The sequence below is a fragment of the Protopterus annectens genome, chromosome 9.part0 (genome assembly GCF_019279795.1).
Source record: "Protopterus annectens isolate FY-2018-M chromosome 9.part0, PAN1.0, whole genome shotgun sequence".
NCBI classification, from domain to species: Eukaryota; Metazoa; Chordata; order Ceratodontiformes; family Protopteridae; genus Protopterus; species Protopterus annectens.
Genome location: NC_056743.1, coordinates 1,068,774,135 through 1,068,846,223, shown reverse-complemented (window position 1 = coordinate 1,068,846,223; position 72,089 = coordinate 1,068,774,135). Strand labels below are relative to the sequence as shown.

General features: G+C 40.3%; 1 protein-coding gene across 3 annotated transcripts; it reads right to left on the bottom strand.

Moving 5' to 3' along the window:
• Window positions 1-29,001: 29,001 nt before the first annotated feature.
• MFSD5 (major facilitator superfamily domain containing 5) lies at window positions 29,002-68,662 on the bottom strand. Of its 3 annotated transcripts, none has more exons than XM_044083889.1 (2): window positions 68,575-68,662; window positions 29,002-30,864 (listed from the first exon to the last, which is right to left on the bottom strand). In XM_044083889.1, the coding sequence occupies exon 2, from the start codon at window positions 30,819-30,821 to the stop codon at window positions 29,460-29,462; it is 1,362 nt and encodes a 453-aa protein (XP_043939824.1). In that variant the 5' UTR covers window positions 30,822-30,864; window positions 68,575-68,662; the 3' UTR covers window positions 29,002-29,459. The 3 variants fall into 3 exon arrangements, with proteins under 3 accessions (XP_043939824.1, XP_043939825.1, XP_043939826.1); XM_044083890.1 differs by lacking the exon at window positions 68,575-68,662 and adding an exon at window positions 68,534-68,564; XM_044083891.1 differs by lacking the exon at window positions 68,575-68,662 and adding an exon at window positions 68,529-68,547.
• Window positions 68,663-72,089: the final 3,427 nt, after the last annotated feature.

Here is a 72,089-nt window from a genome sequence, read left to right as displayed (position 1 = left end):
ATATATGTATGTATATACACACACACACCTCATTAGCAGAAAAAGCAAAATTAACAAATGGAAAAAGGTAAAGAACGCTTGCTTAAAGCAAGTGACTATATAAAAAATATCCTATAATAAACAGAAGAGGAGTAAAAAAATACATGGCAGAAGCAGGGCACTCCTGCTCAACTACCAAGTCAACAATGGTAACAATAAAAAAGTAACCTACTCTTATATACAACTACCCAATTTCTTCTTTCAGCTTTTCCCGTTTAGAGGTCACCACAGCAGAACAATGGTCTGCAGAACAATTGGCAGTCAAGTTTTACGGTGTCAAGTTGCCAGCCTGGTGTCCAACATTCCACAGATGGCACACATGCGCGCGCGCACGCACACACACACACACACACACACACACACACACACACACACACCTAGAGCCAGTTCAGAGTGTCAAATCCACCTACACCATGTCTTTGGGATGTGGGAGGAAACCAGAGCACCAGGAGAAAACCCATGAGACCGCAGGGAGGACATGCAAACTCCACATAGAAAGCACCCCAGCAAAGAATCAAACCAGAGAACCTCTTGCTGTAAGGCGTCAACGCTAACCGCTGCACCACCATGGCCGCCCATACAACTATCCAACTATAAACCAGAAATAGCTATGGAGAGGAGGAAAACTACAAGAGCAAAAAAAGGCACAAAAGAAAGCAAATACACTTAGCTGACAAGAACTTCACAGAACATGTCTGTCTCTGAAGACCTGCAACTAAGATAGGAGAAGATTAAGGTGAACAGGGCATTATGGGTGAGGAGGTGAAGATTCAGAACTGAATACTATGAAGTGCAGGCCTCAGATCTTACCAGATCTGAGAACTCACAGGTCAAGGAGGATGGAAATGGCAACACAGGAACAAGAATATATGACTGAGGTACATTATATAATCCATCAGACTCTTTGGGAACAGGAGGCAGATATCTAGGCATAATGCAAGCTGTAAAGAAAACATCCTCAAAGGCAGACATACAACTGAAAGGACAGCAGCAGTTTGAGAGAGCACCAATTGTAATAAATCTTAATACTGTTGCTGGGATACAGAAATTTCATTATTTTCCCACTAAAACAAACATCTTATCTTTTTCTGACTATATTAGCAAGATAACGCTTCAAGAGTAAATTATGCAACAAACACTATCCTCAGAATCAGAATCTTCACTTGGAGTGAAATGAAGAATTTCATATCTCCTCACATTCCTGCTCATCTGACTAGGTGTCAATGTCAGAGTAAAATGGAAATATTTTATTTTTAGACTGAAATGAAGATCATGATAAAAGCAGACAGCAATCCCCTAGCAAATCCAGCATATATTCCCTGTCCAAAGACAAGCACCATTTTTCTTTCTTTCTTTCTAGGAAGACTTACTGGACAGGGACAGACTCATATAAGCAGCAACAATAGCCCAACAGACAGGCACCTTACCCTGGCTAAAATGTAAACTTACACCAATTCCTTACCTCGATTTTGACAAGAATGTTTCTCCCTTGCCCCATGAAGGCAACTCTACAGGTGCGGATGACGTGGTTACCCTCCTGGTCCTTGGCTGCCATATCACAGGGATGAAGAGAATAAAGCGGATTTTCCGAGGAAATATACGGCCACAGTAGAGTCACCCATCAGCAACAGTAGACCAAGAGGAGACCAAAAGACTCCTTAAACATTTCTGTTCTTGCAGTTGGGGAAAGCAAAACTGGGCAGCCCAACAACTACTTCATGTCTAAGCTAAGAGCACACTTCAGCAGGAAGAAGAAACTGAAATATTTTGCACTCTGTCTTTTATAATGAACTCTGCTCAAGCCTCTGGCAGTTAATGTGAGAAGACGCTACAGATAAAATGTTTTGTAATGGTGTCCAGTGGTCACAACCTTTGACAGGATACAACCCATACACCTTAGCCTACTGCAACAATGATTTTAATTTAGACCAACATTACTTGCGGAGGCCAGTACAGAGTTATAATAACTTAGGTTTTGCCCTCACTGAAAAGGGGGGGGGGTTAGAGTCATCCTTGGGGACACTACTGGATCACCGTATCCCTTGGGATGCTCTTTGTATAATGAAGAAAAAAAGTGAGGAGCCTGTTTTTTTGTAAGAAGACATACAAATCACAGGTTCCACACATGGTGGAAATTTTTTTGCACTGAGGCACCACTTGGAAGGTAGTAGCAAACATCAGATCAGTCTGCTTGCCAGATAATGTGATCAGCCATATGTACATGGCTATTTGGCATATCCTATTCCCAAACTAACAGCTTCCTGCATCACAAACTTTCTGAACTTAGCTGCCAAGATGAAATTATCTGGCTTGGGAGTCTCTAATGAAAAACTCTACACCAAAGGAGGCAAGATGACACAAGGTACTGAAGCCAACATATTAAGGGTTTCCCCAAGCTGCACTGGTAGCTACCCTTGCGTCTGTCTGCTAATGAAAGGATTAACAGAGGATTGCTGTAAACACCAAAAGCCTTCTCTGCCATTTTCTGCAGTAAGGACATTTAGCCTGTAAGCCAGCCCTCCCATATACATCATCTCAAAGACTTACCTGGAGTCATCAGCGGGGACATTGGGGGGTCCATAGCCTCTCAGTTGTGGGACTTTAAAAAAGCAGATCAGTGTACTTCCTCTTGTATGTTGTCTTCCTGGGGATCTTCAGAGGGAAAGTCTGAAGAGTACAAATAACATTTTGGAGCTAAAGTTGTAGTTGGAGGCTACAGAAGACCCCTAGGACACTCTTCTCTTTTGAGTGACAGGTTGGAGGTCTAAGGGCTAAGGGCTAAGGCAAGGACATGTCTGGTTACATTGTAGATGACAATCCGAAAAGGGACTCTCATAGCTATGATTCCTGAAATGTCATTGAAAATGATGCAAAGGATGGAAATGACAAAGAATCTGGGACAAATAATCTGGCGGTGGGTGCAATTGGAGCAGAATAAGTACGCAAGTACTACACATCAGTTGTAATCCTGGTGCCATCATAAACATGGACGGGACTGATCTGACTGAAGCACTGAAGATAAAAATACTGACAAGTAGACATCACAGTCAAGACTTCTCAGCCACTATCAAAATAGGCTCTGGACACAATTCCGATTTTAAGAGTTGAAACTAGCATCCTGATAACCAGTTCCAAGAACTGTGGGTCTGGTAAAGATAACGCTGATGTTCTGGGAATTGGAGGAAAAAACAAAAATATGAGTTTTACTACCAACAAGATCAAGAAGGGGCACCAGCAAGTCTTACCTTAGCCCTGATAATCAAAATCCTGTAAAGCGGGTGTGTAGGAGATTGATTTTAAAATCTAAATTTTCAATTCCAAGATAAAGTTTTAACTTTGTCATGGCCAATATCCAACAAATGGAGAGCTTCTGACGACTGAGACGCAGGAGTGGAAAAGTAGTTGTGTACATTTACCATAAATGTAGATGTTCGAGTGTATTCACTGTTGCAGTCATCACATTTGGGTTATCTGCTTGCAGTAGCCCTCAGTCGGCCTGATTATCAAAGTCTTGGGTCCTGCATTGGTTGCTGTCTCATCTTCCATGACATCAGGTAGTCAGGGGTATAAAGCATGCAGCCGACGCCATTACATCAGGTTTTTCTTGCCCCAGATGTCAGGTGCCCCCATAATGAGAAGCAATTATATACAAGGTTACACCTCCAACAAAAAAGCAAATACACCAAAAAGCTTTAAGCATAGTAAACAAGCATAGAGGTATAGTCAATAGAAGTCAGGGGGCTGAAGGGAGGGTAACCAGGACTACAACAGTGAATACACTCGAACATGTACATTTATGGTACTGTACACAACTGTACTATGTTCTTCGTGTTTCACTGTTGCAGTCACCACATTTGGGTAGATTCCCAAAGTGAAGGATGGGAGGAGGTAATTAGATAGCATTAGGACCAGCTGTAAGGCCCTGCAAGACTGCAGTGGCAAAACCAGCTCTGGATTTAGAAAAAATTGGCAAGTGGTAATGCTTGGTGAAGGTATGCACAGAACTCCAGGTAGCAGCTTCAAGGATGACCCTGGTAGGGACACCTCTGAGAAAGGCTGTAGAGGTAGATGCAGCCCTGGTTGAATGCGGTCTGATCCCCTGTGGGGTAGGCTTTCCATGGTGCTTATAGCAGAAATTAATGCAGTGGCCTATCCACATAGAAATGGTTTGCTTTGAAATCGCCTTCCCCTCTGCCCCTGCAGCAAATGCAACCAACAACTGTTCAGATTTCATGAGAGATTTAGCCCTGTCCAAGTAAAATCTAGGTTGTCTGTGCACATCCAATGAGTGCAGTATTTGTTCCCCCTTGTTCTGTGGATTAGAAAAGAAGGTTGGCAAATCAATGGACTGATTACGGGCCACAGTGGATACCACCTTGGGCATGAAGGAGGTATTGGTCCTGAGGGACACCCAGTCCACATGAAAGATGATGAAAGGCTTCACTGCCATGAGAGCCTGTAATTCAGACACTCTCTTCTTGCTGAAGTGATGGCCAGAAGGAAGGCTGTTTTCCAAGAAAGGAATTTCAACTCTGCATTTGCAGCTGGCTCAAAGGGAGGTAGAGTGAGTTTTTCCAATACAAAGTTGAGGTCCCAGGCTGGAGTAGGGGCTCTCCTGGGTGGTCTTACGTTTTTGGCCCCTCTGAGGAACTGCTTCAACAGTGGATGAGAGAAGAGGGGTGGTTCTGTATTGTAATGAGCTGAAATGGCTGAGGCATTAATTTTGATGGAGGAAAAGGAAAGGCCCTTGTGAAGCATCTAAGTTAAGTATTGAAGAATCTGAGGTAAATTGGGTGCTGCTGTGTCCATCCATGAGTTTGACTCCAGGAACAGAATATTTTCCATTTTTCAGCTTAGGATTTTCTAGTACTAGGCCTCCTTGCCTCCAGAATGACATCCATCACTTGTTTACTGAGGGATGGAAACGGAGAGATCAGGTAATTAGCCGGGTTGCCAGGTTCAAGGTTTGAAGCTGTGGGTGCAGAATCTGGCCCTCCTGCTGGGACAGCAGGGTAGAGGTGTGAGGCAGGTGCCATGGTGCCAGCAGTGAAACTGCGTAAGAGGGGGTACCAGGGATGGCGTGGCCAGTCTGGTGCAATACCTTTGGTTCCAGTTTGCACTCATGTGGGTCCATGAGATTTTTGCTTAGGTTGTCTGTCAGTGTATTTAGCTTTCCTGGCAGGAACTGAGCCTGTAGGTGCACTTGGTAGCTCAAGGCTGTGTTCTACAGAGCCATGGCTAGTCTGCAGAGAGGGTATGAGTGGGTTCATCCCTGCTTATGTACCAAATAACAGTGATGTTGTCCTTCTTTACCAATAATTGTCCTGGAAGAATGTGGTCCTTGAAGGCTGTCAGAGTATTCTGTACAGCTAACATTTCTTTTCGATTGATATGAAGATGCATTTGACTTGGGTTCCATTTGCCCTAATGCACTGCCCTGCCAAGTGAGCCCACATGGATAGTCTGATGAGTCTGTTAGGGTTTGGGTGGCAGGGGGTAGAGTGAATGGCAGTCCCTTGTTTTGGTGGCAGGCCTCTGCCCACCAAAGGAACTCTATCTGTAGACAAGGTATGATAGGAATCATTGATTCTAGATCCTAAAAATGTTGACACCACAGGCTTTTCAGATACCATTGTAGTTTCCTCATATGTAGTCTTGCATATGGAATTAGTAGAATGCAGGAGGCCATGAACCCCAGGGCTTGCAGTATTTTCTTTGCAGACAGCTGAGTCTCTGTGGCCAGTAGTTTGAAGTAGGCTGTCAAATGAACTTGTTTCTCTGGCGTGAGGTAGGCCATCTGGGAAGTTGTATTCAAGATTGCTTCCAGGAATACAACTTACTGGCATGGTACAAGATGTGATTTATTTTCGTTTATGGTGTACCCCAGACAAGTTACCAGTTTCTTTACAAATGCCAGATGATTCAATAGTATGTCCTGGCTTTCTGCCTGAATTAGGCAATCATCCAGGTATGGGTATATTTGAATATTTCTTTGCCTGCAAAAAGCAATGACTGGAGCTAGGCACTTTGCGAGTACCCTGGGTGCAGTAGATAAGCCAAAGGGCAGTGCAGAGAACTGATAGTGCATGTAGCCTGTTTTGAAGCAGCGGTATCTTCTGCAAGATTCCCTTATTGGGATGTGCAGGTAGGCTTCCTTTAAATCCAGTGTTGCCAACCAGGCATCTCTGCCTAGCATAGGAAGCAGCTGATGAAGAGTTAGCATCTTGAATTTTGGAATTACCAAAAATGTGCTTAGGAGAGACAGGTCCAGGGTAGGACGCCAGGAATTGTCTTTTCTGTGTACCAGAAAAAGTCTAGAGTAGAAACCTTGTCCCCATTCTTCTTCTGGGACAGGTTGACTAGCCCTGATGCTTAAATGAGAGAGAACTTAATTTTGAGCCTCTGCCCACTGATTTGGGGGTAGATTTGGCCAACCGTTTGGGGTTGGTAAGGAGTGGAAGTGGAATCTGTATCCTTGGGAAACAGAATTTAAAACCCATTTGACCTGGGTAATGAGTTCCCAATTTTTTGCCTGCAGGGCAATTTTGCCCCCTAAAGGAACAGTCAGTTGAGCAAGGCTTGGAAGGTTTAAAGCTAAGTCAATGAGACAGTTTACCATGGGGGGGGGGGTCTTACTACTTCCTGCTTTGGAAGTGGCAGCCCCCCATTGCTTAGTCCTGCGAGTCCCTTGGGACTGCAGCCTGGGTGTTCTGCTGGTTCTGGGTTTGGAGTAAGGAGGCCTGGAAGAGGCAGGAAAGGACCAATTCTTAGAGGGCCAATGCCTACTAAATCTGGGAGGCTGTACTTGCAGGAAATCTTTAACAGTTTGCATAGATTTAGCTCTTTCCTCCATCTTTAAGTACTTCTTCTACTTTGTTGTCAAACAGGCGGTCTTGATTTAAAGGGAGCATCCAGCAATTTATAGGGTCATAGATTAGTACTAAGCTAACTGCCCTTGCAAGCCATTTTAAGCCTAGCTAATTATCCCTTGTGAGACTCAAACCCTGCACCTTGTGTTTGTAATGCAAACACCTTAACATGATCTAGCAAAGATTGCTCCTTAAGCAAAGCATGCCTTCTAAGTACAGACCCAGTGACAGCAGCCCTGCAAGATGCCTCTAACGAATCAAAACCACATTGCAAAGTATGTTTTCCAACTTGTTCAGCAGAATGCATTAAATCCTGTAAATCTTTATTTTCAGCACAGTCAGGAATCATCATTTTCTGTTTAAGCAATACAATAATATGCTGCTGATACTTTAACATATGAAACTGGCAGTTTAAGGCCATAATTGCCAAGATTGCAGAAGTGTATACCTTCTTACCCCATCTATCCAGTGCCCTGGAATCTCCATCAGAGGGGGTAGGACTTTCGGCAGTAGTAGCTTTAATGCCCTTGGGTCCCTGTGAAATGGTCTCAGGATCCACAGTAAGATTTTTAAAAAGGAACTTGTGAGAGTCAGGAACCCTGTAATACCTATCAGGTTTTCTGGGAGCAGGAGGTAAAGAGTCAGGGGCCAGGCTAGATTCCGAGAAGGCATCATCAACAATGTCCAGTACAGGAGGCATGGCTAAAGGCCTGTGTTGGGGCAGGAGTAAGAAATCCCTAAGCCTCTTTTTGGAGTCAGAGTAATCCTGGCTTTCCCAGCGAAAATGCTCCCTAAGAGTATGCAAGGTTTCACCAAAAGAGAAATCCTATGGAGGGGAAGCACAGGGAATGGAGTCCTCTGCATCAGAATCCTCATAGATAAGGGTAAATCCTGGTCATCAGTGGAAACAGAAATTTCAGAGTCCTGATCAGAACAATCAGAATGAAAATCAGTCCTAGGTCTCTTAGAGGGGGAAGGGTGGCTTCCCCTGATTAGAGTATTAAGGTCTTCAGCCATTCTTATCATTTGTTTTTTTAGGCATAGGGGCCTGACCATGCAGTCTGGGCGCCTGTTTTCTAGGCATGGATCATGTTTTAGGCCTTGAAGAAGATGGTGTCTGTTTAATATGCAAGTCAGTAGGCCTAAATACACCCTCAGAAGCCGGTGCCTGCACAGTTTCTCCGGACCCATCCATGGTAGACATCCGCAGGTTCCACAGTCGAGGAAGCATCTCATGCCATACCGGACTCTGAATGGGTCTCAGTAGAGGCCAGCAAATCTGAAGTAGCAGGTATCAGGGGCTGCGAAAGTGCCTCACTGAGTACCGGCGAACTGGCGACTAGCTTAGGAGAAGCGTTGTTGGCAGCTTTGGACCTATGCAGTCTGTCTCTGTCTTTATCTTTGTGTTTTTTCATAATATCGGCAGTCAGGTGGCTTACCAAACCAGTTTCTGGATAACTGAACCGAGTACCAAAATATTTAGAAGCGTAAATGAACAGATGACGAATAGTTCGAGGTTTGAATAAGGCACAAAACCGACAGCGAGGTACGTCGCGGTCTGGGCCTAAGCAAGGAATGCAGTACGAATGAAAATCTTTATGAGGTATTTGCTTTCCATAAGAAATACAATTGTTAACTTTTACTGACATCGGTTTAGAGCAAGAAAAAGATTCCCCAATGGAGTACTTAGCTTAGTAGAAGACTTCGGTTCTCAAACTCAAACAAAAATTTTAGGGGTCGGCCGGCCGGCACTTGCGAACTGCTTCTACTTCGGGCACCGCAGGGCAAGAAAGACTGATGTAATGGTGTTGGCTGCATGCTTTATACCCGACTACCTGACGCCATGGAAGATGAGACAGCAACCGATGCAGGACCCAAGACTTTGATAATCAGGCCGACTGAGGGCTACTGCAAGCAGATAACCCAAATGTGAAGACTGCAACAGTAAAACATAAAGAACATCTATACTGAAACAAAGATCATGTGCAAACTGACAAATCAAAATAGCCTACCCGTTATCAAAAAGTTTCTCCACTAGTTGCTTACCTTGACTGTCATTTAAGTTTGTATTCCTACTTTTCTTTAGAAGGAAGATCTCATCCAGAAAGTGCCCTCCATAGCCATAACATGCTCTGCCCTCACTGAATTACGCTGCAGGAAGTTCTGCTTCTGTGCTGACATCACGTTGGGGTCAACAGTATCAATTACTTAGTCAGCAAGAGGGAGAAAGGCATAAAGAAACAAGACTTTCAGATTGAGCTAGTTTTACTTGTATTCTTCTCGCGATTTTCAATTTTAAGGTTAAATATATGTTGCTGGCTAATATGGTCTTCAAATCCCTATGGACTCTGGATCCCTTTTACATGGAAACAAATGTGAAGGCTGCTTCTGTTTCACTGTCACACAAGCATACCACATGCAGCATAAAGTCCATAACTCTAGTTGTCCCCGATTTGGCCTAAAATCACAGATTCTTACCTTTCATAGATCTATGACTTTTACAGAATGTCCTTGATTTTGCCTCATTTTTACTATCTCCATCTCTCAAACTTGCATTTTTTCAGTAAATATTTATTAATGTGAAAGATGAGGTAGTTAATAAGCGGAGTAGAAGTATGTATTTACCCTTATTAAGTTCCATGAATAAGGAAGTTGAGGTTATTATAAGTGAACATACGGAAGTGGATGATGATTATAGAAATCTGAGTTTCATTAACTCTTTCAATAAATAAGCTTACAAGGTTTGTCAATTTATAGAAAAAATTGGGATTTATTAAAATTGGATAAGAATATGGCAATGAAATTTAATAAAACTGTTTGTATTTAGAAGAGATCAATTATTTAAAGATATTTTGGAACAAAGTGGAAAGGTGACAACATACTAGTTTTCCAGAGTTGGGTAATTTCAAAGTGTGGAATATGTTCTCTTGTGTTGGAAACAGGAGATTGTTTTAATTTGAATGGAAACGTGTGTGTGTGTGTGTGTGTGTGTGTGTGTGTGTGTGTGTGTGTGTGTGTGTGTGTGTATATATATATATATATATATATATATATATATATATACACACATATATACACACACACACGAGAGGCCACTATAATTGTTAAAGCAAAAATGTGGTTTATTTAGCTAAATAAGGGAATATGTGAACATCTGCTGGACATAAAACACAAAAAACACTAATGCATTAAGTAGACATTTATTGGAATTTAATGAACATTCTTTTAAGTTTTTAATATTACAACAGGTGAAAGTTGCCAGCAGGGGAGAGTTTTAAGGGAAATACTGGATGTGTGTGAGCTAAAATGGCAACTTAAGTTAGATGCAACAAGACATCCATGAATTAATGAAACGGTTAGTGTGAATTGTGTGTTAAAATTAAATAATTTGCTTGGGTAATATAAAACAAAATAAATACTTTTATAAGTAATAATAGAAATTAGAGTTTTGAAAGTTATGAATAATATAAAATATTTACATATATTTTACTATGGCTTTTATAATTGTATAGAATAATTGTACAAATTATGTTAATTAGTTAATTGGTTTGTGTATGTAAGTGCTGGGCAGTTGGGTTAGTATTGTTCTGAAGAAGTCCCTAGAGGAGGGATGAAAGTGCTTAACAGCGGAATTTTAACTTCTTGTAATAAATTTGTGTTTGCTGTGCAACTCGGCTGTTGTCCTCACTTCTGGTTTATTATTTTCCAGTAAATCACTGAGGATTACAGTGAAATACTAATGCTAGATATTAGTGTTTTATAGTTCACGGTTCATTGCTGCTCCATTAAGAGACAAACTGCATTTGGGATATTTACTTACAACAAAATCAGAGACCAAGCCTACTACTGCAGAAAGTGTGGTAGAGTCAACTTAGAATCATCAAAGCTACGAGCATGACAGTGCAAAGACAGGAAGTACTGCTATCATAAGTCCATTGACTGCCAAAGTTTGAGAGCAGGAAATAACAGTAAAATAAAACAGAATATCCAGTAAATTGGACTGGCAGAGTGGGGAGCCCATCCAGTCACCCCATAAGAAAGGGAAAAACTGCAAGCAAGTGCAAAAAAAATAGTAGCACACGATCTTTAATTAGAAGTTATATACTTACCATAACTTGGTATCTGTATTGTCCATTCATTCTTCCTCACAACTGGGTTACAGATCCCAGCCTCGGATCTGACTCTGCTGCAACTTTACAGACTTGGGTTCCAGCCTCGAGCTCCTCCCACCTACCCACAATGCTCTACACTTTACTCAACCTCCTCAGAGTCTGCGGGTGGCATTTACTTAAAAGCTAAAGACGCTCAAAAATAAGGAAAGAAAAGGAGGGAAGCCAGAGGCTCAAACAAGGGAATGCAGTGTCCCTATGAAAAAAATCTACAGATCCTCTAGGAAACCCCAGGTTGGGGGATGGCTGGGAGGAAAACTGAGGAAGAATGAATTGACAACACAGATACCAAGTTATGTTAAGTACATAACTTCTAAATCTGAGGTTGTCCTTTTAATTCTTCCTCACAACTGGGTCAGAGTCCCCAGCTACGCAACTCTTGGGTGGCCTCATGGAAGGATATGCCAGAGCACTGACAAATCAAAAAAAGATCTACTTTTGGAGACAATGTCCAGTTTGTAATGTGTCACAAATGTATGAGATTTTGACCAAGTGTCTGCTGTACAAATACTGTCAATGGGAGCTCTAGAGGAAAAAGCAGCCATAGATCTGGCAGAATGCTCTTGTGGAGGACAATGGAATTTCATGCTACAGCTGGAATAAATGAAACATACACAGTCTGTAATCCATTTAGCCAGTGATGCCTAGACAGTTAGGTGAAAACGACACATACTGATCAGATTTTCTACATTGTTTTGTTCTGTGAAGATAAAAACTTAGCTGTTTATGAACATCAAGATGCTGTAGCAAGTACTCGCCCTTACTGGAGAAATTTGGAAATAAGACTGGCAGTTGGCTCAAGTGATCACTGTTAGACTCTGCAGCTACGCTGGGCATGAAAAAAGGATTAGTATGAAGGGAAAAGTACAGTTTTGTACCTACCATAAATGTAGATGTTCGAAGATCTACATTGCTGCAGTCCTAACAATTGGGTAGTCCGCTGTCCTCGGTCGGCCCGAATATCAAAGTATAAGGCTGACGTCGGTCAGGGCGCATTTGACTGACGTCAGTACGTCAGGGTACAAATGCGCATGACCGGCGCCATATCCTCAGTCTTTTCTTGCCCCAGATGTCAGAAGACCCTAAAAAGAAAGGTCAAAACCAAAAGACAGCAAACAACCAACCAACCACCCGTGCACTAACTATAGTACAATATATACAATATACACAAAATGTACAACCCCAACTCACACAACCACCTCTAATAACAGAGGGGAAGGAGGGAGGGTAAATTGGACTGCAGCAATGTAGATCTTCGAACATCTACATTTATGGTAGGTACAAAACTGTACTATGTTCTTCATCTCACATTGCTGCAGTCCTAACAATTGGGTAGAATCCCAAAGCAGAGATAAGGGAGGATGGCTAACTACAAGGAAGCAGGAGCTGCCAAAATGCCCTGCAAAACAGCAGTGGCAAAACCAGCCCTAGACTTAGAGTAAAGCGGCAGGTGATAATGCCTAGAGAAAGTATGTACAGAACTCCAAGTAGCTGCCTCCAAAATATCCTTGGTTGCCACTCCCCTCAAAAAAGCTGTTGAAGTGGCAGTAGCTCTAGTGGAATGAGGCCTAATCCCAGCCGGAATCTCCTTGCCATGATGGGAATAACAGAAAGCAATGCAAAACCCAATCCACTTAGAAATAGTTTGTTTTGATACAGGCTTTCCCTGAGAACTCAAAGCAAAAGAAACAAACAACTGCTGAGACTGCCTGAAACCTTTAGTTCTGTCCAAATAATAACGCAACTGCCTGTGGACATCTAAAGTGTGCAAAATCTTTTCCCCTTTATTCTGGGGATTTGCATAAAACGTAGGCAAATGAATAGTTTGGTTCAAGGCCACACTAGAAACCACCTTAGGCATAAAGGAAGGATTAGTACGTAATGATACCCTATCCTTATGGAAAATCAAGAAAGGCTCAACTGCCATAAGGGCCTGTAATTCAGAAACCCGTCTCGCAGAGGTAATGGCCAACAAAAAAGCAGTCTTCCATGATAAATACTTCAACTCAGCAGTAGCTGCAGGCTCAAAAGGTTGTAGAGTGAGTTTCTCCAACACAAAATTGAGATCCCAAGCAGGAGTAGGAGCTCTTCGTGGGGGTCTTATATTCTTTGCCCCTCTAAGAAATTGCTTGAAAAAAGGATGAGAAAACAATGGCGGGTTGCAATCATAGTGAGCTGAAATTGCTGCAGCATGAACTTTAATAGAAGAGAAAGACAAACCTTTGTCTAGTAACTCAGTAAGATATTGAAGAGCCACACACAAATTAGGCTCAGAAACATCAAAATCTTTTGCAGCACTCCAAAACAAAAATCTCTTCCATTTGTCTGCGTACACTTTCCTTGTACTAGGCCTCCTAGCTTCCAAAATAACATTCAAAACTTGCTGAGGAAGTGGAGGCCCACTATGGTTCAAAACAGAATATGCCAGGCTGTGAGGTGCAGAGAGTGAAGCTTGACATTTAGCAAATGGCTGTCCTCCTGCGACAATAGGTGTGGAATCGAAGGCAAAGGCCATGGAGGCTTCCATACCAGACTTCTCAGTAATGGGTACCAGTGTTGTCGAGGCCAATCCGGAGCTATTAAGATCATCCTTGGCTTGTCCTGTCTGACTTTCAGAAGCACCTTTAGGAGGAGAGGCAGAGGTGGAAAGGCATACACATGAAGATTGCTCCAATTGAAGGAAAGAGCATCCACTCTCCAAGCTGTGGGATGAAACCTTTTTGTGCAAAACTTTGGCAGCTGATGGTTTAGTGGAGAAGCGAACAGATCTATGTCTGGAGTTCCCCATGACACTGTCAATTGTTGAAATACATGAGGATCCAATTTCCACTCGTGGGGATCCACAATTCATCTGCTCAACACATCTGCTAAGGAGTTCTGTGCTCCTGGCAGAAACCTTGCCTGAAGATTGAGCTGTAAACTGAGAGCAGTCTCCCACAAAATCATAGCTTGCCTGCATAGAGGATAAGAATGCGTTCCCCCTTGCTTGTTGATGTACCACATGACAGTTGTGTTGTCTGTTAGAATCAAACACCTGCCCTGGAAGAAGTAATTCCTTGAAAGCAATTAATGCAAACTGGACCGCTAACATCTCCTTCATGTTGATATGTAGATGTTGTAGTCTGACAGGCCACTTGTTTTGTATCCACTTTCCATTGAGATGAGCTCCCCAAGCTTTGTCTGAGGCATCTGTCGTTAAAATCTGACTCGCCTCTGGCCGGGTCACAGAGAGTCCCTTGTTTAGGTGACATTCCTGAGCCCACCACAAAAATTCCTTTTGAATGCAAGGTATTATTTGAATGACAGTGTCCAGATCCTGGCAGTGCTGTGTCCACACATTTTTGAGATACCATTGTAGCTTCCTCATATGCAGTTTGGCATTGGGAAGCACCAGAATACAAGATGCCATGAACCCTAAGGCTTGAAGGACTGTCCTTGCAGTCAGCCCGGACTGATGAGATAGTTGATGGAAGTAAAGGGATAGACTCTTTTGTTTGTCCGGGGTTAAAAGGCCATCTGGGATGCTGTATTCAGTCTCACACCCAGAAAGCACATGTCTTGAGAGGGTACTAGACTGGACTTTATTTCGTTCACAGAATACCCTAGGCATCTTAGCACTGCTATCACATATTCCAAATGATGAAGGAGCTCTTCTCTTCCTTGAGCCAGAATTAGGCAGTCGTCCAAATAAGGATAGATCTGTATACCTTTTAGTCTGAAGAAAGCTATCACTGGAGCCAGAATTTTCGTGAACACTCTGGGCGCAGTAGATAAGCCAAAGGGCAATGCAGAGAACTGATAGTGAGAAGTCCCAGCTCGAAAACGCAGATACTTTCTGCAACCTAGTCTGATAGGAACATGAAGGTAAGCCTCCTTGAGATCCAAAGTTACCATCCAATGATCTTTGCCCAGCAGAGGTAAAAGCTGCTGCAACGTCAACATTTTGAACTTGGGAATGTCCAGATAAGTGTTGAGGATAGATAAATCCAAAATTGGTCTCCATGTGTTCCCCTTCTTCGGTACTAGGAACAGGCGAGAATAAAATCCTAGGCCCACTTCTGGCAGAGGGACCGGCTGTATGGCCCCTAGTCGGAGCAACAGAGAAACCTGCTTGTGAGCCTCTAGTCTTTGTTGAGGAGGAACGTCTGGCATGCCTTTGAAAGGAGGCAAGGTATGGAAATAAAACCTGTAGCCGTGGTGTATGATATCCAATACCCATCTGTCTTGGGTAATTAAACACCAATATTCTTTGAAAAGTGCCAACCGTCCCCCCAAAGGTGCTGCCAGACGAGCAGGCTCTGGCAGCTGAAAAGGTAGGTCATTGGGTCTGCTTACGAAAGGACTGACCCCTGCCCTCACCCGAAGCCTGTGCAGGAGAACTTCCTGTTCTAGGCCTGAAAGAGCCCTGAGCTCTGCCCTTACCACGTCTAGATCTACCCCTAGACTGGGAATCATAAGAAGGATACGTCCACCCCTCAGTAGGCCAATTTCTACTACACTTTGGAGGCTGGACTTGCAAAAAATCTGTAACAGTCTGCATAGACTTAGCTTTGTCCTCCATTTTCTTTAAAACTGTCTCAACAGGAGGACCAAACAATACGTCAGATTGTAAAGGAGCATCTAAAATCCTTGTTTTAACATGTTCAGACAAATTCTGATCCCTCAGCCAGGCGTGCCGGCGAAGAACTGACCCAGTGGCAGCCACCCTAGACGAGGCCTGTACAGCATCAAAACCACATTGCAAAGAATGCTTACCCACCTGTTCAGAAACGTGCACTAAATCTTGCAACTCCTTACAATCAATACCTACTGCCAGAGCATCAACCTTAGATTTCAATTGTGAAAGGAGATAATTCTGGTATTTCAACATGTGAAACTGGCAATTCAGAGCTCTCATAGCAAGAGTGGAAGAAGTATAGACTTTCTTGCCCCATCTATCCAAGGCCCTAGCCTCCTTGTCTGCAGGAACCGGATTCTTAACAACAGAAGCCTTAACACCTTTAGGTCCATGGCTAACAGTTTCCGGGTCTGCCCTAGGACTCTTAAAAAGATACTTATGAGCTTCAGGCACCCTGTAATACCTATCCGGCTTAACAGGAGCAAGAGGCAAAGAATCAGGATTAAGAGAAGCTTCCATAAAAACATCTTCCACTACAGTCAAAACAGGAGGTATAGCCAAAGGCCTATGCTGGGGTAACAACAGAAATTCCCTAAGCCTTTTTCTGGAATCAGAGAAGTCCTGACCTTCCCACTTAAAATGCTCCCTCATGGAATGAAGAGTTTCTGAAAAAGACAAATCCTCAGGGGGAGTAGCAGAAGGAGTAGAATCATCCACATCAGAATCAGAATAATGGGAGTACTCCTGCAAGTCTTCAGCCGAAGACTCTGAAACATCTGAAGCCTGTTCAAAACCCCCCAACTCAGGCTCCACCCTAGGCCGCTTATGAGGAGGGGGCATAGAACCCCTAATCAAAGTAATCAAATCTTCTGCCATTTTAAGCATATGCTTCTTGGGCACAGTACCTGAAGAGCTAGGGGTAACACTAACTGAAGCTAAACCTGGCCTGCCCCTGGGGGAAGCCTTGGAAACAGAAGGAGAGGGCCTAGCCACCTTAGGAAGGGAGGGGAGTATAGTAATATGAGAAGCCCCCTCTGCCTGACTAGTCTCCTGAGAGGCCACATCTTGTAATAACAAGGTCTCCCCCTGTGAACACAAAGAAACCTCCGGTGTAGCCATCGGCTCCACCGACACCTCTAAAGAACCGGCGTCAGAGACTGACGGTTCTTCAAGCCTAGGCTTAACTGCCTTGTCCTTGCGCTTCTTTGAAGAAGCGGGCGTCGGAGCATCCGACGGCATTTTATAGTTACACCGCTTCCCAAAGACTAACTTCGCACAATCCAACCGCCTCTTTATAGTGCGTTTATTAAATCTAGCACAAGAGCAACAGCCAACAACGTCGTGCTCAGGCCCTAAGCAAGGAATACACAAAGTATGATAATCTTTATGCGGAATCTGTTTCCCACAAGAAATGCAATTATTAACTTTTTCTGACATCCGGTAAATGACTGAGGCAAGAAAAAACTAAAATATTCCCCAACGGGGTACTTAGCCAACTTTGAATCCGGTCTGAAACTTCTAAACTGAAAAATCTCAGAACGCCAACCGGCACTTGCAATACTGCTTCTGCATCGGACCATGCGGCAAAAAAGACTGAGGATATGGCGCCGGTCATGCACATTTGTACCCTGACGTACTGACGTCAGTCAAATGCGCCCTGACCGACGTCAGCCTTATACTTTGATATTCGGGCCGACCGAGGACAGCGGACTACCCAATTGTTAGGACTGCAGCAATGTGAGATGAAGAACATCCCCTAGTTTTGTGAAATAATTATATACTGTGGTTTGGGCAAAAGGGCCTGAATCTCGGAGATTCTTTTAACTAATATAATAGCCACCAAAAAGACTGTTTTCCAAGAAATGTACTTCATGTAACAGTCACTAGCTAGTTCAAAGGGATTTTGAGTTAAACCTTGGAGTATAACAGTGAGATCCCAAGGAAGAGACAGGTCTTTAATCAGAGGTCTGAGGAGGAAAACTCCCTTGATAAATGCTTTGCATAATCTAGACCTTGCCAAGGGTCCAGAAGAGTTTCCAGCATGAAAGTTAGATATGGCTGCCAGACGAAGCTTGACTGTGGAAAAACTAGCCCTTGCCTTGAAAAGGGAAGTAGGAAAAGGACGGTTGAAACTGAATCTAAGAAAGGATCAACATTCTCTAAGAGGCCCAAATGGCAAACCTTTTCCATTTGCTTTTGTATACCTTCTTGGCTGAAGCTTTCTGTGAAGCCAAAACTATATCACAAACAGGGGAAAAGACCGTGGACCTTATAATAATCATTGGAATTGGAAAAACCAAGCAGTCAGTTTGAGGAGTTGCCAGGTTCTGATGTAGGCCTTCCGATGGATGAAAAAGGAGATCCTGTCTGGGTTCCAGTATCCATGGAGAATATTTTAGGTGAGACCACAGGAAGGGGAAGTATATCTGATGAGGCCATTACGGGGCAATGAGGACTACTGAGATCTTCAACTTTTTTGCTTTCTGTAGAAACATCTGGATCAGCGGTAATGAGGGATAAGCATAAAGGAGACCGAAGAGCCAATTGTGAACTAGAGCATCCCTCGGGGACTCCCCCCCGGGGTTAGAGCAAAGTACCTGCTGTTCTGCAGGGACATAAACAGATCACAGGCTGGACAGCCCCACTGGCTGAAAATCAGATTTGCCACTGATGGATTAAGGGACTAGTTATGCAGGGTCAAAATGGATCTGATGAGTTTGTCTGCGTCCATCGTTCTGATGGACTTCCCTGGTATACTAGTGGCAATCAGAAATCGGTCCGAAGACATTGCCTATTTCCAGACCATCATGGCCTCTCTGCACAAAGGATATGCTCGGGTTCCACATTGTTTGCTGATGTACCAGATTACTGACATGTTATCTGTGTGAGCTGCAACAGTTCCTAAAGGGAGAACGTCCTAAAAGGCTTGCAACTTTAGGAAGACTGCTCTCATCTCCAGAACACTGATATGCAATCTGGTCTCTATTGAAGTCCATGTGCCTTGGACCATCTCTCCCCACCCTAGTAGGGAAACGTCCATGGTCACCCTGGCTGTGGGGGAGGGAAGTATAAACAGTCTGCCGAAAAGCAGAAAACTTGAAAGAAAGAATCCACCATAATAAGTGCCTCTTGCAAACGGGTGTCAATTTGACTGGGACAGATAAAAGCTACCAAAAACTAGACTATTGAACAGCCAGTATCCACAGGAGAACTCTCTCAAAAAATCAGGCCAACGGAACAAGGTTGACAGCAGCTGCCATAGAACCCAGAACTTGAGGAATTACCCTTACTGATGGTGAAGGGAGACCTAAAATACTCTTGAACATGGTCTCTCAAATGTCTGAAGGTGATGGGAAGAGACCGATTCTACTTGAGTAGTTGCATCCAGGTGAATCCCAATGAATTCCAGATTTTTAACTGGGGACAGAAGAAATTTTTCCAGATGTACAGTGATGCCCAAGGTGTTGGAAATCCAAAACAAATAATCTCTGGCCTGTGTAAGTTGATGCTTGGTTGGGGCAGTTAGAAGCCAGTCGACTACTGCCATACACTTGGTAAAGCACCCTGCAGGTTGTGGCGAGTTGAAAAGGCAGTTCTCTGAATTGGAAGTGACTGGCTCCCAGCTGAAGGTGCAAATGACTTCTGGAACACCTGTCCATCTTGATGTGGTAGTATGCATCCTTCAAGTATATAGGAGCACATCCAATCATCCTTCCACAGCAGCTGTAGTATGGATTGAACCATTACCATCTGGAATTCTGGACTTCTTCACGTACTGCTTTGGTTGCTTAAATCCAGGATTGGTCTTAGGTCCCCATTTTTCTTTGTCACTAAAAAGAAGTGGGAGTAAGTTCCGAATCCTACTTGTCTGGTTGTGACCTTTTGGATAACTCTTTTGCAGTAGTTTTTGGCTTGCTCATACTGTGTACTCCCTCTGACTGTGTGGTATTGTCTGGGAGTCTCCTCTATTTCTCTGGAGGAGGAAGGGAAAAGGGAATAGAATAGCCTCTGGAGATTATGCTCAACACCCATGTATTTGTAGTTATTTCGGTCCAGATGTTTTGGTGTAGCAAAAAACAACCCCACACTGCCTTCAGAGTAGAGCAGTTGGGCAGTGCTTCAGGAGCACCAGTAGGGCTTATCACAAAGGTTCCTTGAAGCCCTGATTCTGCAGACCCCCTCTGCCTCTGGGGCAGTGTCTCCCGCTGAAACCTTATCTGCCCCTGGAGGAAGAATCCCCCATGTTGCTCTTATAAAGACCCTTGGGATTTTCTGAACCAGGTTTTCTTACCTCCTTGTTGGTTTCTTGAGAAAGTCTGTTGAGGGGTAGAAAACTTGATCCCTACAGCAGACAGTCTTTCCTTCCTTCTTGCTGCAGGGCAGAGTATCTTTGACTAAAGGCCCACACAAAGATGAACCATCACATGAGGCATTGACAAAGGATGCCTTGAAAGGTTCTGCAAAGTTGCAAAGCCTCATCCAGGCATGGACTCTTAACAGCAATTCCTGAACTGACTGCCTGTGAAAACCCTCTGCTGAATGGGAGATGAGCCTCATGGAGGAAATGGACAATGAGGAGACAGTAGCCAACTGAGGAGATACTTTCTTAAAGTCATCCACCAACATGGTCTTTGCTAGAGAGTCAGATAGTTCCTTAACCTGATCTCTCTGTAATCTAGTAAAATGTGCCAAATAATTGAGTGCTTCAGCAAGAAAATATACGAGGTGTAAATGCGCTTACCAAACCTGTCCAATGCTCCTGGCTGACTGTTTGGTGGATGGACAGTTGAGCTCTGCTCGACTAGTTCTTTTTTTAGTAGCTGCTGCCATGACCACAGCATCTACAGTTATATCCTTAGTCCAATGAAAGCAGTCCTTGAGGGGAGACAAAGTTGTGTGGACGCTTTGCTACTGGTTTGATCGTGACCATCTCCTTCCAGGCCTGGCAGGAGACGAAATATACAAGGTCATCTGCCCAGGGGGGGCACCCAAGACAGACAGGTCTGTCCCGAAAGCCTCCAAAAACACAGACTCTTCAGAAGAGGGATTTTGGGTTAATCAACCACCTCTTTAAGACTTTTTAGTATGTCTCTCCAAAGTAGACGTCTTCTGGTGGTGATCAAGGGGATCCCTTTCTCTCAAAGTCTGTGTCCTTGGTGAGAGTCTGTGTGCAGTTTGTTGCACATTTTCTTGTGAGGAATCTCCTCCTACGTATTGGAAGAAGAGGGGGCTCCCTCTAGCGGCATCTCCTGGAAGCATGTCGAGGGAAGACTGATCCTGGACAGGTATGATGGGTTCAAAAGTCAGATCCAGTGAGGGATGACTGGGAGGATCAGAGATCTGAGAGGTCAGGTCTCTGTGAGAAGAGAAGACCCCTTCCACTACCTGGAAGGCCGATGGATGCAGAGACACCCTCTCCAATAAACTCAGCGCCAAAGATGCTAAAGAGGAATGCTCATAGATTTGGTGTCTCCAGGGAGAATCTAACTCGAGCTGTCAAGCACCGAAGTGCCAAGGGGAAGATATAGCTTCGATAAAGATGGAGCTGAACTCCTACCCCTGGAGCTGATGCCAACACCAGGGGATCAGAGACCCATTCCAACCTAAGGATATCGGAGCAGAGCCAGTCAGGGTAAAGTACAGTTATGTACACTTACCATAAATGTAGATGTTAGAGTGTATTCACTGTTGCAGTCATTACATTTGGGTAATCTGCTGGCAGGTTGCTCTCAGTCAGCCTGATTAACAAAGTCTTGGGTCCTGCATTGGTTGCTGTCCCTTCTTCCATGACGTCAGGTCATCAGGGGTATAAAACATGCAGCTGATACCATTACATCAGTTTCTTGTCCCAGATGTCAGGTGCCCCCCAAAAGGGGAGCAAATAAAATTAAAAACAAAAAATATACCTCCAATCCCAAAAGCAAATACACCAAAACGGCTTTTAAGAATAGTGAAAGAAAGTAGAGGTATAGCCAGAGAAAAATAGGGGGCTGGAGGGAGGGTAACCAGGACTGCAACAGTGAATACACTCGAACATCTACATTTATGTTAAGTGTACACAACTGTACTATGTTCTTCGTGTTTCACAGTTGCAGTCATTACATTTGGGTAGATTCCCAAAGCTATGGTTGGGTGGATGGAATTATATAGCATTAGGACCTGCAGTAGTGGCAAAACCAGCTGTGGATTTAGAGAAAAGTGGGGTAATGTTTGGTGAACATATGAACTGAGCTCCAGGTAGCAGCTTCTAGAATGTCCCTGGTAGGAACACTTCTGAGAAAGGTTGTAGAAGTAGATGCAGCCCTGGTGGAATGGGATCTGATCCCCTGGGGGAGAGTTTTTCCATGGTGCATATAGCAGAAATGAATACAATGGCTTATCCATTTGGAAATGGCTTGCTTTGAAACAGCCTATCCCTCCACCCCTGCAGCAAATGCCACCAGCAGTTGTTCAGATTTTCTTTGAGATTTTGTCCTGTTTAAGTAAAATCTAAATTGTCTGTCTACATCCAATGAATGCAGAATCCGCTCCCCTTGTTCTGTGGATTGGGAAAGAAAGTTGGCAAATGAATGGTCTGACTAAGAGCCACACTGGATACCACCTTAGGCATGAAGGATGGATTGGTCCTGAGAGATACCCTGTCTGCATGAAAAATGATGAAAGGCTCCACTGCCATAAGAGCCTGTAATATGGAAATCCTTCTAGCTGAAGTGACTGCTAAAAGGAAAGCTGTTTTCCAGGAGAGAAATTTTAAGTCTGCAGTAGCAGCTGGCTCGAAAGGAGGGAGAGTGAGCTTTTCCAATACAACATTGAGGTCCCAGGTAGGGGTTGGAGCTCTCCTGGGTGGTCTTAAGTTTTTGGCCCCTCTGAGATACTGCTTTAGCAGAGGATGAGAGAAGAGGGGAGGTTCTGTGTTGTAATGAGCTGAGATGACTGAGGCATGGATTTTTATGGAAGAAAAGGACAGGCCCTTGTGAAGCATCTCAGTTAAGTATTGTAAAATCTGAGGAATGTTGAGCACTGTTGTGCTTATCCCTTGCGATTGTTTCCAGGCACAGAATCTTTTCCATTTGTCAGCATAAGATTTTCTAGTACTAGGCCTTCTTGCCTCCAAAATGACATCCATCACATTTTTGCTGAGGGATGCTAAGGGTGAATGTAGGTGATTAACCACACTGCAAGATTCAAAGTTTGGAGCGGAGTGTGCAGAATTTGGTTGTTCGGCTGAGACAGTAAGTAAGGTGTCTGAGGCAGGTGCCACAGTGGAAGGTGTGATATATTGCGTAGGAGTGGATACCAGTGTTGGTGAGGCCAGTCTGGAGCAATCAAAATCATTTTTGGTTTGTCCTGTTTGACTTTTAGTAGAACTTTGGAGAGCAGAGGCAGAGGGGGAAAGGCATAGACGGATAGGTTTTTCCAGCTGAAGGATAGAGCATCCACTTTCCAGGCTTTTTTGTGATGAGTTCTTGTGCAAACTTTGTCCAACTGATAGTTCTGGGGTGAGGCAAAAAGATCTATGTCTGGGCTCTCCCATTTACGTGTCAACATGTTGAAAATCCATGATTCCATTTTCCATTCGTGTGGGTCCATGAGATTTCTGCTTAGTTAATCTGCCAGAGTATTCAGCTTTCCTGGCAGGAATTGAGCTTGTAGTTGTACTTGATAGGTCAAGGCCATGTTCCACAATGCCATGGCTAGTCTGCAAAGGGGGTAGGAGTGTGTACCCCCCTGCTTATGTGCCACATAACCGTGGTGTTGCCTGTCTATCATTAACTGCCCTGGATGAAGATAGTCCTTGAAGGCTGTCAGTGCATTCTGTACAGCTAGCATTTCTTTTTGATTGATATGAAGGTGCATTTGATTTGGGCTCCATTTGCCCTGAATGCACTTCCCTGCCAGATATGCCCCCCAAGCAAGTCTGATGCGTCTGAAGTTAGGGTTTGGGTGGCAGGAGGTGGTGTGAATGGCAGTCCCTTGTTTTGGTGGCAGGCCTCTGCCCACCATAGGAACTCTAGTTGCAGGCAAAGTATGACAGGAATCATTGTTTCCAGGCTGTGACAATGCTGACTCCATAGACTTTTTAAGTACCACTGAAGTTCCATCATATGCAGTCTTGCATATGGAATTAGAAGAATGCAGGAGGCCATGAACCCCAAGGCTTGCAGTATTTGCCTTGCAGAAAGCAGGGTTTTTGTGGCCACCTGTTTGAAGTAAGTCACCAAGTGAATTTGTTTCTCTAGCGTAAAAAAAGTCATCTGGGCAGTTGTATTCAAGCTTGCACCCAGGAATGTAATTTTTGAGAGGGTACCAGTTGTGATTTCTTTTCATTTATAGTGTACCCTAGACAAGTTAGAACCCTTTTTACAAACGCCAGATGATTTAGAAGAGTGTCTGTTTTCTGCCTGAATTAGACAATCACCCAGGTATGGATATAGCTGAATATTTCTTTGCCTGCAAAATGCAGCTACTGGAGCCAGGCACTTTGTAAAGACCCTGGGCGCAGTAGATAAGCCAAACGGCAGTGCCGAGAACTGCTAGTGCAAGTAGCCTGCTTTGAAGCGGAGATACCTTCTGCAAGATTCCCTGATTGGGATATGCAGGTAAGCCTCTTTTAAATTTGCCAACCAGGCATCTTTGCCTAGCATAGGAAGTAACTGGTGAAGAGTCAGCATCTTGAATTTCGGAATGTCCAGAAAGGTGTTTGGAGTAGATAAGTCCACAATTGGATGCCATGATTTGTCTTTTCTGGGAACCAGGAAAAGTCTTGAATAGAAACCTTGTCCCTTTTCCTCTTCTGGTACTGGTTGAATAGTCCCCATGCTCATGAGAGAAAAAGTACTTGTTTCTGGGCCTCTGCCCACTGATTTGGGGGCAGGTCTGGCCATCCGTTTGGAAATGGCAACGTGTGGAAATGAAATCTGTACCCCTGGAAAACTATATATAAAACCCATTTGTCCTGGGTTGTAAGTTGCCAGTTTCTTGCATGAAGAGACAGTTTTCCCCCCAAAGGGGCAGCTAAAAGGTAAGTGCTTGGTAGAGGAGGCACCCCATCATTTTGTTCTGAAAATCCCTTGTGACTGAAACCTGGAGCCTTTGGAATGTCTGGGTTAGACTTGAGTGGTTCTTGAAGGAACTGGAAAGGACCAGTTCTTAGTAGGCCAGTGCCTACTAAATCTTGGAGGTTGCACTTGTAAGGAATCTTTCACAATTTGCGTAGATTTAGCTTTATCTTCCATCTTTTTTAAAACTTCTTCAGCCTTATTACCAAAGAGCTGGTCCTTTTGTAAAGGAGCATCCAACAATTTTGCTTTAACAGGACCAGGCAGATTTTGCTCTTTGAGCCAAGCATGCCTTCTTAGCACAGACCCAGTTAAAGCAGCCCTGCAAGAGGCCTCCAAAGAATCAAAACCACATTGCAAAGTATGTTTTCCAACTTGTTCAGCTGAATGCAATAAATCCTGTAAATCTTTGATTTCCACACAGTCAAAAATTAACATAATTTTCTGTTTAAGCAGTCCCATGATATGCTGTTGATATTTTAGCATATGAAATTGACAGTTTAAAGCCCTAATTGCCAAGGTTGCAGAAGTGTAAATCTTCTTACCCCATCTATCCAGCGCCCTGGAATCTCTACTTAAAGGGGAAGGATTTTCAGCAGTAGAAGCTTTAATGCCCTTGGGACCCTGAGAAATGTTTTCAGGATCTGCAACAGGATTTTTGAAAAGGAATTTGTGGGAGTCAGGAACCCTGTAGTATCTGTTTGGCTTACAAGGAGCCGGAGGCAGAAAATCAGGAGCCATACTAGATTCTGAAAAAACATCACCAACAATGTTTAGAACAGGAGGTATAGCCAAAGGCCTATGCTGAGGAAGAAGAAGAAAATCCCAGTGTCTCTTTTTAGATTCAGAGAAATCCTGACTTTCCCAGTGGAAATGATACCTTAAGGTATGTAAAGTTTCCCCAAAAGAAAAATCCTCAGGGGGAGAAGCAGAAGGAATGTAATCTTTTGCATCAAAGTCCTCATAAGTAGGTATAGACAATTCCTGTTCATTACAAGAGTCAGAAGAAATAGAATCCTGTTCAGAAGATTCATAATCAATGTCTTGCCTAGGCCTCTTAGAAAAGGGGGGGGGGGGGTTGGCTACCCCTGATCAGAGTAATTAAATCTTCAGCCATTTTGATCATTTGTTTTTTAGGCATAGGGGCCTGCACATGGCCCAGGCATCTTTTTTTAGGCATAGGTCTAGACTTTGGCCTTAGTTTTGAAGATGGCGTCGGTCTAATATACAAATCTGTAGGCATGAAAACACCCTCTGAAGCCGGTGCCTGCACAGCAGCTCCGGACCCATCCAAGGGAGAGACATCCGCGGGTTCCATAACTGAAGCATCTTGCGGCATACCGGACTCCGAATGGGTCTCAGTAGAGGCCTGCGAATCAGAAGTAGCGGATATCAGGGGCTGTGAAAGCACCTCACTGAGTACCGGCATCTGGCTTAGGCGAAGCGTCATCGGCAGTTTTGGACCTCAACGGCCTCTGTCTTTTTCTTTGCGTTTTTTTAGGTATTCCAGTAGTCGGATTGCTAACCGACGACATTTCTGGATAATTAAAGCGTGAGTCAAAATATTTAGAAGCAAAAATGTACTGACGTTTGATAGTGCACTGATTAAATAAAGCAAAAAAAACGACAGCAAGGTACGATGTGGTCAGGGCCTAGGCAAGGAATACAGTACAAATGAAAATCCTTATGAGGTATTTGCTTCCCACAAGTAATGCAATTATTCACTTTTACTGACATCGGTAAGGAGCAAGAAAAAGTTTCCCCAATGGGGTACTTAGCTTTTTAGTTGAAAACTTCGGATCTGAAACTCGAAAACAAAAATTTCAGGAGTCGGCCGACCGGCACTTGCGAACCACTTCTGCTTCAGGCATCACATGGCAAGAAAGACTGATGCAACAGCATCGGCTGCATGTTTTATACCCCTGACGACCTGATGTCATGAAAGAAGGGACAGCACCCGATGCAGGACCCAACACTTTGTTAATCAGGCCGACTGAGGGCAACCTGCCAGCAGATTACCCAAATGTAATAACTGCAACAGTGAAACACGAAGAACATCCATCGGAGTTGAGGAAACTAATTTCCTCGTATCCAAGGCCAACTCTCTCGGGTGTCCGCTATCCTGGGGCTCCGAAACGGGAGGTCAGATCAGAGAAGGAGAGCTGGCTTGCGGCACTGGAGCACTCACAGATCTGAGACTGGATGGAGTAGGTAAAACCCATATCTGAATCTGGGCTCTGAGGAACCTCCACATCAACCAGTCCGTATCCATCTCAGAGAAGCTCCTAAAGGATCTGGAGGAAGCCACCGACCATGATCTTGACTGTCTGGGTGTGAGTTTGCAAATTTTTGGCACTAAGGTCAGAGATACTGACCTAAAAGACATCAAGAGTTTGTCTTCGGACTCTCAGATGCAAAGAACTAGGATCAGAGGAAGGAGCAGAAGGACCTTGAAGAAGTAACTAATCGTACTTGATGTCAACTCCATGGGATGATGCCCTGGATCCACAAGAGCCGAAAGAGGCCTTGGGTCCCATAACTTTGGATCCAAAGATTTGAATACTTCTGTACGTGGCTCTGAAGTGGCCCTTGAAATCTTATGAGGGTGCTTCTAGTCAGAATAATGGTGAAGCAATTTTGAGGGGTTCGAGTACCTGTTGAAGAGGATGAAGAAGGCAATAGCCCTTGAAGAACTAGCTTATTGCTGCAGTCAGCTATGGCACTGGGTTAAAGTTCACAAAGATGTCACAGACCAACAGCAGATCTTCAGCACCCAAACAATAAACACATTTGTTATGCACATCGGAATGTGAGACTTTGTGCACACATTCAGAACAGCGGTTAAAATCAGGTCTGTCAGACATAATAACAGCAACCAGTTAAAGCCCAGAAAATAAGTTAACTGTCAGAAAGAGAAAGACTCTACAATTTAAACTATTTATACTACTTTAAGTCAGAAAAAAGGAAAGGGAGTTTGACAGAGATAACCAAAAGGGACTTAAGGCACAAGAATGAAAAGCAGTCAAGGCACCAAAAATAAAACAAAACAAAATAAAATAAAATAAAGCCCTAACACCAGTGAAAACTAGTGGGAGGGAAGGTACAAAGGTAAAAAAGATGGAATAAAGAGAAGAAAGGCTTAATAAATTCTACTTAACTGTCACACAAAAGGAACCACCAACACTCGAGAATGGAGAATCACATCTGTCAGCGATGGTGGCAAATGAGATCTGCAGTGGTTGAGTACAGTGTACAGCACTGTGGCTAGTGGGAGGAGTTCAAGGCTGGAGCCCAAGTCTGTAAAAAAGCAGGTGAATCAGATCTGTAACTCAGTTGTGAGGAAGAATGAAAAGGACATCAGACTGCAAACCTTTTCAATGAAGAGTTCCAGGCTTTTGTTACTGACCTCTGAAATTGAAGAGGAGGAAAAGGAATGGGAAGCCTTGAGCCACTTCTTTAGCTTATGCTTTTCTCATGAATAGAAAGGAAACTGCCTTTTTAAGTTGCTTTCAGGCCAAAGGGCTTGGCCTCTGCTGGATAAGTGGAAGTCTGAGAGCAATCTTTTGACACTATCTTTTCACAAAAATATCATTTAATACGTCTCATTTGTTTCCAACTATGGAAGAGGTGAACTGTCTGCAATACAGAACATGGAGAAGTACTACTTTCAAAGACATGTCACACGCACTTAATATTGACCCTTGGGAGGGAAACATGGCTTTCTGGCTTATTGAGTCTGCAGATGTCAAAAACATACTGAACCAACAAGAAAAAGAAAGGAAACAAATAAAAAATAAGTTGTTTTTCTCTATTATCTGAAGAGCTGAAAAATGGCAGAAAGCCAATAAGGTGACCCTATGAAAAATGGTAATCAATAAAGATCTGGAAAGATGGGGTTGTGTGTTATGTGAGCGGAAAACAGGAAAAGTGGTTGGCAGCTTAGATAAGTGTTACCTGCTGAACATTCTCAACGCCTGCAGCCTTAGTCCAGATGTTAGAGAGAATGGACCTCTTAAGACATTCCAAGTTTCACGCACATCTTAAGTGGATGTTTCTTGAAATTACAAACTAATTTACAACAATCAATGTATCATTTAACATGTCACTCACAGAATATGTATCACTACACATACAAGTATTTAGTTGAATGTTTGCTTACTAATTATGAAGTAATATCTTTCTGGTACAAACTCTTTGTATACAGCTCTGTTAGGCATACTTGCAAGTGTACAGATAGAGGACTCAAATTTCGACAAATTATTTAATAAAAAACTGTACAGTTGCACATGTACATACTAAGCTGAACTATTACTGAAAAACTCTTAACGTGGTACCCTTCTGCTGCAAAATCTGTATACAGCTCTCCGCTGTTACGCATGTTTGTGAGTTTGTAGATACAGGACTAAACTTTCAACAAGAAGTTTAATAAAAAAATATTCAGAATTCCACAGTAAACTAAACAAACCATGCCCGAGGAACACAAAAGGCAAGCATTCACAATTTTACAAGATGACTGTCCATGTAAAATCAACAAGAAACCATATTCAGAATGCACAATCTCGTTCTAACAGACTACAAATTTATTGTGCACGATAGAAGAGTCATTTGTATATATGCCCTATTCATATTCAAATGTACAATTTTACTGTGTGCAATGCAGTCTGACCACCATAAGGTAAGGAATGACAAAAAGATGGTATCATCTTTAATGGCTGTCCACGTCAGAAGCTTCTGTCTGCTCTTCAGGGACTGTCACTTTCAGCTCTGTGTTATTGCGGACAACTGTAAACAAACTCACAACAGCCAGCAATGCCATTACCATCAAGGCTGCACAGATGGCAAACATGTTCCTGGTGCCCGTCTTGTCACTGTCATGTAGAATAAGTAGACCAAGGCAAGCTAGCAGATTTAAAGGAACTCTGAACCAGTTCATCACACCAACCTGACTTGTCTCTGGTATCACTTTCCTTCGTAGAAAGCCCATGGCTGGGAAGTAAAGCCCACAAGCAAGCTCAATGAGCAAAAAGGCAAGAAAAGACTCTGAAGGGTTTTCCTGGCCAGGGTTGGTTGAAAAAGTCAACATGAACAATGAAAAAAAGACCATCAGGACTGAGAGAGATAAAATGTGCATTGGCTGAAGATGGTACTTTTTTGAGGTGGCTATACGATATAATGAAGACCCAATCATACTGGCTGCCATAAAACTGGAAAACACAATTCCTAAAGGTGGACCGTAAGGATCTAGAACTGGTGTCCATAGAAATATGAAGATGTACACAACACTTTCAAACAAAGCTTGAATTGTGCCAAGAAGCAAGACACGCCGGTCTGAAATAAGGCACTTCAGGCCATCTGTGCACATTTTGGCAAACCTAATCCTTGGATTACCATAATTTTCATTCCAGCTTCGCATAATGAAAACTCCAGTCAACATGAGAAATGGGATCGAGACCATGAAAGGTGCAACTGGACCTAGTCCAAACCACTCAGCAAAAATATTTGCAATGACTCCAGCTCCAATTGCAATAATATGATTCCAAAAAGAAGCTTGTGAAGCAGTCAAGGTAATCCATTCTGTTGGGAAGTCATGCCTTTGTGTGTGCTCATGGATATACCAGGCCTCAAAAGCAGTGAAGAGAAGAGATGTTGACAGACCTCCAAGAATCCTTCCAACGATTAGAACAAAGTAGTCCTGAGAAAGTTTTGTCAAGCAACATATTGAATATGTTAGTGAAAACAGAATACAGGATTTTTTACGTCCTACCCAGTCCGCTAATGAAGTGGAAATCAACCCAAAAAACACACTTGAGGCAAAGCCACAAACAAAAATTATTGCAATTTGGGACTCAAGAAACTGGTAATGCTGGTAGAGCTTGTAGAGATACGGGCCTTGCAGCCAGTCAGCAGTCAATGCCAGAAAGTAAACCTGGTAATATTCTAATTGGAAACTGAGGAAAACAGAATTGCTGCAAGAGCTACTCTTGGTCTTGGTCCGACAGGCGGAGAACTCCAATCCCAAGCACAGTGCCAGGAGACCAAAGAAGGCAATGTAGGTTGTGATCAGCATGGTACCTCATAACATGATGCTCATAATCCAATTTTTACAATACCTGCAATACAGAAAAATAAAATTAAGGGAGAATGAAAAGTTCTGTGAGTTATTAGTCAGAACACATCACACAATTGTGACAGATCCTAACACACCCCAAAAAAAATATTTAACTTCACTACTCAAACTCTGCACAATCTCAGTGATGCACTCCAGAATGTGGACATTGTGGATTCATCTATTTATTTTGTTTATATCAAACTTTGTGTTAATTTAACTGGTATTTTTAATGGGGGGGTGCCATAAGGCAAAGACAGGAGGATTATTCCTTTAGTAACCAGCATTCAACAATACAGTGGCAGAGTCCTGAATTATTTTTTGTTTTCAGGAGCCGAAGGAATGGTTACTACTTCAACCTGCAAATAATGACAATTTTCTCTCTCCTTATCTCAATCATGTTAGCAGTTTAAATCCGTAATCAGAGATCCTTTTCTTTTTCCTTTAGGAAGACAAATTCATAACTTGATGCACTGAAATCATACCCAACCCTATCATAACTTGGCATCAATGTTTCTTCATACAAGTGTAAAAAGACTTGGTACATTGAAACTGCCATATCTACAAATAATTCATTCCGGCACTAATCACAATTCTACCTCCCATGAAGAAGATCTTCACTTCAGACTAAAATATAGGAGCATGGTGGCTAAGTGGAAAGACTGCTACTTCACATCCCCAGGATTTAGTATGCAATCCAAACTTCTGGTCACGTGGTATGCACAGTCCACATTTTCTCACTGTCTGAATGAGTTTTCTCAGGGTACTTCCAGTTTCCTCCAAACATGCAAGCACTGGTGGTGGGGGAGGGATGTGTCTTACCCCAAAGCCCCCCCCCCCCACAAAGTGCCCCAGTGATTATTTTACTCTGGGTGTACCAGTGATTATTTTACTCTGGGCGTACTACTTTACTTTTTCCTAGCAAACCTCTCCTTAAGTATGTACGATGTATGGAGTTAAGTGCTTCCATGTATATACACAAGCTTTTCTGAAGCACAGACATTTTGAAATCTGTGTATGGAGTTAAGTGACCATGGGTTTTTGCTGCAGGGGTTAAGAGAGTTCTTGAACTACAGAACAGCCTGAAAAACATAGTAAAGTATGTGTATATGTACATGTATAAAATGCTTCAAATCAGTAAAAGCTGTCTGGTTAAGTGACTTTCTCAGAGTCGCACAACAGATCAATATGGAAGTAGAAAGAATCAAACCTCGTTCTCTGCTCATTAATAGCTTGTAGCCTCTCTCCCTCTCTTTTTTTAAGCAAAAAACTACCTCTATAGAATTACTTGAATCATAGACAAACTTACATTTATATAAAAATAATTAAACCACATTAGGTTCACATTTATAAACATTATACTGTACAAAATATATGTGATGTGTAATCAGACCAACATTACATAAAATTATTCAATTCCTGCCTTCTCTTAAAACCTCATTCCTCCTATAGAACATTTTTTTCTGCATGTACAGTTCTCACAATTTCTATTTTTGTGTGCAATTTACTCCACACCTTTTCTCCCACTTCCTCTTCTTTTACCTCTATTACAATATTCACTACTTCAAGTATGGTTGGTTTAGACTTTGATTGCCATTTTCTAGGAACTGCTTTTTTGGCAGTCACCAGACTTAAATACATGGCTTTACTGTATCTAGGCAACTCAGATCCTGTAATCCCAGCTCAGAACAATAATTTATTTAGTTACACTCGCTTGTTCAGTATTAGTACTCCTGACAACGGTACTCTGTAGGGAATATATTAAAGTTTCACTAAACAACACAGCCAAAATGTATAAAATAATGACAAAGGCCATTAAAAGAGACCCAAACTTTAATGTAAAATGTACAAAAACTAATACAAGCTCCAGTGTCTCGGCCAAAAAGGCCTTTTCAAGAGTCAAAAAGCTCATCATCGGCAAACAATTAAATATATCACTGCATTAAAAAAATCCACTTCAATTAAACAAACAAGTAAAAAAAAATTCAGTTCAAGAACCCTATACTTTATAGAAACACTTTCCAATTGGATTCTAAATTTAGGCCATTGGGGTCAGTGTACCATATTTCAAAATAAACTCTCTTTAAAAAGTAGCTTCTAGTTTGGGTCTCTTTTACTGGCCTTGATCGTTATTTATACCTTTTTGCTGTGTTGTTTTGGGATACTAGATTTCATGACCAGTGACCCTTCGCTTAATATACCTCATGTTTTTTTGAGATGAGGGTGATGATGCCACACAGAGAACTATGGAACAGTATATGCTGCGGCTGCAGAACAAGTGACAGACTGGGGAAGTAACTCTAGAAATGGTGTCCTTTTACATACTTGGGGAAAGGCGTTTGGGTAGATGGTCGTAATTGGAGATGATGGATCCTTTTGAATCAGTGGGACAGAGACCAGATGAACATCTTTCTGCTGAGGTAAAATGGCTTTAGATGGACTGGAGCGTTTACTGCATAAAGAAACCTCAGGTTTTTTTTATAATTTTACCAGTTTAAAGAGATATAATGAATTAAACATAACACCAAGGGGTCTACAGGTGTATAAAAATCCTTCAACACCTTTTGACCCTGCTAATGCTGAACAAAATTTGAGATACGCTGGAAAGCAGCAGCACATTGTTGTGTGACTGAGTGGGTTAACATTCTGATTGAATGGGATGTACCAAAATGCATGCTTAGGAAGGAGATTTCCTCCGTTTGTACTACTCTTACTAGCAAAGTGCCTCTGCCCCGCTTTGAACAAGCTTTAAAATGACATTAATAATAGTTTGAAGGATTTCTCCAAAGAGTTAATAGAACGGAAAATGAAAAAATTAAAAAAGGACCATTAATGATTATAGCAATGGTTCAGCCCTTCAGGCTGATGCGAATAAAAAGTGACAGCAAAGGGGTGGGCACTCTTTTAATCAGGAAACTAATTTAAGACAAGGCAGACTGACTGCACTTACTGTTTTATTTTTCTCATTGTAATGTGGAATCTCAACCAGAAGCACGTTAGAAGGAAATGTGGATAACAGTAATGACATTTTTTTCCTTGCGATTCTTCTTGGGAAGAGGATTCAGTGACTGCATACTGTTTATTGAATAATGATGGTATGTTGTATAAAAGTGATTTTATTCCATCATTTATGCATGAACATATATTAAAAAAAATTTAGCTGTGCTAAATTATGCAACAGAAAAAGTCTTTAAGGATTTTTAAATTAAAAAAATGTGATGTGAAATATAACTTAACTAAATGTGAATGGTTGGCTCTGAAGAACCTAAGCCAATGGCATGAGTTAGTAACAAAGCCATCAGATAAGGGGAATAAGACTTTGGTAATGCATTATTTACAGTATGAAAAAATGTGTTATGAACATCTAAATGATACTGATACATATAAGGTTGCAAATGTGTCAGTATAATCAAACAAAGGCTAGTTTTACTGAGTCAATACAAAAAGGTGATAGACTGGGCTACCTGTCTAAAGTGGATGTTGAAAAGAAATATTAATGGATGTACAATGGTGAAATTTTACTGTTTACCTAAGGTACACAAGAACCTGTTTCCACCTCAAGGGAGGCCCATAGTTTCAGCCAGTAACTATTTATTGAATAACATGGGCTTGCTATTGCATCATTATTTATTACCTTATGTAGAAAGGTTAGCTTCTTGTATATGAGACAGTTTTGATTTTTTGGAAAATATAAAAATAAAATTGGTCAACAGGGAAATTCTGGCTAGTGATTGAGGTTTGTAGCCTTTATACTAATACAACATAAATGCGGTATGAAGACCCTGAGATATTTCTTAGGCGATAATCCCTTGTCTAACTTTCAGTTAGTTATGGTTTTGTTTTACTAATATTTTTTTCAGTTCAATGGTAGAATTTATAGGCAAGTGAAGGGCACTGCCATGGGGGCATATTTTGCCCCCAAGTATACCAACCTGTCATGGGTATTTTGAGTTACAACTTCTTCATCATATTGGGTTTTATGAAAACCATGTTGTTCGACATTATAGACACACTGATGATTTAATATCTTTATGTGATGGGGGGATGTCAAGGTTACCGATTTTTTTTTGGGTGATTTACATAATCAATTTGGTTTATGTTTTGCTGGAGTACAAAGAGGTAGGAAGGTCATCTTTTTTAGATCTAGAACTGGAAGGTGTTGTAAATGTGAGGGTGAAAACTAGAGTACATAGGAAACCTTTGGGCAGCAACCACATTTTGCATGATGGGAGCAGTCACCCCCCCCCCCCATTTGATGAAATCTTTACCTTATGGTGAATTATTCCATATAAAAAGACTTTGTAATGAACAAAAGGTTCTTGAGGTAGAGTTTAAAAAGACGTGTGATCAATGTACACAACAGGGCTGGGATAGCTCTTGTATTCAGGACGCAAATTATAAAGCATCCACTAATCAGCTAGCCAAGGATGACAGGCATGATATGGCCAGAAATAATAAGTGGTATAATATTAGAGGTGGATCTGAAAATAAAGAAAATAAAATTATGCAATTTGTTGCAGAGTGTACTATTTTTTGCTGATATTATTTCTAATATCATTAAATATTACTGGGACTTTTTATTTCAAGATAAGAGTTTAGTTGTTTTTCTTATAAGAGGGGCTATAATGTGAAGGACATGTTGGTTCATAGTTATTACACAATGACTGGCCATTAGTATTCAAAAACCTGCATGCTGACTGGCCAGCCCAACCAGCGTCCCCGTTGTAAATCCCAGAATATACCAATGGAAAAAGGTCTGGTCACCCAGATTTTTTTCCGTTTGTATATTCCAAAAGCTATTGTTTTTTCAACAAAAAAATTAAAAAAAAAAAACTGTAGTCCGTACTTCGGACATACCCGAGAGGCAGCATGGAAGAAATACAAAGAAAATCAGGTAACTTACTTAAAACTAAAGACACGTACCTCATTTTCTTTGCATTTCCTCCATTCTGTCTCTCTGTCCTACCCTTAAAGTATCTCAAACTTTTTTTTTAAAAAAAAAGGTACTTGCGTATTATTGCAACCAGAATTTTGGTTGTGAAATTCACATGCGGCAATGAAAACCGGTGCAGGAAACACCATAGGGTGTTATTTTTAACTCCTTACTGATGAGAAATCAGTTTGGCTTACATTCAGGAAGAGAAATAATCCTGCAAGCCGTCTTCCCGCTTCAATTGGCAGGGAGGAAGGAATGCTGAAGAAAAACACGGACATATGAAATTGATTCAAATTATTAGTGTAATTCCTTCGGACTGCCCAAAAAACTTTACATTACAAATTGTCCCTGTTCCTAAAAGTAATGTAAATTTTGGGGCAGTCCGGAGAAATTAGAATAACATTTTGAATTATAATTAGGTCTGCCCTATCATCATGCATAGCTGGTATTTCTTCATGACAAGGATATCAGAAATTGGCTGTTTAGGGAAACGCTTCCATTCGAGTTTTCATGCATCTTCCCCACACAATCCAAATCTTACAGTGGGTGCAAATACACCGGTGAGAGAAACAGCATCTGAGCTTGTATTTAATTCACCATCCAAAGTGGGGCATTACACACACTTATGTACTTATATTACACACACTTAAGAACCCAACCGACAGGACAATTGCAGGCATTACAACTCAAGTGTGCGTCTGCAATGCACGCAAGACAGGGAGAGGGTTTCTCAAATTGTCCCTGTTCCTAAAAGTAATGTCAAGTTTTTGGGCAGTTGGAAGGAAGTACAATAACAGTTAGAAGTGTTTCATGCACTTGATTCTGTGGAGGTATGTGGATCTCGCAACCACGAAAATCTGGTTGCAATAATACGCAAGTACAAAAAAAAATGGAGCAACGGAGACTTTCATTTCTCCGTTGCTTCCTTTTCAAAGCATTGATGTACTGGTATGCATGGGAACGCAAGTCCCATACGCATGCGCAGTACATCAAAACAAGGCAGCAGTATACCACCAGCTGTGGAAGAACAGTAATGTGCTGTTATACAAAGACTTTACTTAAGAAAAGTAAGTATTTTTTTTCTTAAATAATGTCATTGTATAATAGCAATAACCGACTCCGTGGTTGTGGTATATTGAAATTTATGGTTGACTTTATTTAATCACTCTGGCTTCGCCCTCGTGATTAAACCACACCAACTGTGGGTAAATCTTCAACATACCACACCACGTCATCAGTTATTGCTTAATTATACCACACCGGTTCTATATAGGAACATGGATGTGAGAGAAGTTGGTACTATTCCTTTTAAGCATTGCTCTGGTTGTACACATGTAGTTAAATTTTTTGACAGAATTAATAATATGATTTATACACCCAAGGAGTTATATAGTTGTAGTACAGAAGGGGTAGTATATGCCTCAAAGTGCTACCCCGGGATCACTGCAGTGGCTCTGCTGGACAGTGGCGCAGGGAGCTAATAGCTCTGCTGGTCAGAGGCACAGGGAACTAATCTAAGGGGGTGGCGAAAGCCAACACATTCAAGCTAGGCTTATAAATGCCCTTGGGCAGGTAGCCTAGTACTTACCTATGAACCTACGTAATCTTTTTTTTACATATGAGAAACAAAAAGAACATTTAGAACTACAGCGGATATAAAAAGTGTACACACCTCTGTTAAAATGCCAGATTTTTGTGATATAAAAAAATGAGACCACAATGAATCATTTCAAAACTTTTCCCATCATTGGAGCTTGTATTGTTTTTTGAACGTTTTTCATTAAAACGTTTGGGTCTCACTTACTGGCCTTGCTCATTATTTTTAATATATTAAAGTTTGCCAACTCTGAGAACATATGCTCCTAGGTACCTCTTTCTTCCGCATTACACCTCCAACATTTTTCATCTGCTTAAACGAAAAATTCTTTGAAGTCTGCTTGGGTTATAAAAGTACCCATACAAACATTTACAGGCAAAATCCTAAAAATCCTATGTACCTATGAAATCTTCTAAATTTTGTTGCTTATTTGGAAGCCATACATATGTCCTCCCATTGGTACTTTGCGAATTGCTTATCCAAACTCTTCACAATCTTTACAGACCTTCTTTGACCGATTCCTAGAGTTATCATGCAATATATCATAAGCCCTACTAATTAACCCTTTAACAGCAGCATCTGCTCTAGATTTAGATTTAATTAAAAACTAAACCAGTGGAGGTCTTTTATTTAGGATGCCCCTATCCCTTTTTGTTTGCCTATACACTGATGGCAATCCCTGATAGGGAAGTCAATCTCTAGCCAGCAGTCCGAATGTTTTCTTAGCCTCTTCCCATTCTGTTACTTATCTCTATTTATTTCCAAAACCGTGGTTCCTTTGCCAGTTTCCACCAGTCCCCCTTCTTGCCTATTCTCTATACCCCTAATTACAATCATCCTTAACGGCAGAATCTCCTTTCTCCATTCCCATGCTGTCTTAAGTTCTTTGCATACTTTCTGCTACTTTATGAATATACTATTCTGTATGACTGTTATTCTCCTTAAGGATCTGCTTCCAAAAAAATCACACTTTCCTTTTTTCTTGACTTAGCCCCCCGCCCATTATCATCCCTTTCGACTTTTGAATTGTAGCTTTTTGCTTGAATTATGTAAGATCCTTAACTGTGTAGCTGTAACTTATCCCTTCAAATCAGGTAATCCTAAACCTGTGTTCTATTGGAAGGATCAACGTATCCACTTGACTTTTGCCCGCTTCCCCTCCCAGATAAAATCCTTCAACTCTTTATTACCATCCACAACTTCTCCTTTGTTTGATAAAAATACATCTAACCTGTGTATAAAACTGTAGGGACTAAACATTTTTAGTGCTTGTGTCTTGTAATCCATATCCAAAACAAGAACTTCAGGTTTCATAGTTCTTGTATTATCTTTTTAGTCTCTTCCCATATATTGTATGCTGCCATAATAGAAACCTTTTTAACCCATACTCCTAAATACTCCATTTTGTTATGTCCCCATAAAGATGGGTATTGCTGAACCAATGCATGTGTGGGTACATAGTTTACAGCTATAGCCTTGGTTTTTCTTCATTAATTTTACATCCTAAAAAAAACATGAAACTGTCTCAGAATGTTCCACAACACTGACATGCCCTTTTTTGGTTCTATCAAGTTGAAAATAATATAACCTCCAAATAAAGCTAACTTTTCTGGAATACCATACCAATTATATCCTTGAATAGGAGTCCCTTATTTTCTTTGCCAAAGGTTCTAATTTGAATGCAGATAAAGGGGAGACAGAACAGACATGCCAGGTTACTCTACACAGACTCAACTTAGCAGAGAGGAACCCTCTCACTTTGATTTTTGTCTGCAGTCCCTCATACATCCTCCTAATTAACCTTATTATTGCATCAGAAATTTCAAAAAATTCCATTGCCCTATTCATCAAATCACAGCTTACTCTGTCAAGACCCACCAACAGTAGCATTTTCTTACATTCCAATTGCCTCTGGATCAATTATTCTATTAATATTGTCAAACGTTTGCCTCCCACCACAAACACTGATCCATATCTATCAGTTTTGGCAACAGCTGTGCCAGTCTTTTAGCCATTATAGACATACACTACTGCTACTTTAAGTGATTTCTGCATTTTACACTGTTTATTGCACTTTAAGTTACTAATTGTTGCAAATTGTTTCTGTAGGCTACACACTAAAGTGCGCTAGCCGATTTACAGCATTTACAGCATTTACTGTCTGTTTTTTTCCTTGTCTCTGTAAAAAACAAAAAAAAAAAAAAAATTCTCTTGTTTTCCCGCCTTACTGAACTAGAGTAGTCCAGTTTCAGAGTTACTGATCCCTGGGCTTTGTTTTTAGTTCCTGTTACTGATCCATTGCCTTATTAGGGAGGAGGGAAGTTTCTTTGCTTACCAGTGGGAGTGGGAAGCACTGAGCAGCCTTTCTGTCCGATTTGGTGAAGTTTCAGCCAGAAACTAGTAGTCCATTGGTCGTTTTGGGCCAATTCCTAGCTCCTTTCAGCCCCCTGCTATAAAACACGCTAAACATGCGTTTTCCAGCTTGTACCAACTCAGCACAGATCCTCGTGGTGGCCTGCAGAGTGATCCAAGCAGCAGAGAGCTAAAAGAGTGACTTTCTACCAGATATAAGTATTTTTTTGGGCTTTCCCACTGTTATTTAAGCTAGTGACTGCATTTCGCCTGTTTTACTGCTACTTTAAGTGATTTCTGCATTTTACACTGTTTATTGCACTTTAAGTTACTAATTGTTGCAAATTGTCTCTGTAGGCTACACACTAAAGTCGCTAGCCGATTTACAGCATTTATAGCATTTACTGTCTTTTTTCCTTGTCTCTGTAATAAAACAAAAAAAATCTCTTGTTTTCCCTTACTGAACTAGAGTAGTCCAGTTTCAGAGTTGCTGATCCCTGGGCTTTGTTTTTAGTTCCTGTTACTGATCCATTGCCTTATTAGGAAGGAGGGAAGTTTCTTTGCTTACCAGTGGGAGTGGGAAGCACTGAGCAGCCTTTCTGTCCGCTTTGGTGAAGTTTCAGCCAGAAACTAGTAGTCCATTGGTCGTTTGGGCCAATTCCTAGCTCCCTTCAGCCCCTGCTATAAAACACGCTAAGCAGCGTAAGCCTTGATTTAGCTGGAGTTCACTGTTGCACACAAGAGCAGCGGCGGTTAAACAAGGTTAAACTATTTGGGCCATCTAAATTCCACTCTTCCAATTTTCCCTTAGAACTACCTTCCTCGAGCTGTACTGCTGATCTAACCAGCATATCCTATAACTGAAAAGTTCATCTCTACTTGATTCCCAAGTAGACTATTCTCTATCTGTAAAGCCTAGCACTTACTCCTACAGTACTTGCACCTTGATAAAGCACTCTTATTATAGATAGTACCCCACCAGCCTAAAACCCACTTCCCCCCGAGTCCTTTGAAAGTCTCTATCTACTACTTCTAGTATGTCGAGGGATCAGTTGCTAGTGTCCTCTCCAGCTCAACTGGTGAACCTGGGAATATTGAGGCAATGTTACAATTGCCTCATGTACCTGAACAATCCTCTCCTTCTCCCACAAAACACAAATACATGCGAGAGATGCAACTATACGGCCAAACTGGAGGCTGAGCTCTCTCAACATAGGACTGGCAAGACCAGACAGGAGGAGAAGGTAACCACACACAATACATACCCAGTCACACATGGTACCATCACAACTTCAAATCATACACATACTCACACAAAGACATACTCGGAGGCTCTGATCAAAAATTTACCAAAACAGCAGAGGCCACCAAAGCAGACACCCAAACAACTACCACCTCACGACCCAACACATAGACCACACAGTCAGAGTGTCAAACAGTCACAGCCCTTAAGGCCAAACAAAATGCCAGACACACTTGTCATTGGTGATTCCATAGTCAGACACACTGGCGTCCGCTCACCAGACTGAGTAAAGAGAAGGTCACAGTAAGCTGCCTGTCGGGCGCTAGAATCCGCCACATAACGCAAGCACTCAGGTCTCTCAACAGCAGGTACAAGTGCGACTCAGTCATTGTCCACGCTGGTGTCAGCGACCTGAGGCGTACCTCCTTGGACTACATGAAAGGGACATCGAGGAGCTCTCTGATTATGTAGCCCAGGCAGGTATGACCCTGACCTTGAGCAGTATCCTACCTTCACCTAGAATGATGCCACAATACAGTGATAAGATGATCAGCTTTAATAATTGGCTTAAATTCTGGTGTCATTCAAAGGGGATCCAATGTCTGTTTGTCTGGGATGACATGCTGGACAAGCCACGCTGCTTCATGAGGGCGGCTTGCACCTGTCACCCCTGGGCTTCCGGATATTGGCAAAGGCTCTTGCCACCCCCATAGTGCCTTTTTTAGGCAAGGCTCAAATTCTAAACCTACCACCCTAGAACACCAAAAAGGAAAAAAACTAAGGGTAATGCTGCTCAATGCCAGAAGTCTCAATCTCAAGATGCACGCACTCGAGGCCCTTCTCAATATGGAGAACATCGATGTCTGTGCTGTGACAGAAACCTGGTTCAAGGCTCCTGAGAGCACCCCAGCACTAACAAATTTCACCTCATATCACGCGTTCCAGCCCCAAAATCCGGACAACACCAAGAAAGGAGGGGGGGTGTCCATATTCATAAAGGACACCCACACCTCAAGATTGGTGGCAACGCACGATGCATCGGAGACCATCCAGGTGCAATTAACCATAGGCAAGACTGCTCTGCAATTTGTAGCATGTTACAGGCCACCCTCTCAAACTCAGGAACCTCACATGGCCTTCCTGAAAACATTGGAGGGGATAAATGTATCTCCAAACACCATCATACTAGGTGACTTCAACTACCCTAATATAGACTGGGAACACTACTCAAGCCCGAACACTCTAACCCAAAGATTCCTGGAGTTCATAAACTCAAATGCCATGGAACAACTAGTCACCATCCCCACAAGAGGAGAAAACATACTTGATCTCATCATCACGAACATGGGATCAAAATGTTCAACACCGGAAGTATACCCCTCACTGGTGAGATCAGATCATAAACTAATCTCGCTGGAGGTCCTCATGCCGCCGCCACCTGAAACAAAAAAGACCACAGTGAAAAACTTCTCAAAAGCCGATTTCACACTTCTAAAAACTAGTGTGGTCTCCTTTAAGGCCCCTGAGCCAGTGGTAAACATTACTCAAACCGCTGAATCACTTACAAATGCCTTCTACCAGCACCTACAGGACTGCATGGATCAGGCAATCCCAAACAAAACTAAGACTCTCTGTACCAAAGGCAAGCGTCCAGTCTGGTGGACCCCAGCCATAAACAAGCTCTACAACAAAAGGAGGAAGCTACTACAAGATAGAGCAAAATCCTTGAAAGGTAAGACACCTTTGATCATTATAAGTAAAAAACTAAGAGCTCTCATAAAATCATCCAAGGCAAATTTTGAGAGAAAAATCGCCAAGGACTCTAAAGAGAATCATAAGGCCTTCTTTAGCTATGATAGAAACCTAGGAGGAAACTCCCAGATATGCTCAGAATTAGTTCAAAATGATGTGAAAATTACTGAACCTACACACATTGCCAACATACTGGCGGACAGGTTCAGTGCAAACTTCTCACCCCCCCTCCCCCCCAAAAGGAGAGATATCTATTCCAGAGGATTGTAGCCCCCCAAACATCTCCAACGCCCAGGTGAGAACTGCCCTCACTAAGGCAAAAACACAGCATCCATGGGACGGATGGTGTCCCGGCTGTGTGCTTCACGAACTCAACGAGGAATTAAACCCACAGTTAGGACAGCTGTTTAATCTTAGCCTCACCTCAGGATCGTACCCAAGGAGTGGCGGCGACTGTGGTCCCACTTCATAAGGCGGTGCCTCCACAGACCCTGGAAATTACCGCCCCATTAGCTTGACAAGCCTTATCTGCAAAGCCATGGAGAGGATCATAATGGAACTCATAAATAAAGACATAGGGAACTTGCAGACTTTGGATCCAACCCAGTTTGGCTTTGTCAAAGGCAGATCCTGCCTCTTAAACTTGGTTGACTTTTCGAGACTGTCACCAAGGCCATTGATGAGGAAAGGCAGTCCATACAGCCTACCTCGACCTGGCAAAGGCCTTGACACAATACCCCACTCAGGTATCATCGAAAAACTCATCAGCTTGAATGTAAACCCATACATCACAAGATGGGTTGCAAACTGGCTAAGTGACAGAACCCACAGGGTCAGAGTTGCTGGAGCCATGTCAGACTCAAAGCCTGTCACAAGTGGTGTCCCACAGGGCTCAGTCCTGGGTCCACTCTTGTTCGGCATCTACTTTTCTGAAGTACAAGCAAACACAGGAGGGTTATGGCTGACAAAGTTTGCAGATGACTGCAAACTGGGCGCCATAGTCGAAAACACATCTGACACAGATATCCTCCATAAGGGCCTCACAGAAATGGATAACTGGTGCCAGAGCCATGCTGGAGGGATAGATTTATCACTCAGAGACTCCCTATGCTGTGGAATAAAATCCCGGTCCATGTGAGGCAGAGCACCTCGCTGGCTCTGTTCAAGAGAAATCTTGACCTGTGGATGGGAGATCGTAGGTTTACCCCTGGAATCATCTCTGTGTCACTGCTGGACAGAGGCACAACAAATTAATGGGCACAGAATTTTTTCATATAAGGGGTGGCGTAAGCCACAAAACTTTGGGCTAGGCTTATAAATGCCTTAGGGCAGATAGCCTAGTATAAACCTATGAACCTATAATGCAAATATTGTTAAAGGACAGAAAATCTGAAACTGACATGACATTTAGTGACCTCAGTCTACAACAATTTCCCAAAAAGTCACATATTTTACAAGGAGCAGAACAAAATAACTATTAGTTTCTTTGCTCAAGAATTCTGGACAAAGCCAGAAATTGTTGGACCCTAAAACAGACAAATTTTAAGTACTGTTTTTTAACATGTTAACCAGGTAAGCCCATTTGATAAAGGTGCCACATTTCCAGGGGTAAACCCTGGAGTACTGCCTGAGCGAGGTGAATGGAAAGCTTCAAACCCATTAAGTGGGAAGCACTCCATTAGCTGAGAGCCTTAAGTGCTAGACAACTCTAATGCACTTAAAAGTTTAAACAGAACAGCAGTAGCTGTTCAGGTATTGCATAGACATGCATTTTCTGAGCAATGAGAATTACGAATTTATGAAAATCCCTGCTGATTTACGAACAACAAAATTTATTGAGGTCTGCCAAGATGGCTGCATACTGATTAACAACTTAACTTCAGCCTTCCCAGTGTGGAAAAAAACTTAAATGCCAGCAAAGAAGAAACTAAAAGAGCCTGAAAGAAAATCGACTAGCAAACGTATTCTTAGTCGCCTAGTTTTCAGCAAGGAGCAGTTCAAGCTCCAGCTTTGGTACAAGACATGGTGTCCAGTAATCTCAAGGAAAAAATAGATTAAATATGCTCAGAGCTGAGTAAAATAAGTAAAACCGTGAAAAAGTATATCAACTCAAAGGGCTGGAAAACATGGAAGAAGGTTTAAATAGATATTCAGATGCACTGATAAAACAGCAAAAATCAGAGATCAAAATGAAGAAAAGGCTGGTTGAGTATGAGACTGTTCAAGAGGAGATGTTTTAAAAAAAATGGTAGAATTAGAGGAACGAGCATGTAGGGAAAGTCTGAGATTTTCTACTGTACCAGGGAGACTAAAATGTATTTTATGAAGGCACAAATAAGCAGCTGGACTGGTGTTCCACAGCAAGAATTGTTAATTGAAAAGGCACACTGTGTGTGTTCAAATCTGGCCATTATGAAGCAGCCAATACCTGTATTAGTAAAGAAGCAAATCTACCAGCAGAAAGAGTTGATCCTGACAAAACTGTTTGTTTTAAAAGGGCAAAGTATTAAAAGCTGGAGATGGAGTGTTTGTGTAAAAAGATTATTCACTGTACACAAGACAAACTTTTATACCAGCAATCAGGGAATGTAAAGAAGCAGGTGTGAGATTCAAGCTGCTGTATCAAGCTGTCTTCAGAATATTTTTCCTAGAGAATCAAAGTAATTTTTGATGCAGAACAGGCAAAGGAGGAAATACAAAAGTTTGTCCAACAAAAAAGTGAGCCATCAAGCAGAAGGGGACTCTGCTTCTTATTCTTCTGATGATGCAGCACACTGAGACACTGACAGTGAACACTTCTCCACTGTTCCAAAGGAAAATGCTTGAGAAACAGGAGTTGACAAGATGAATCAGGAGTACCTTAGAATTGAACCAGAATCTGGCGCTGGAGATGAACAGGAATAAGACCATCAACATGGAAATTAGTAAATGAATGTGAGACTGCAAGCATAACTCTCATTTGTGAAATACATCTGTGTAAGAAAAAAGTGGAAGATGGACATTTGTAGACTTTGCTAAAGTTGTGGGGAATTGAAAGGCATTTGCCTCCCTTCATGTCATTAATGTTTGGAAGGACACTTGGTTAACTTTTTTCCTTCCTCTCCCCTAAGTAGCACAATTTGTGTTCTTAACAGTATTTCTGTGAAACTTTTCACAATATAAATTGCATGTTTTATAGTAAACCATTTTTAGTTCTTTTTGAGAGAGATTAATTGGATGACTTTTTTCTCAATTTTTTTTATGTTCAGAAATGCAGGCATTACAATGCAAAAAGAAAAAAAAATAAGCTTGTTTAAATTAATAGGCTATAGTTACTGAGGTGGGGGATGGGTTGCAAAAATACACACAAATTATATACAGCTGTTGTGTTTTCTCTTTTGCATAGGTGAACATCTGGATTAAGAACATTGGTGTAATCTAAGTAACTAACTTTAAGTGGAAAAATTAAATAACAGCACACAATACAATGAAAAGCTTCCATAAGCAGTAAATATTTCAGCTTTTCTTTAGTAGCCAGCAACTAAGGACTACATTTTTTGTTGTGTTTCCATGGAAACAAGATGCTAATTGGGCAGTAAAAGCGAAAACACCAATTTCTTCAAGGCTAAAAGTTAATGTTGTCTGAAAAGCATGCAAGTTGTTTTTCACATCTGGGAGGGAAATAAAAGAACAAACCCCGATTTAGTGTAAATAAAAGCACAGGCAATAACATGGGTCTTGGCATAAATAACATAAATTTTTGGTGAAGGCCTGCGTTTGCAGCCATCTGTCTGCTACAGTTCTTATTAGGAAGGTTAGACCTCATTATATGAAGATGTATGTAGCCTTGCATTTTTGCATTAACTTAACAAGTTCTGGGGGTATTGTATGTATTTATTTGTTTATTTTTTTGGTGGTTTGTTTTGAGGGTTTTCATTAAAACAGAAAGTCTTATTAAATGTGACATAGGTTCCACTGTTGGTGATCAACCTGTATAAAGGATTAACCTTCCAAACATTAGTGCGTGCATGTATTGCAAAAGCTATAACTAGACATTTAAAAAGATATGTATAATAGATAGGAGTAGTGACTTATCACAATGACACTGCTTTCCATATTATCTTGAAATGTGAATGGTCTCACAGCTATAGACAAAAAGGAAAGAATATTTCTTTTTTATATTAAGAAATGCAGAGTACAAATTGCAGTGCTACATGAGATGCATTTGGGAAAAAAACAGTTGTGAATTTGATAAAGGATTTCCGGATGGATCTGCAGCAAAATATCAAGGCCAAATGAAAAGAGGCGTATTTAATTGCTACAAGAGCTCCAGTAGTGATAGAAGGGGAAAAAAGATGGCAGATACATGTTAGTAAGGGGATACTTACAAAAGATGAGGATTATTGTGGCATGTATTTATATGCCACTGAAAACTGTTGTTATGGAGCTTAAAAGTTTTGGGAGAAATCATCTTGCAGCAGGGAGTTATTACTTATAGGTGGGGACGACTGGAATTTGATTTGCAACTCTAAGGATATATCTGAAGGGTCTAGAAGGGGAAATATTGCAAAAGAAGGTAGGTCTCTGAAGAAATGTATGAAAACATTTGATATGAAAGTCATTAATTCAGTAGTAGAAACTGAGAGAATTTACGTTCATTATTCCCCAAGGTAAAATAAATGCTAGAGTAAAGCGATATTATATTTTACAGGAACCTGTGCATTTAATTGAACTTTGACACACATCCAGTAACTATTTCAGAACATGCATCAGTAATTACGTTGGAAAAAAAGAAGGGTAATGAAGTAAATATGAACCAATTGTGCTGCCCCACCTACCTGATAAAAAGAGAGGAATTTAAGGAATTGGTAGTGGAAATTATTCTGGCGTTCTTAGGGAAGATGGACAGTACTCCAGAAGTTGACATTTAGTGAATGGGATAAGGTGAAAGTTTAGTTTAAAAACAGGGAAATAAAAGACAATGAGATATTTTTAAGAAGTAAAAAGAATTATTTAGAAGGGCTGATGAGTTAGATTATTACAGAATAAGGGGAATCTCACAGAAAAAGAACAGACGCAGTTAGAGTGCTAAAAAAACTTGGGAAACTTGGCACAATGACTTGGGCAACAGAAAGTAGAAAAGGTATTGTTGCCAAACTTGGGGAGACTATAACAAGAAAATAAATCCTGTAGCAGTATTAAATATATTTTGTAAATTTTATGAAAATTTGTGTAAAGCAAAGAAGTGGGGAACTCGAGAAAAAGCACATATGAAGATGTTTATGGAAGACTTGAATATGCCAAGGTTAGAGGTAGATGAGGCTCAACAATTAACAGTTAAGAAAGGAAGAGATGAGATAGAAATGGTGATGTATAACTAGTCTGCTTTAAAGTCTCTAGGAATAGATGGTATTCCAGTGGAAGTTTGGAAACTAGAAGTCAAGAAAGATTAAGATCTGGAAGTTTTTGTTTAGCAGTATTTTAAAGGGTGAGGAAGCACCATCATTTTGGAAAAAACTGTGGTGGTTCTAATACCCAAAGATGGTAAAGACCAGTCAAATCCAACTTCATACAAGTCCATTTCAGTTTTAAACCATAGTTTTAGGTTCATAGGTTCATACTAGGCTATCCCATAGTTATGTGGCTTTCGCCACCCCTTTAGTTTGAATAAAAACTATGCCTATCATTTTGCTGTGCCTCTGTCAAGCAGTGACACTGAAGTAATCCCTGGGGTATATCTGCAATCTCCCATCCATTGGTCAAGATTCCTCTTGAACAAGGCCAGAGAGGTGCTCTGCCTCACATGTACCGGGATTTTGTTCCACAGCATAGGGAGTCTCTGGGTGATGAATCTGTCCCTCCAGCACGTTCTATTTATAACCGTGTCAAGGTTTAAGTCTCCCGCCCTTGTGGTTCTGAGGGATCTAGATTTTTGAGGTGAAGCATATTCATCAAATCTGGGTTTGACATGGCCTTATATGTCAGGCACAGGTCACCTCTGAGCAAGTGGTATGAGACTGAATAGAGCTGGAGTTCTTTCAGTCGGGCAGCATAAGACATATTTTTGAGACCCTTTATCCTTTTGGTGAGGAACTTTTGGGGCCTTTCAAGCTGCAGCAGGTGTCTGGTCAGATACATTCGAGCGGGCATTGTACTCAATCATAGGTCTAATGAGTGATGAGTACAGGGGGATGATGACCTCCCTTGATCTAGATGTGAATCCCTTCATGATCAGGTGGGCGATATAGAAGGTTTTCCTAACTACTTTAGCAACATGAGTGTCAAACGAAAGGCTACTGTCAACCTGGGTCCCCAGATCCCTGATGACTTTTTCTGTGCTCAGTGGATTGCCACCTATATGGTAGCTAGGGGTAATCTTGTTTTTCCCGAAGGGTATGACTATGCATTTTTTGGCGTTTAACTTCAGGCCATGGCTCTGGCACCAGCTATCTGTTTCCGTGAGTCCCTTCTGAAGGATATCCGTGTCCGATGCACTTTCCACTATGGCGCCCAGTTTGCAGTCGTCTGCAAACTTTGTCAGCCAAAGTCCTCCCATGTTGGCCTGTACTTCTGAGAAGTAGATGCCGAACAATAGGGGGCCAAGGACAGAGCCCTGTGGGACACCACTTGTGACCGGCTTGGAGTCTGACATAGCGCCGGCAACTCTAACCCTGTGGGTTCTGTCCTTAAGCCAGTTTGCAACCCATCTTGTGACATATGGGTTTACATTTAAGCTGGTAAGTTTTTCTACAATACCCGAGTGGGGTATTGTGTCGAAAGCCTTTGTAAGGTCAAGGTAGGCTGTATGGACTGCCTTTCCCTCATCAATGACCTTGGTGACTGTTTCGAAGAAGTCGACCAAGTTCAAAAGGCATGATCTGCCCTTGACGAAGCCAAACTGGGTCGGGTACAATGTCTGCAAGTCCCCTATATCTTTGTTTATGAGCTCCATTATGATCCTCTCCATAGCTTTGCAGACTAGACTTGTTAAGCTTATGGGGCGGTATACCAGGGTCCGTAGAGGCACCGCCTTTGTGGAGTGGGACCACAGTTGCCGTACGCCACTCCTTGGGCATGTATCCTGTGGTAAGGCTGAGATTAAACAGCTGCCTTATGTGCGGGTTTAATTCCTCATTTAGCTCGTGTAGCACACAGCCGGGGACACCATCCGGTCCCATTGATGCTGTGTCAAATATTTTCTATTCTTAAAACGTTTTAAGTGTATAAAAAAATATTTAAAATCTTTTCCACACTGCGTTCCTCGTTTCTGATTCTTGAGCTAAGAAGATGAAAAGGCAGATGGGGTCCAGCACTGCATGACTCTGACATTAATCTGCGATACATTTCTGCGACATTATGATTGGAGTCATTCATTTGATTTAGATAATGTGTGCCTGTTTGTGTTTAATCGTGCATAGTGGGGTTACATAAACTCAAGTGCAGTCAAAGTATTAGCAATGTAGTTGGCAGAATGCAGGAGTAACTAAGATGAGAAGAAAGGCCAAAGTTGTTTGTCAATGAGAATTTGTAACTAGTGATGCTAACTAAGAGAATCTGAGAACAATTTGCTTATTTTGTGTGTGGGGGGAATCCTGGAATTTTACAACTTATGCTCAAATCTCTAATGCTTGAAAAGCTAAATGTGTGGTAAAAAACAAAATATTACAACTGATGTATAATTTTTTTGTCTTATAAACAGCAGGAAATTTTAAACTGTAATCAAGTGATTGTTCTGGTAAGCAAACAGACTGAGGTATTAAAAAATGTTTTAAAGTATAAAGTCAACAATTTAACTACAGTGCGAGTGTCCTTCCTAGTGGTTATAAAAGTGTCACATTTTACCAGTCTGTTCTACATTATGCAATATTCCACTTAAATGGAAGTTTGACTATCGCTATAGTTTCTTTAATTCTTTTTCTTCTTATGATGTGGTATTAATGATGTTACAAGCCTGCTTGTATTCATACTGCTTGCGTTTTTTTGGTTTGGGGGGGTGTTGCCCAGCTTTCCCATATAGGGCTTTGGGCATTTGTAACTTGAGCCGTTTCTCCTGAGTATCTAATGTTTAAAGAACTGCATATGTGGTAAAACAAGTGTAAAATAATTCTTTAACTATGCTGCAAGCTCCCTCCTTAGTTGTTGGTATATGTTCCACATTTTGCCCATTTGTTCCACCTTATGAGTTAGTATAGTGTTGCATATTTTGAAGATTTAAAGTTGATAATGGCTATAGTTTTCTTTAATCACTTTTCATGTTGAGGCCATGGATGTTATGGTAATGTTAAACCATATTGAACTCTATGAAAATAAAGTAGCCTCAACTTAAGAATATGTTGTTTTCTTTATCATACTCTTCAAAATTGCTAATTCCTAAAACTCTTCTGTCGTGAGAGTTCTTCACGGACTACTATAAGATTATTCAGAAAAATCAAAAAAAATATATCCTGGAATCAATTATGACATACAGGTTCATTGACAAATGCTAGGCTATCAGTCTTGCAGGCCATTACAAGTCTAGCCAACAACCAGAGGTCAGAATCATATCATGTACTTTGTATTTTTGAGATAAAACAGCTTAACTATTATGTCCAGCCCTCCATCTTCTGAGTGCTAGCCATACCTCTCAACCATCTCTATTTTTGCAGTATGTCCTCAATTTTGCTTCAGATGTTTGTCCTGTCCCTCATAATACTTTTTGAGTTTAAGGTAAATCGCTAATTATTACAGTTAAATCAGTAGAAATAGTCACTACAGTTTTATACTTACTGTTCAAAAATTACATATTGTTCAAAACTTTTTCTAACATTTTAAGTGAGTTAGAATAATATTTAAAAACGGTTCCCATTTTATACCCCATTACTTTGGTTTTATCCAGAATTCTTGACCAAACAAGTTTAGAGGTATGGTGCTTCACCAAAAACATTCAGATCTAAATTATTTCTATTAGTTTTACTTAAGCAAACCAGAAAAAAAAAAAAAGGGAGTACTAGGTAGTTTGTGTTGCTTCATTTGCTTGGTACGTTTTTTGTCACGCAGTGCTGTAACATTTTTATTTGCTGTCTCAGAAGCTCAACAGGTAGAACACACACCTTTGATGCAGAAGGTTGTAGTTTTGATTCACATGCCAAGCACTTGGACTGATTTTTTGCACTACTAACACTGCATTGCAGCTTAACAGGGGTGCTGCACTCTTGGGTATGCTGCCCTTCAGATGAGATATAAAAATGAAACTCCGTCTGTGTGAGTTGGTAGCAGCTTGGGTGGATGTAAACTTTCCTGCAGCACTCCAAATAGAACAGCTGAAATTAGCTAGAGTTACTGGCCTAATTTCCCTTAGCATTGATATCACCATAAGTACACCGTGAAGAGAAGCCATTATCCTAGATGACTAACCCAGTCAACAAAAAGTATGCAGGAATAAATTATGGCTGCCACTATGTGTTAGTGATTTCATTATCATCTTTGTATGCTAACTATTAAAATACATCAGAATCATCAAGTGTTTAAAAATATTTCTCAACGAACCTGCCACTGTAAAGTTGGCTTGGAATGTTTTTTTTTTCCCAGAATTCACTTAATGCCCCCCTTTATGCAAGTCTTGCTAGATATATGGAAATAATTTTTTCTGACTTCCGTGTAAAGAGAATGGCAGTAGTGACAGTCACAGGCATCTAGCACAGTTTCTGGAACAAATTTTCATTTTTGCTTGAATTACTCAGATTTGCGTTCTCAGAAGAGCTGTTACCTCTAACACCTGTAAATGTTCAAAAAAGTAAACTGAACTCTATGGAAGCTTCCAATTTTTAGTCAAAGCGCTTCAAATTCAAATTATTATTAACAGACTTTCAAACTATTTCACTATTCACCAGTGTCTGCAGTGGTAAAATATATGATTTATCTTAAACACTAGCAAAATGTATTGTACTTGTTTAAACTGTTTTCTCTACAATGCAGCACAAAGCAAAATAAGTCTGGCTTTTTGTTCTTGAATATGGGTTAAGGATATTCCTTTTCTTTCTACTGAGGCACAAATGCCTTTGTGTATGACATTTTCCCAGTTATTTTGTATTGGCAGCAATGCCCTTGACTTGCTTCATGGGGAAATTCCAACAGTTCATCCAATCTGTAAACCTTCAGCATAACAAACCAGTGTTTTTTTGTGCGTTTTAAACATTGCCAGGACTGGCAAGAATATGACATTATGGTCTTCATTTTAACTGTGGACTATGGATGAGTTAACATGCATTACTTATTGTATTCTTTATTGGTATGGTGCCCCCCCCTCCCCTCCACCTGTCCTATGTACCTCACCAACTAGCTACTACACCCCACCAAGAAATGAAGCTTGGAACTGCAGCTGCATTCAAGTGGACTGCCTGCACTAACTTGTCAACATACTTGAAGGTAGTATTTACCTTTGTTCTTGTGGCACATATTTTGGCTGCAATCACCAATATGATGCATGTTTGATCTATTGTTCTCTTGTTAGTTTATTTAAACTGGTGGGTCACAACAGGGTGGTCTGTTCTTAAACTTCACATAACAGTTGGCTCTAGTAGGGCTGACTAAATATAGGCATATAGGTATATATACACACACACACACACACACACACACACACACACACACACTTTTAAAACCAAAGTTACTCAGTAATTTGGGTAAAAAAACTATTCTATGAAGTAGGGGCTATTTTAAGGAAAGACATTCCACAGATTTTTATTTATTTTATTTTATTTTACATTTGTTAACCGGGCTAGTCTAGCTGGATATATGTCCATTTTCAGTAGAGGCCCGGGGAGAAAAGCTCCACACATACTAAATTACAGAGAGACAATTTATAAAAAATTAAGTACAATAAGAATATTCATTTAGTAATACGAAAAACAAAATACATAAGGCACACACAAAAATATAGTCGTTCAGTAGAAGCATTACAATTGAAAGTAGAGATTAGCAACTTGTTTTCGATAATCCGTTGGAGAGAAGAAGTAGAACAGGAGATAAGAAGGGAATTAAAGAAGAAATACAAAGGAGTAGAAGAGAAAGACGCAATAGTCTAGTAACGAGAAGAGTAAGAAGATGGAAAAGAGGACAGGGGAGAGAAAAAGGAGGAGTGGGTCAGAGCATAAGAGGAGAGCAACAGGGCAATAAGAAGAAGGAATAAGTATAGCTAATAAGTATAGTGTAAAGTTATAGTAGAGTAGGGGAAAGAAGAAGGTTAGTCAGGAGTCCTACAGGAACAGAGCCAGTGATTTTGGAAGTACAGTTTGATTTTTTGTTTGAAGAGTGGTAAGGAGGAGATTAGAGTGATATCAGTGGGTAGCTGATTCCATATCCTTCCTACAGTATTAGTGAATAGAGAGTCACCAGCTAAGTTATGGGACTTTACAGATTTGGTCAGGAGTTTAGAAGAAGATCGAAGGGAGGTAAGATTATTATAAGGGATTAAAAGTTGAGAAAGCATAGGGGTATTATAAGGTTGGTAAAGTATCTTGTGGGCAATGGTAAGTTGTGAGATCAAAAGACAGTTTTGTAGCTCAAGCCAGCCTAGGAGTTTTAGGTTATGACAGTGATGTGTTCTGAAAGGGTTACTGGTGACAAAGCGGGCAATGCTATTGTAACAAGTTGCTAGTTTATTTAGGTTAGCCTTCTTAAGGTTAGTGAAAATAGGTGAGGCGTAAAAGAGAGTAGATATCAGATGGGAGTGGGCGATAGTAGCTCTGGTAGAAGGTGTGAGAAAAGGTTTGATACGGTATAACGATCCTATTTTTTATTAACAGTTTTGATGATGTTATGATGATGTTATTGAAGATGACTTGACAAAAAGGGTCTGTGTACCTCAATTTGTGTGTTAGGTGCACTAGCTCTTGATAATGCACCCAATAACTACTACAGATCATGTGCCAATAATAACTAAAAACAACAAATGGTAATGAAATAAAAAACGACATACTGGTTCTTTCCCACCTATCTACTGAAGGAAGAGGAATACAAGGAATTGGGTAGTGGAAATTATTAGGAGCTACTGGAAAAGAAAGAAATTTCTTCAGAAAATACAGCTAGGGAGTGGGAGAAAATTAAAGTGGAGTTTAAAGACAGGGTGGAGAACAAAGAAATGGAGATATGGTTATGACGTAACGAAAATTATTTAGAGGGACTGGCAAATGTTAAAGTATTGCAAAATAGGAGGAAATCCCACAAAACAAGACGACGTGCAACTGCAGAATGCTAAACAGAAATCAAGGGATTACCATGATAATATGCATGAATTTCAAAAGACTGCTATTAAAGGAAAACCACACCCAGAGACTCAAAAAAAATGTCTATTTCATCATGGTTTGGCATTTCCTACATTTTAACACCACTCTGGGACTATTTACAGGTTTTTAAATATTTTTATACATAACTTCTCAGTCTCACCACATGGGGGTCTGGCATCTTGAAGTAATTCTGATTGTTTAGTCTGCCTCTAGGTATCCCACAATGCAGTGTTTGTCTGTAAAAAAATTACATCACACAGGTGTCTTTCTTCCTATAGCTCCTGTCACTGCATTGATTTTACATGCATACACTGCTGTCTTAAAGTCAGTTTTAAGTAAGCAATCATATGTTATTACCTGCTATAGTTTTATAAGTGAATGTGTAAATCACAATGCTCATCTAAATGTCTTATGTATACAGTATGTTAGCAATTGTTCTGGAGCTTTTCTCCCCGAGCCTCCACTGAAATCGGATAGCTCTGTCCAGTCTGACCTCTCTGGTAAACAAATGTAAAATAAATAAATAAGTAGTCATTGAATGGCATGAAATTTAAGACACAAACAGTGCAAATGTCACAGAACAGACTTTCAAATTGCTTTTTACTGCTGCTTCTTTTTATAATGGCTAAACTGCAGTCTTTTGTGAAACCTGAATTGTACTACTTGGACTCATCTCCCATCCCCTTTCACACCTAACTTCTCTAGCTGTCAAAGTGCTAAGTGTAATTTGAGCCATTTCCTCCTGTGATTTACAGCTCACAGCACAAGACTTGACTCATGTACCGTTTCCTTGTTCTAGCCTTTACTTTCTGTATGGGAAAGGGAAGGACCAGTGAGCTGTGAAATCACAGCATGGGTGTATTTTTTAGGACATCAGCAGTGATGTCAGTTTGGGGAGGGAAATGGCAAGAAAACTACCCGTATTCAGTGGGCTTGATGACATCAGTGCATTGGGGACTGCAGCAAGGACGGGGCAAAAGTTTTTTGAAAGTGAAACCACCACAGTACAGTAAGGTACTATTTTAGTGGGGAGAAACAGTCAATTTAAAATATTTTATATACTGTATTTTGTTTACTCGTAGCAGAGACGGTAAACAGGGAGAAAAAATTGACAGAAGTTGGGCATTTAATAATAGAATCCCATTGTTGTTCTTTAAGCAAATTTTTTTGATAATTCTAGAGCATAAAAACTTTTAGCATCTCTCGGGCAATAGAAAGTATAAAAGGGCTGTCTACAAGCTTAGGGAGCTTATAACAAGGAAGATAAGAGCTCCTGTAGAAGTATTAGAAATATTTTGGAAAAATTCTATGACAGGGTCTGTATAAAGCACAGAGATATGGAAATCACCAGCTTCACATAGGTCCATTTCAATACTAAAACCAAGATTATAAAGCATTTATGTCTAAATGAATGGCAAAAGTCATGCCAAAATTGAAATGGATCAATGTATTTTTGAGGAAGGGAGACAAACATTTGACAACATTAACAGAACAGTGATGATCCACAGGGAAGCAGAATGTAAGAAAATACCACTGTTGTTGGTGGGTCTTAATGCAGAGAAACCAGCTGACAGTACGCAGGGACTTCATGCGCACGGCAATGGAAGCATTTCCTGATAAAATTCTAAGGTTGATTAGGAGGATACATGAGGAATTAGAGGCGAAAATTGAAGTGGGTGGATTCCTCTCTGATAACTTCTGTTTCAGCAGAGGAACCCGGCAGGGGTGTCCTCTTTCCCTTTGTACTTCCATTATATTTATAACCACTAGCAAAGAAAATAAGGGACTCAAATTCAGGGATATAATTGACAATGTAGTCAAAAAAGCTGGCTCTATTTTATACCTGATAAAACGAGAGGAGGACATTACAGTGTCGTGGAACATTTTGAGACAGTTTCAAATCTTTTTGGGATACAAAATTAATGAAGCTAAAACAAAGGCAGTAAGGTTAAATTATGTACTTACACACTACCTGGTTCAGCAATATTCATATTTATGGGGACTTGATAAAATGTATTTAGGAGTACAGATTAAAAACAATTCCGGTCCGGCAGCTAAGGATATGTGGGGGGAGAGACTAAACAAAAGAGAATACAAAAATTGCGAAATTGGAAGCTCTGTTATACGGATATGGATAGTAAGATACAAGCAGTTAAAATGTTTTTAGTCATTTAGTCTTGTAGACTGTGGTGGTGGTGTTGCGGTAGAGTTGTTGCCTCACAGTTACACGTTGCTTGTTCGATTCTTAGTTAGGAGCGTTTTCTGTGTGTCAACATACGTAAATGGGTGTTCCTTCGTTGAAAGTTGTGTGTTAGGCCAGGCAAGCCGGCACGTAAAAATCTACTGCCAATCATTAGCGGACCGGAGTTCTGCTGTGGCGACCCCTAACCAGGAAAAGCCGAAAGACACAAAGTCTTATACACAGGTCAGGCATATTTTTATCAACCAGGGAAGTTGTGGATAGCAATTAATAAAGAGCTGAAGGATTTTTACCTGGAAAGGGAAGACAGCAAATGGAATAAGCAAATTCTTCCAACATAAGGCAGACTGGGATTGCCTGATTTGAAGGGTACTTCAGAGCTACACAGTTAAGGCTCCTATACATAGCACAAGCCGAAATGTATAATTCAAAGTGGAAAGGGATGATGATAAAAACAGCGAGGAAGCTCATGAAACAAAGAGAGACTGGGATTCTAAATGCAGACCTTTAAGGAGAACAATTATACAGAATAGTATATTCATAAAGTAACAGTAGAAAGTACTCTAAAAACTAAGCCTACACTGAAATGGAGAAAGGAGATTCTGTTGACAGGGATGACTACAACTAGAGATACAAATATTAGCAAAGAGAGGGCTGGAATTTACTGGAGAAAACTGGAAAAGGAACCAAGGTATTGGGAGCAAATAACTAGAGGGGGAAAGGTAATAGAACAGAAAGATGTCAAGAATGTATTTGGACTGTAGGTTAGAGATTGGTATCAATCTCTTGATAAGGAAGGGTGTAGGCAAAGAGAAAGAAATGGGTGGTCTTAAATGAAAGAACAACACTGATAAGAGTTTTTAGTAGAATCTAGAACAGAAGGTACTGTTAAAAGGAATAAGTAGCATAACATACAAAATACTGCATGATAACTATAAGAATCAGAGGAGGTTATAGGTTCATAGGTAGGTACTAGGCTATCGGCCCAGGGGACTATATAAGCATAGCCAAAAAGGTTCCCTGGCTTTCGTCACCCAAGAAAATTAGAAAGGATTGGGAAGAGACTGGATAAGCAATTATTAAAGAAACAATGGTGGATATATGCTTGTCTTCCAAATATTCAAAAAAATCAAAGATTTAGGATTTTTGTTTGGAAATGTTTGCACAGATGCTTTTACACCCCAAGTAGACTCCAGGGAATTTTTCCTCAGGTAGACAGCAAATGCTGGAGGTGTGATGAGGAAGAAAGAGGTTATTGGGAACATTTTCTGAGAGTACAAGGAGTTGGCAGACTAAAGATTCCCTGCAGACTGCTGTATCAGAGATACTAGATGAGCAAATTAATGTAACTAGGGAAAATTATTTTTTTCCGAGCTACGAAACAGAATTGAAATTATCTAGACATAGTAAGGGCTTGCTAAGTCTAACTATTGTGATTGCCAAAAAAAAAAAAAAACAATTACTAGAAAACGGAAATCTAAGTCTAAACCAACTGTACTATAAATAGTGAATTTAGTAACAGATAAAACAACTGAAATTGGGATCTTTAGAAAAGGGAACAAGTAAATTAAATAGGAATAATGGGAACTGTGGGAACAATACACACAAGGTAGGAAAGTGGTTTAAAAGGAGGCAAGAAAGCAGGATTTGAATGACTATGTAACGTGTGACTAACAATAACTGAGTAGAAAAGTGATGTATAATGTTTGCAACTAAAATTATGTCAATATGGTCTGTGATGTAAAATGCTTGCAACTAAGACGGTGTCAACATGGTTTGCTTTCGTTTATATAAAAGTATGATTGTCTATGCCAAAAGTGATAATTTAATAAAGCTGTTTGTTAAAAAAAAAATAAAAAAGTTTTGTGCACTGAATGTTAGTCAGAGTGGAGCAATAAACATCCTTAAGTAGCTTAAAAGTAAGCTAACTGAGCAGACAGGAATATTTTTTTTCTGATTAAACACCTCTATTAAATCACTTAGACACAGGCATGTGTACATTAATAGAAGAAAAAAAAAAAAAACATACCGACCTATTTCCATACATTATAGATTGCATACATTTTTCTTTATAACTCGTCAGTTCAACATTACACAAATTGCTCAGTTCCCGACTTTCCTTAAACCTCATTCCTCCGCTTGAACATTATTCTACATGCACTGTTCCCACAATTTTCATTTACTCCTTCCCTTTTTAAAGATCCATCTTTCTGTTCTTTGATTTACTTTACAATATTCAATATTTCAAATACAGTTGGTTTAAACTTTGATTTCTATTTTCTGGTAATTGCTTTTTTGGCACCCAGAATAATTAAACTTAAGGCCTCACAATATCTAGGCAATTCAAATTTGTTCAACCTCAAAAGAACTATTTCCTTAACTAGCCACTTGCTTGCCCACTGTTTCTGAAATGAGAACTCTGCGGGGAAGTTTTAAAAATCAGTCAACTCATTACACTCTCAAAACATATGTCCCCAGTTACCACTCTCTCCTTTATCACATCTCCCATTTGCTATCTACCCGAGGAAACATTCTTTGAAGTCTGCTTGAGGTATAATGACATCAATGCAAAATGCAAACTAAAATCCAAAATCTTCTGAAGTTTACTTCATATGTGGGAGCCACACACGTCCTTCCATTATTACCTTGTAAATCGCATTTCCAGTTTCTCTTTTCCCAATCTTTTCTAATCTCCTCTAACTGACTCATAGAGTTATCATGCAAACACTTTACACAACCTGCTAATTAACCCTTTAACAGCAGCTTCTGCTCTAGATTCCCCTAAAAACTCTACCACAGCAGGTCTTTCACTGAGGATCCTCTATCCCTTTCTCTTTACCTACACTTTGATAGCAATCCCTGGTAGGGAAGGCAGTCTCTAATCTACACTCGAAACTTTTTTTTCCTCATTTCACTCTACTACCTTTTCTGCTCATGTTATTTTTCCCATACCTTGGTTGACCTGCCAGATTTTTCTAGTAAATTCCAGCCTCCACTTGACTATTTTCTCTACTCTTATTTGAAGTCATCCCTATTGGCAAAATCTCCTCTCTCCATTCCCATACTGAATTGGTTCTTAAAATACTTTTTGCTGCTATATGAATATAATATTCTTATGGTAATTATTCTCCTCAAGGATCTGCATCCAAAATCCCACTTATTAACCCCCCCCCCAGTTCATCATCATCCCTTTCCACTTTGAATTATAACCTTCTGCGTGTGTTATGTATAGAAGCCTAAACAGTGTAGCTCTAAAATAACCCTTCAAGTCAGACAATACTAAACCATCTTGTTTTACTGCAAGGATCAACTTATCACACTTAATGTTTGCCTTCCCTCCACAAAACCATACTGGGCCCAATCTATAAATTTTGGCATCATCTTTGTCACTATTTTAGCTAGTACAGACAAATACTTTATACACAAGGTTTAAAATTGAAATGGGTCAGACTGGGTCATCTTTGGGTAATACCACCACCACCACAGCTTTCCTCCAAAATGTTGGTGCTTCTCCCCATTTTAAAATACTACTAAACAAAATATTCTAGATCTTTATCACATTCCATCCCAACTTCCAAAACTTCCATGGGAACACTATTTTGTCCCTGGAGACTTCCCTGTTGACTGAATATGCATCACTGTTTTATTTCACATGCTATCTTCACTATTTAGATGTTAAGCCTCATCCAACTCTAACCTTGACACAATTAAGTCTTCCATAAACATTTCTACGTGCGCTTTTTCTTGATTTCCACATTCCTTTGCTTTAAACAAATTTTTACAATATTTCTGTAGTATTTCTAATGCTTCTACAGAATGTCTGACTATTTTTCTTGTTATAGGGTCCCTAAGTTTAGCGACGGCGCTTTCTACCTTTTGTTGCCCAAGTTGTTGTGTTAAATGTTTTTGTGCTAAGTTATCCAAAAACAGCTGCTTAACACCAATATTTCTAAACTAATGTACATTATCCAACTACCCCTATTCTCTCTTTAGCACTCTGCAGTTGCACATCTTCTTATTCTGTGAAAATCCCTTATTCTGCAGTAATTTAACCTTTGTCAACCCCTCAAAATAATTCAGATTACATCTTAAACACATCTCTCATTTCTATCCTAATTTAAACCTTATTTTCATTTTATCCCATTCACTAGTTATCACTTCTGAAATATCCATTTCCCCTAAACTCTCAATTTCCACTACCCCAGTCCTTAAATTCCTATATTCCAGATAGTGGAGAAACTGCCATTGTATAATTTTTACTGCTCTACCCTGCATTTTTATGTTAAAGCTTTTACCTGTGTGACATGAAGTAGTTATTGTAGGTGTGTTAACTGAATGTTTTACCATACCTTATTTAACACACACACATGGTTAAAAATGATGCAACAGTTAATACACAAACACAGTGCCTCTAAGTGTAGTAATTCAGGTTAATGGAACAGAGGGCTCTTATGCAAATAGCTAAGCCCCCCCCCCCGCATAATAAAAAAATAAATAAAATTTAAACCAATTCTTCTGGAATTACCAAACCTCATTTCAGAGTTCAAAGAAAATTACATCTTTTCTGAATTACAGCAAATTTTGAAACACTTCTCTTAACAGCAAGAGTACCATGATCATACTATATTGTAGCTAGCATATTTCACTTTTTCTCCTTCATGGACTACCTAGAAATGTTAACTTCATCATTAAATAAAACATTTCTGTTTTGTCTGACCTCATGTTTGCTTTGACAGTTTTACAACACTGAAATGCGTAAGGCATTACTCTAACTCAACCTTTGCCACCTCTCCCAAACCCCCTACATTAAGTGCTTTCCAACTGTTTATGGGTGCACAACTAATTACAAAACTACACTGCATCACTCCAACATTTTTTCTTTACAGTATATCTGCTAAAAGCAGAAATGTTTACACAAAATTGTAGTACAATACAATTTATAAGACTGCAGTGAATTCCCACACAAAACTGTACACGAGCTTCATTAAGTGGGCAGTGCTGTGCCTCATTGCTTTAGGGTACAGAAGTTTTAAGAGCTGCAATATTTAGGGTAGAGGAGTTTTAAGAGCTGCAACAAGGTCAGCTAGCACCATGGGCAATGTCCTCACTTATTTAGATTTGTTTACTGGTTCTAGCAAACAAGCAGTGTAAGCGGTCCCAACTCCAACAAAACTGAGGAGCTATTACGTATCTATATGAAAAATATACTGTACCTTTATGCTAAACTGTACTGTGTACATGCATAATAGCATCTCACCACAGTTCCTACCACTCACTCATCAATGCTGCTTAAACGCTAACCAAAAATTAGTGGTTTTCAGAACCACTTGGCAATTCTACTGAAACTCCAATCACTCCTTGGGGCAGCTCAACCCTTTGCACATCCTTTCTACACCTTCTAGTGGCTGTGTGAATGGAGTCTTGATGCTCTCAGTGTCTGCATGGGTTCTATCTGGTTACTTCAGTTTCCTCCCAGCTCCCAAATATAATATGTACATATGGGCACATGCAGTACCCATAAATACACACGTGTACTTATATATACACCTGTACATTAGTTACATAAAACACATATGTACATTTATCTTAGCTCACTTAGCCAGCTAATAAATAGAGAAATCCGTAACATTACATACGAATGCAAGCACCATTTCTCATCAGAAATGACTGCATGATAGTAGCAGGTGCCTTAAACTGCCAACTGTAACCTCCCAAGAGAACCTGCCAAGCTCTTTAAAACATCAGTTAAATGGTTTGAAACAAAGTCTTACTTATTTGCTGGGTATGCAGTTATTAGCTGCTAACATTAAAATCAAGTTACATAAATAAAGGCAAAAATTGTTGAATTAAAGAAAACAAAATTATTGCTAGTGGGCTAGACCTTTTAGGATCCCTAGACCCCTGCTGCTCTAAATATATGAATATATTACTCAACACTTTTTATTCCCAATGCTGGTGACAAGTACTGATAAAATGCCAGGCTCCCTTACTTGTTGGTACATAGTGGTGCTGTTACTGATACATTAGAACAAAAACTCACAGTATTAAAAAGGTAAACTAGTTTTATTATTTCCACCAGCCTTAACGACTAATCTGCAAAAGACAACCTGCCACTTAAAAATGGCAGGGGAGCAGGAAAGTGGTTTTGTCAAAAAATGTAAATACTACCCAAGAGTATGAGCTATATGGGTTCATAGGTGTTTACTAAACTAACGCCAAGGGCCTTCTGCCTAGTCATACATCCCAAATCTCTGATAAGTTCTGGTACCCTTAAACGTAAGTAGAGGCTTGGCAGATGAAACATTACAAGTAGGGGCCTGGGGGATGAGCCATTTACAGCCTTTGTCCATTAGAGACATAAATGCAAAACCAGGGATGAATTTCCTGTTCCCATCCAATTGTCCAAGCTACATCTGAACTGGGTTAGGGAAGAACTCTGCTTCACATGGATGGTGAGCCTCTGAGATGCATATCTGTCTCTCCATCAAGTCCTATTTATATCACAGACAAGGTCCGAACCTTCAGAACGGGCAATTCTGGGGCTGTTTTGCAGATATGCAGGAGGTCCATCGGGGGGGGGGGTGTCTGACAATACAATGCCTTGTATGCCAGGCATAGATCTCCCCTCAGAAGCCTGTAGGAGAAAGAATAAAGGGAATACTGCCTTGAGGTGGTCTGCATAGGACATGTTACTTTTGCCCTGTATTCTTTTAGTGAGAAACCTCTGTGGATGTTCCAGTTGTTGGATATACTTGGTTAGGTACATACCAAAAGAGGACACTGTACTCAATGATAGGTCTAAAGAATGCCAAACAGAGTGGAACGATGACTTCCTTGGACCTAAATGCCATACTTTTTTTTACAAGTTGTCCAACACAGAAGGATTTCCACATTACTGTAGACACATAATTATCACAGAATAGTTTATGGTCTCTGCGTGTCCCCAAGTCTCTGACTACTAGGTCAGCTCTTAGGGGTGTGTTGTCAATATGACAGTTACCAGGTGTGGATGATGACTTCCCGAAGGATACTATTATGCATTTCTTACCATTTAGGTTTAGTCTATGGCTCTGACACCAGTTATTTGTCTGTCAGTCTTTCCTGGGAGAACATTACTGTCAGTGGGGGTTCTACAACTACACCTAATTTGCAGCCATCTACAAATTTAGTTAGACAGAGGCCAAAGACATTGGCCCGGACCTCAGAAAAAGTAAATACCAAAAAAGGAGTCGTCCCAGGACTGATCCATGAGGGACTCCGCTTGTGAGTGGCCCTTCTGCAGAGGTGGATTTATCAATCGGCATCAATGGCTGACTTCACATACAAAGTACAGGTTACAAGGGATCATTAATTGATCTCTCTAAACAAGGAACACATTTATTCGATGAAACAGCATTTTCAAGAAGAAATAAACCACAAAAAAAAAAAAAAAAGAAAGAATTTTAACATAACTATGCATTGTTATGTTGAAATATGCTGGCCAAACTGAAGAAAAACAAGAAGCAACCTGGATATTTGGAAACCCAGAGAAGAAAAGAAAGCAATGAATTAAAACAAGCAGGCAGGGAGAGGCACAAGTAAAAATGCAATTAACTGGTTTTATCTCCTTTCAGCACAAGCAGTGAAAACTTTATCATTAAACACCCACAACTCCAAATCTACCTATGCAAAACCTAATGGCAACAACAGTCAGTGTAGCAGTCAGGGGAATAGGTTAATTTTGCCGTCTTTTGTGTGGTGTTTAAAATTATTAATGAAGAGACTGGCACAGAGAAAAGCCTTCTAGACTGGCAGGACATGCAATGGTGACAAGCAAAATGCTAAGAAACAACCTTGAAGACATAAGCCTCTCGGATGACTATCTGCTTCACACACTGTGTGACCTGCATCACCCTGACTGCAGTGTCTCATCATCCAAACAGTAAAGGTCAACCACAATGCAAGCCCCTCCCACCTTTACAGGGAAAAAGCATACAATCTGATTTGTGATACCATCAGCTCCCTATTGAAATCTCGACACTAAAACAGAGTATCAAAATAAAGACAAAATAAAGTACTGAAACTGCAAGAGGAGACAAAACATCAAAAATCACTCCTTTAAATTTCTTTTTTTTAAATATAAAAGGAGGGGTGCAAGCCTTTCATACCCCTCCCCCGGACTTATATATACCAACTGTGAGATTGCAGTCTCAGACTCAGTATTTGTAAGTTTACTTCTGGTCTGTCTCCATATTTCAGCACTTGTTTTTTTTCACTGCCAGAAACTGAAACTATTAAAAATTAACAAGTTTCACTTAACTTATTCAGAACTCTGTTGTACTTCTCGAACCCACTTTGCTGACTAAAACTCAGGTGTAGCATAATGCTTAAGGTTCTTGCCTCACAGACATAAGGTACAGGGTTTGATTTTGACCTCAGGTTAATGGATCTAGGCAGTTAGCTTAGTACTCACCCTATGAACCTATACCTGTGGGCCAGTGAATCCAAAGGCAAAATTTTACCAATTTAGAAAACACAATGTCTGCAACTTTCCATTTTTTTCTACCTGAAACCTTCACTCTCATCATGAAACATTCAGTAGCTACACTGAATTCAGTAAATCAGGGAAATTACGCGAAAAACATTACCTGCCAATAACGTCTAGGGGAAACGAAAGATTTGCAAACAAATGTACACAAGTTAGGAGTGGCAGACACCATATTGCCTATATGTCTGACAAAAATCAGACTTTTACAGCAATTAATCTTCTCTTGAAGATAATGGAGACACCACAGAAAACAGTGATACAAAACAGCAACATCGACACGCTTTCCCCCCAAAAATGGAAAAACCAAATACTTTCTAGAGTAATTTGCTAAGGACCACCTCCATCATGAAGACTGGAATGTTCATATAAAAATTCTGTCCACTACAAATGTAAGATCAAACAATGTGTGTGCTTTACTGAGACAATCCATTTGACTATAATGCTTTCATCAGTCCATTTATCAACTAGAACATTAGCAAAAAAGACTGCAAATGGAAAAAAAAAAATTTAGTGGCAATCTGCACTTGGTGCCAAGTTGCTTGTTAAAACGATGAGTTCATGCCTGAAAAATAAATGCTGGCACTCAGATATATGAATCTTGCTAGAAGAAATCTGCAGTCAACCAGATAAGCTAGTGTAAAGAATAGTGCAGAATAAACAAAACCTAAACAAACAATACCAGCAATAACACGTCAGCAATAATGCTGAAACAGTTCACGTTTTATACCTGTAATTTAAACAAGTTAACTGGGTAACAACTGATCCAATAAGATCTCTTCTACCATATCCTGGGTCACAAGTGCAAGGCTACTGGTGTGTGCATGTAATATATATACATATTTTTTCAAATGTAGCATGCATGAACACACACAAAATAAATCAACAAACCAGCACATTCTGGGGAGGAAGCTGGAATATCCCACGAAAACACAAGCAGACACAAGAAAAAATGCAAGTTCCGCACAGCCTCTGAACTCCAGAGAGCCCCTGGACTTGCATGGTACTGTAAAGTGGAAACCTTCAGAACTAATCACCAAGGCACTCAACATGCACTGTACTCCATACCTCTCAGCTTCTTTCTCCAAGAAAATGGACAAAGAAAAATAATGGGGGGGGGGGGGCAATTTTTAAATACTACTATAATTGACTTAAAAAGTAACAGGTTCGCATCAGAATGCATGCGTTGAACAGTAAGAAGCATGAAATTCACATCTGGCATTACCGTGACTAATCCTCAGCGATTTACCAGAAAACCAAAAATTTTACTGGAGAATAAATATGTGCAAGATCAGGTACAGTTGAGAAGTATTATGCATTCCACTTGCATTAAAGGAAGCAGCCAGTAATTTCTGATTTTTGCAACAACTCCTGTGCTGCTACCTGCACATATACAGAATGATCTAAACTGATAGGTCACCTGTACCATTGTTACTGCACTGATGGACTTGGGACATCTGGTACCTCTGTGATGGGCAAAATGCTTCCCTTTAAAAATTAATATTACATTATCATACAGTTTTCCAACATTTTGGTTCATTCACGCTTTACTAAAAAACAGAGTAGGTAAGTATAATTCTCATAAACCAAACCAAACAAATAGGCAGTGTAGAAGCAATCCAATAGTTCCAAGTTTATTAAAATTCAAAAGGTAAGCGCTTTCGGCTGTGACACCAGCCTTCTTCAGACAACCATTACAATAAAAACATCTTGTTATATAGTAAGCCTTGCTTGCTAATAGACATCAATTATCCAATTAGAATTAATAACATTTTCATACATATTTTAAAAACTATAAATCTCACCCAATCAGGGCCAAATCCAGAAATAAGAAACATTTTTTAAGTATTAATGCTAGTAATTTGAGACTGACAGAATAAGAAAAGCTAAATTAACATAGTCTGAAAAAAATCAATAATGACAACAATTAAAATTGTGTAAGTGTAACTCGTCGCTTTTTCTCAAAGGTTTAGGAGAGATTAAGAGGGACAGAGCTAAAATTTGTGTCAAATCAGGGATCTCAATATTTTCTCAGTTTAACTTAAATGCTACCTGAAAAAAGTCGCATGCACTAAAACAACTCTTCTGGGGCACATACACATAAAGTCTAAAATCATCAATAGTTTGTGTACCTGCTCAACTATTCAATTTCTAAAACACAACAAATAATAAAGCGCATGTTTTCTGTACTTTAAACACGCATGTCAGTTTGGTTTCTAATGTATACACCTTAATCTGGTGTTCGTTCACGACTGAAGCCGGATAAAGGATCCGGAACATTAACTACGACAGACTTTCGGCTTTCTTGATAAAAGCCACTCTACTGCAATCTCATCGAAGAACTTTCTAAATGTATCACACAAGCAAAGTAAAATTATATTTCCTTTTTAATTTCTGCTCCGCTGTGGTGGTTTTCTTATTAATAAAAAGCAATTAACTACCTGTAAAACTGTGACACCAAGGACAAAACAAAAAATAAATAAAACAGAAAAAAAAAACACCAAGTTTCATCAACACTGAAATTTGAGGCACAAACAATGAAACGCACTTAAAAGCACATCAGTCAACATAGAAGTACGTCATTTAGGAAGTATGACAGTAATGCAACTATTATTACAAGCATCATGTTCGAGTATACACTGCTTTGTTTTAATAAGGAGTCAAGGGGCCCAAGAGCCTTCATCCAAACTGGGGCCAGGGAAAACTCACATTCATAATTACCCACAGAATGCCACCCTCATGTAAGCAACTATAAATCCCTAAACCTTAGTTTGCATAATGACCATTTTAATGAAAGCACACAAACACTTTAACAGATATACCATACTTCACTTCCACAACAGCCATATTCTTTCCAAGACCACATACCTCAGCACTCGACAACACTTCCGTGAAATAAACCACGCCCACTCCTTACGCATGTGCTGTGGCTATTCAGAAAGTGCTTTGTATGGGAGGTACAGTTTTAGCAGATCAGAGTTTCAAAAGTAGAGAAAGTTCTTATTGTGTCTCCATTATAACCAACTTTAGGGATTTAGAAATATGTATTCCAAGAAATACATCTCCAGAGCATACGTCTTAACTATACAGATTTCCGAAGAATGTCCAGATTTTTGGTATATTCCTTATAAAAATCTGTGAATTTCTAGCAAATCTTTGCGGAATGGAGTCGCTAAACAGTGACAATCTTTTGAATGTCAGACTTCATCACACCTCTTGGAGCAAGAATTCAAAACAAAACCATACATAAAAGTGAGACAAAACCCCCAAAATAGGGACAATTTTTAAATATTGCTCTTACAAGTTTAGAAAATTGATACAATAACAGGCTTTGAATTATTAGCATGAATTTTCTGAAACATGAAGTCTGAAACTCAAATATCCGTTATTATTTTCTGACTTCAGTCTATAATGATTTACCACTAATTTGCCAGAAAACCACAATTTTATGAAAAACGGACCAAAAATATGAGGCCAAAATTTGGACATTCTGCGAAAAATTGTACAGTTGAGAGGTATGGATATCCTTCAGAAAATGCATGCCAATGCAAAAACTGTTATTTTAGCAACTTTATATGCTTATAAGAGCAACATTTAAAATCCGTCCCTACTTTGGGGCCTTTGTCCCCTCATTATTTGTGCCCTTGGTCCATATTTCTTGTGCTAAGAGGTAGAGAAGTATGCTCCAGAGCAAAGTTGAAAAGAATCTTTGCATGTATCTTGAAACCACTTAAGAGAGATGTCGGTGAGACCATCGTAATTCTTTGTAGTGGACGGAGCATAACTCTGTCTTCCATCTCCGAATAAGCAAGATGTGAAACACTAACAGCCTAGAAACTTCAACCAGAAAGCTCAAAGAATTGTTATATGTTTTATTTATATATATATATATATATATATATATATATATATATATATATATATATATAAAAACATTTTATGAACCTATAGGCTTCAGTATTATTTGAAATTATTTGAAATGGATATCAGTTAAAACATTCTTTAGATCCCAATACGTGTCAGACTCTTTTTTTAAGGAACATGGACTTTTTAAGACTCAGAATAAGGAATGTTCCTCATAATGGGTATGCTTAAGAAGTGTGCCACAGAGCTTTATCTGTTCGGGGAAAAAAAGGAGCCGAAACTGTTTTACTGGCTTTCAAAGCTTTAAAAATTCAGTAAAACATTTTACCTGTCAGATAGCAGGCGAAATGAATTGTCAGTCTGAACAACGAATGAGCAAAAGTTGTTATTTCATTCTGGCACTTTAACACAATGCTTCAGGGTCGTCCCTGAAAAGGGACACTTCTTTCCAGTTGGCTTACCAACTTAACATGGGTATTAAGTAAAATTAAATAACAATTTGTAGCCATTTAGGTAGCAGTGAAATTATTCAGAGGCCAGGGATAACTGAGAACACTCTCCCGAGTGTAAATGCAAATCCAGAATACCAAGTGACATGATTACGCAAAGTCCAGCGTTCTCCATAATCACATGAAACTGTTACTGCCACTAAATATGATAAAACTAAAATGCTTTTCATTATTGCTGAGCATATCTCTCAGATTTTTGTGACCATCAGGAAAATTCTTAACACTGAATGCGGAATGCTTAACATGCCCTTCAAATGTGGAACAGTGAGGAACATTGACTTTTTAAGACTCAAAATGAGGAACATTCCTCATAATGAGCTCACTTGACAGGTGTGAGCAAAAATAATGGATTTTCTACCCATTAATTTTAGCTTTGCCCTTGTTTATTAGGCAAATAAGTTGAGAGCTGTAGCCAGAACCGGATCCAGCAATAGATGACCTAGGCAATCGCTGGTCAGGGAACTATTACAGTTATTTTTTTTAATTAAAAAAAGTATGTGTTTTTAATTGTTCTTTATGTGTGTGTATGTATATATATATATATATATATATATATATATATATATATATATATATATATATATGTGTGTGTGTGTATGTGTATATGCGTTTATACATATATGTCTGTGTATATATCTCACCATTCTGTGATTGCAGTGATGAGGAAGGAATAGCGGGTACCTCTTCAAACACCTTGCCCAATTTGAATGACCACATCATTTTTGAACTAATGAAATTAAAAGACTACATTCTCTTAGCTGCCTAGACACACTAAAAACTCTCTCACTTTCATCTTTCTTATACTTCATTGTATATGCTGATCTCTCACATTCTATTTACAGAAGATCCAATCCTGTTAGACCTTCTACACCTAGGGAAAACTAGTAATTTTAAAACACTTGCTACAAAGAACTAGTTAATTGCAACATAAACAAAAATCTTTTGGGAGGATAGTTTCATCGCCCAAAGAAACCCTTACCTATGGAACAAGCTCCCTTTGCTGCCTTTCCATGTCAATATAACATATATGCCTTCTTCATATTCTGCTTTAATGATTGTATGGGTACTCACAGATTTACTCCTGGGGTAAGCAGTATGACCCTTATCAAGTGGGGTGGCGAATCCACACACTACACTCTGTAAGTTGAATAGCTAGGCTTTATATGGTTACCCTGTAATAACTTATGAACGTATAAGTATTGGGTGGTATACAGTTGGCAGATTCCTTTGACATGTCAAGTAATAATACAGTAATGCAAAGAGCCAGGATTGCAAGGCGACAGAACAGTATTCTCATAGACTGATGTCCATACTGAACCAAAACGCACAGCAAGCAGTATACACTTCACCAGGCTGAGCCAAAGTACAGAAATGGCAGTTTTCACTTCACCGATTAACAAATACAGTCTCATTTAAATAGGCACAAGGCAATCCTCATTTGATGCAAAAAAATGTAGGTTTATTCAACAAGTGAATAAGAAATGGCAAGCGCTTTCATCCGACTGGGCTTCTTCAAGACAATATAAAACAACACTTTTAAAACAAAGTATTTATACTGTGAAAAGTTGACATAATTTCCTATTCCCAGTCAATTAGTCAGCAATTAAAAATTAAAGAGCAAGTAGTTCTTGTTCATTGCATACTCATTGTTAAACATCATAAACTTAATAAAACTAATCCGATGTCTCTAAAAATATATTTAAAAACATAACTAAACTAAAAATACATAACAATATTATTAAAATACATAGATAATGCAAACCTGTCATATACAGAATAAATAACATATTATGTATTAAAACTAAATCCTAATTCGCCTGCCTTTTAGCATAGGTCTAACAGGTACTCTATCGTTCAAACCTGGCTCCTTATCTGCCCTTAACCTAACAATCCATTTAGCTTCACACTGTTCAGTAAAATTGGTCACATCACCCCTTCTTACTGAGGGTGAATTCACGTGTATAACAAGAAACTTAAAGACATGCTGTTCAGGTGTCTCCATGACATGGT

Coding starts and splice junctions, on each gene's coding strand:
- MFSD5 (XM_044083889.1), bottom strand. CDS start 30,821: ATGCTGATCACAACCTACATTGCCTTCTTTGGTCTCCTGGCACTGTGC.